Here is a 72089-nt window from a genome sequence, read left to right on the forward strand (position 1 = left end):
AACAATACATTATCCATGGCCAGCCAAGCTCTCCTCCTAGGTGAAACTAACGCGTGGTAACGTCAATAATTATGTTAAAGGGGGATACCTGTCATAACTTGTGTGTGCTGAGTGAATGATTAAAATGGTGTGAATCAGGATCTATTTTTAAATCTATTGAGGCATACATTCTAAGATGGTACATATACTGTTTAGTAAAATACACGGCTGGGAGTACGTTGCTGAAGCCCCTTATGAACCTTACCTCCCTAAAAACAGGACAATCACAGAAAATGAGGGCATTGGAGAAAAGGAAGCCATGATATTCGTCTTAGTTACCAATCTTCACAAACTGTTTTTTTAGACATTTTGAAGTCACAAATACTACGCACCTCTTTACTGAATGTTTTAATGTTTATTAAATAATATTTTATATGAAATAACACAAGTAATCAACAGGTGAATGTTTTAAACAATTATGTAATGTGTCAACTATGGCAGGTCCTAGTGTTCTATCTATCTATCTATCTTAAAAATAAATATATCAGACCAAGAATTAAGAGAGTTATTGTGTCTTTGCATGTACTTATGGTTATATTTACCTACGTGTATTTATTAAAGTATGTTTCCAGTTTTATACAAGTAGCAAAAAATATGACACCAGATGGATCCATCAAGAAAAAACAACCCAAAACAAAGTAAAGGAGAACAGCTAAGCAACAAAATGGCACTGTTCACATTGGATTCTTTCTTCTCTACTAGGAAAAAAGGACAACCATGTCTGAAAGGAGTGAAAACCAATCAAAATATATAACTCTGGAGAGAATGCACCAGGCTCCTATAACACCAATTGTGCTTACACACAATAAACCTATGTTCAATGTTAATGGATGAGTCTGATTTTCAAAAACATGCATTATTCTGAAATATTATTTTTGAAAATATAAAATAATTATTATTTCAAATCATTAAGGCAAACAATGTGCTTGAATTTGATTTTAATTCAAATACATTTGCAGATTTGCAAACAAGTTTAACGGTATATATAGTCAATGAATGACACCTTCGTGGAATTCACTACCCACAACCAAATTTATGAATTTAGGATGATTTTGGTAGGTGTTTTAGAATCTGTGAACAATCCCAAAATAATAAAAAAATAAACAGATTGTATTTCTATACTGAAATCATTGGTAGACATATATTTTATTAAGGGAAAATGTGTAAATATGTATAAATAAATATTAAAAGGAATGTTTGTACCTTAAATATATACTGTATGTTTCTGAATAATTTATACCCTGTGCCAAAAAGTAATGTTATTTTTACAAGTGCCTAATACCCATAGTCTCTGGACTATGTGGGAAGCATAGTATATTTAAGAAATATATTTTTTTGAAATAGTTTTTACTTTTTTTTTATTCCTTCTGTAGATATAAGGCAAAATGTGCCCTTTTCATAGTTTTCATGCTGGACAACTTACAATTTGTTGTTAACACCATTGGTGTGTTTTCAGCATTACATTTTAGGTAGACTACAAAATACCATCAGCTATTCCATATCAGAAATGAAACATATATCAAATGGAAAATAAAAATATTCTCGATTGCCCTGAAATGACAGACCACGTTGTGCTTAGTCTGTTTCACAATACAGATACAATGGTGTCTATCTCTACTATCCCTTTATAAGACTGTCCTCCCAGAGTTCCTTGTGAAATCAGCAGGACATCAAATCATAAATAATCTAAATAGGATCATCTGTAGGTGAGCAGGGGTTTCATCTATGGCAGGGTGGTCTGAAGTACCTGGCCAGATAAACATATCCAAGGTACCTGGTAAGTAGTACTAGAGTTGTTGGGGGAATGGCAATTTCCCTAGAAGGTATCATTTTAAAATAGTCCCAATAATCATACCTTTTTGGTACAGTAGGTGTTACCCGGCACTACAACCATTAAGCATTCCTGGACACCCATCTGTCTGTTGTGCCCTTAAGGTAGTCATGCTACATCATATTGAAACATGACAACCATCACGTTTCAGCTCCATATACATATAGTTAATGTCATAAAGCTTGCTTTCCACTAAATACTAAATCAACATGTAAACACGAGCATCAGGCAGCTTTTTAAAACAATACAATGCAAAATATTAAATAGTGGTAGGCAGTTAGTAAAAAATATTGTCAATATTATCAGTTGGACAATCGGCCATGCAATGTATTGGGGGTAGACTTTTTCAATTAGTGAATCAATGTCATGGGTGCAGTGTATACTATTCCAGTGGTTCCCAGTCGAGTCCTCAAGGCAGACTAAGAGTGTGGGATTTAATAACTGCCACATTCTACCCCACTGGGCCATTGGCATGAGGACTGGGTTGGGAACCACTGCATTACTCACCCTTTTTACAATGCAAGGCAAAGGTACACTGAAAGGTCCATAGGCAACTAGAATGGAAGTAACATTCTTCACTGGCTTTACTACTTATATCAATGTTTTTTATTAAAGTCTTATGTGATGACTCAAGGTAATTGGAAACTAAGCAGCAGATTCCAGTTTGTTGTATTCTCCTCCTGGTCTCACATTGAGCTGGACAGATTCATCTTCGTTTTGTGGTCTCCTGAAACTAGCCTGCAATTTTAGCTTAACCTCCGGGTCTGGGCAGAACAGGTACTCATAGACAAAGCTGGCAAGGATACCACCCATCATTGGACCAATCCAGTATATCTAAATAGAAAGAAAAGTGTTATTACGAAGAGTCAGGCAGATCGATTTCAAAGAAAGAATATATTTAGTAATCATGATAATAGAGATATGATTGGTTGGCTGGGGTTTATTATATTTATTCAATGTAATTTAGACACAATTATAAACTATAAATACAATTGTTGATTTGTTGCTGTTTCTAAACACATTGCTGATACTGTCAGGGGTTAAAAGAATATACATTTTCTATTTGAAAGCACGTACCCAGTGGTTGTCCCATTTGTTAAATACAACACTTGTTCCCAAGGATCTTGCTGGATTCATGCTTGCACCTGTATACTGAATCTAAAACAGAGATAGAAGTCACATAAAGTTTAAGAGGGACATAGGTAATGATCATTGGTAGTGTTACATTGTTGTGTACATTATTGCACAAGCATTATCACACATACTGGTGTCCTTGTATGCATAACTGTGCCTTTTTCTGCTAACAGGGAAGGTAGCCCAGTAACCCTGAAACCGGGGTTGGTAGCCCAGACACATGGCCTCCTCATTAAGTGACCCAAAATAGTTTTGCTCGATTGCATGCTCCATGGACATTTTCTAGTCCTGTTTAATGCACGTTCCACAAAGAGAATAGCTATGAGCCTAATAAAAAGAATAGGTCACCCAGCATTTTCATTTGAAAGAACTCACCCTGATTTACCTATTCATTATGCAGGGTTAACTAATCCCTCCTTGCAAGAGTCATGCCTGATAATCGCACTGTTTGGATGTCCTCTACTTCATGGAATTTTCTGATCTATCTCATTATTTATTGTTAAATGAGTTAGCTTGGAAGGAATTTTTGGGCAAAATTTTATATTTGGTTTTAACACGCTAGCAGCCAAAAAGTGACTCCTAGGTGCACCACCCCATTACTTGCGAGGGTGATAAGACTTTGCATTCAAATTGCTATTTATAATTAAATAAAATTAAGTAATAATCTGGATCATACCAAAATTTACAGTATACAGTAGCAGTTTATAGGAATGTATCACATAGAAATGATTTTGCTTGGCTTTTACACTAATCATTGTATGACAGGGTGATATAATCAAGGGTTATAGGCCAAAAACAGTGGTTTTCTTAGAAATCAATCTGAAATTCATGACTTTATAAGTCAATTACTCCCCTATAAGCCCTAACACATATCTATTACATTAATAAACTTAAGTGCAGCCCCAAGTTATTCCTATATCAACAAGTCCAAGAGTTCACGTGGTGACCTTAATATTTATATGCAAAAGATATTTCCCACAATCATATCTCAGTCATAAAACAATACATTTTTCATCACAGGGCCTACAGATAAGTATGTATTGATTGGGGCAGAGAACATAAGAATTCTAAACTAGGAGAAAAATCATAGAATGTCCTACAACATATTTTAAAGTAAGTGTACTTAGTTTTTCACTCATGGTTTCTCCATTTTGGCTTTATTTCTGTCGAATAAATAATGACACAGTGTAATATGTCATGTGTTGTCGTTCATCAGAGGTTGTATTTACTTATTTTTAGACCTGCTAAGGAACAGATGATCGGCTACCTGAAGGAAATTGATTTGGTCTCAGATGGGGCGCAGAAGCTATTTGTTTTTCTTGCACAACTAGATAGTTTTCTTGGGGCTTTGTGAAGAGGTCACTTTGTCCATTACACAACACTGAAACTCACCTCCTGCTCTTGAGTAAACAGCTAAGTATTTTAAGGCATTCCTTCAGAAGTTAGTAATATATGATGAAATGTTGGGTGCAGTCCTTTAACATTCATGTACAATTCTATAGGATAAACATCTCAGACATTATATTGTGGTAATCAGCTCAACTTACAGCAAAAAGGTGTCCAATAGTAACCGACAATCCAATGATAAGAGGAATGGGGACCATAATTTCAGTTCTCTTCTTGTCACACGAAGCAAAAATTGTGAAGACCAACTGGAAAGTGATGAGTGCTTCCACCAGAAGGGCTTGGCCATGTGATATGGTGTCATGTTCCTAGATAGAAAAAGGTAATAAAAACTATTATGGACTATTAATGTATTAATATAGATATTAATATTATGATGGCTTATTGGGCTATTCTCATAAATATTTTTAAAATACTAAAGCATAGAGAAGTAATATACCTAAATTGCATGTAAGCTGAGAACATGTTCTACATAAGCTAAGAAGATGGATCAACACGGCCTTAAAATCATAGAGCTCATTCTAATTAATGAGCTTACTGCATGGGGCGTGGGTTAGCTTTCCATCCTCTAACTTCAAATCATGTCCTCTAGTCCTCCTAACCCATTACAGCAGTTGCAAAATAATAAACAAGAGTTGGCACTCCTTCAAAGATAAGACGGTCAAACAAAACATCATTAAAATCATACAATAATTCCTTTATTGTAGTTCGTAGTCCCGTAGTAAAAATTATATTTTTTCAGATTTTAAGCAAAAAAATATGTAATGAACATACCAGCCGACAGAAAAGAGAACCTGCTTAACGCCTTTCGCACCCAAAGGCGCTTTATCATGATCTACGTCACAGTTTAAGTTTATCACAATTTCAGACCACTTCATAAAACCACTGATAGACCCCCTCACATTTATTAAGGAAAGTCTTGTAATTAAATGGGGAATGTTACGAGCACAGTTACAGGACAGAAAAATAGTGGGTTGAATTATTACATTGAACAGGGACTAAATCCAAGGTGCACATATAAAGCTTTCCTGAGGAACAACACGTTTATGAAACAGACAGAAGAGATAGGCCAGATGGTCCTTATCTGCCATAATGACCTGTGCTTCTATGATGTCATACACATACATTGTTTTAGGGATTTTCCTGGTATCGTTATGCTGTTGAAAATAGTACCTTTATAATCAATAATGTTCATTTATTCATTTTTCCAGTGAGTATTTGTTGAATTAAGTGCGTCATTTAAAATCTTAATAGAGAGCATAGCACCATACAGCTCAGATAAAATAATCTATTGATTGATCCCTTGACATTTTTATAGGTGGATAATGCACAGGGCAGTTTGAAACATACACATTTTATTACATTCCTGCTATCAACTTATTCCTGATAAAGCAAGAAACCCAGTACTGTACTTAACCAGCATTAAAAATATGAAATCAGCCTTAAACGTAAGGGACAGGGGGCAGGCTGGCCCCGGGACAGGGGGCGATGTTTCCGCAGGCCAGTCCAAATTCTTCAAACAGGGCCCCCCAAGTCGTCTTGGTTGGCTGAAGCCCAGTGGACTCACATAATGTTGCATTAGGAGCACAGGCTTTAGGTATGTGTGAGGGAGAGTGTAAGTAAGAGTGTGTGCATGTAAAGTGCATACACAAGGAAGAGAGGCCAAGGCCCAAGGGGCCCCTTCGATTTGCTTGATCCCGGTCCAAATAGTGTGAGCCCTCGACTGAATACTGACCCTTAAAAAGTTTATTACAAAATGTTTATACAATGACAATTAATTTTGGCAACCACAGGGTCTCAATATCAGCACAAACAAGGATCCTATGAAGGAGCCAGTTGTAGACTATGTGACTTTTAGAATCTGCCCATTTACCCATTTGTGTAAAGCCCTAAGACTCAGAGGCAAACCTTGAAAGTTCCCAGACATGTGAATCCCGGTCGATGCGTCCAGGGAGGTCATTGACTATGAGCACTTCACCTATCAGACTAAATCAGACTAAAAACATCTTTAGCTCAAGCCTCTCATATAACCTTGTGGAAACCAAGTAACCTTTCAGATTGGGATTTTTATTATTAAAGTCATTAAGAGCTTGAAAGTAGGATAAACTCATTAAAATAAGGATACAGAATGAGATAAAGAATGAGACAGAGGGGACAGGGCCATTTTATGGAAAGAAATAAAACAGACTTCACATTATTTGATATGCCTTCCTTTAACCTTCAAAAGCGAAGTCACCTTACGCTAATGATAGCAGGTTATTTAGCAGATGCCTAACCTTATGGAAATGTTTGTAGAAACATTTTAAAAGACAAATTTAAGATCCTACTTCAATCAGAAATAGGAGCTTAACTTAGTCTACTCTGCTTAAACCAGAACTTTAAAGCAGAGCCACCTAGGCTACTGTTTGACTACAATTCTCATTATGCTCGGTCATACCACAATGCCCAGGACCTAAAAGGCTACAGTTGCCCCATCCAGACCAAGACAGATATTGTGCCAAACCTACCTTAGTAACGCCAACTGGCCACCGGTCCTGTGGTGTAATGAGGGCAATAACGCCAGCCCCAGCTATTGCCCCCAAACATTGAATTATTATGTAGAAGAATCCTTTGGCCACTGTTATCTTCCTAGTACAAATCATTGCCATAGCCACTGCTGGGTTTAAATAGACCTCGCATATATGCCCAAAGCAGTGGATCAAAATAGCTATGCTCAATCCAAAGCAAAAGGCAATGTGTGTATCACTAGGTCCAGGTGAGTTTAATCCAGCTGTAGATCCTAAACTTACAACCAGGAAAAGGAAAACTGCTAAAAACTCTCCAGCCATGGAGGTCCAGAACTGTCTTGTCCATATTCCTTTGAAGGCTGTCATGGTGTGGCACAGATACTGTGAATATTCTAACAGGTAGTGTTGGCGTCTGATGGGACTCTAAAGATCCCGCTCAAGGAAAAAAATTTGAGGTTGGGGGCTTGAGTGTTTGCGTAAGAATAGTTGAGGAACAGGCTGAGCAAGTGGTGACGTGTAGTGAAACAGCCCCTTGTCTGGATAGATGAAACTTCTTGTAAGAAATAGTTGTTTTTTTTGTCCACTCCCTTAAGGTATGCAATGTGATCTCCTGAAGAAGTAACTTGTAAAAAATAAATAGAGCAACACATGAATCACAGGTATTTATCACAGTCTTTCAATGTTAAACACGCCTGTATTATCTTTACAAGTCTATATGGCCAGAGCATTAGCCAACTCAATGTTCAGCCTAGATAACCATTATATACAAATATTGATTACCTTGCATGCAGAAGTTAACAAAGCTCACAAAAACGAGTTGTAGTGAAATGAAAATGTCTCCTGATTGCATGAACTATGCTTTATGTGAGGGTCAAGACAGCACTTTCTACTCAGTCAAGTTAGACCTTCCAAATGTGTAAAGAAACAGTTGTGTCTCTATTTAATATATATTGTTTTTCTTTAATTTAAATCTATGAAGTCACATGGGGGAGAGCGACTTGGCTCCACCTGTTTTAGGGTGATAACACACAAGGGTATACAACAGGCTAGAATGCCACTGGTATGGACATTTGCCATCAGGGTTTAATCCTGTTGCTGGATAAGAATACCGGATATTACCGGGTGCCAATGTGGATGCCCAGTACACCTGGTGCTTCTGCCTGCCAGGAAGAGGCAAGTATCCTCCGATGAAAAGAATAAGGTATATAATGGAGAGTACAGATTATTATAACCAATAGACACGTGCCTTTATTAAAAACTAATCCTTACGTTTATATCATGGCAACAGCAATCTTTATGTCCTCAGGATCTTCAAGATCAATCCACCCGAGTAGCTTCATTCTCCCATAATGTCAAGTTTCTGACCGCTGTTGGTTACCCTTGTTGACCAGACAGCCTTTGTAAGTACGGGGTAAGGAGAAAGCCTTCCTGAGATAGATGTTTAAATACAAATCTAAATCAAACAAAGTAGTAGAGGTTAATACAATGTGGGATAGGCATAAGGTTATCCAGAACGACAAGATCAAGAACCAAATTGGGGTGGATGTTTGTAAAGCAGGAAACAAATGAGAAGACTCTTAGGTTGGGCAACACTGTCTAACCTTGATGTTTAAAAATTGAGGTTTAATAAAGTATGCATTTTGTGAAAAATAATAACAATGCAACATATACTTTAACGTCTTTGTGGCCGGACTGTTTTTGACTTTTTTTTTAACCTTCGCTCTTTTAACATTTCTGCGGTGTTTGTGCTTAGCTGTAATTTTCTACTTTCTTATTTACTGTACCCATGAAATTGATATATTGCTTTCTTTAGATGCTATTATTTCAATCATATCATATAATGAATTATAAAAAATGATAATAAACAATGGTGAAATATTTAACACAACACTTTTTCTGGCTTTTATTTCAAAAAAATGCTAAAAAGATTCTATTTGTCCTCAGCTTAGATATACTCAATGCTTTTATGTTGTTTTTTTGCAAGTTTTAGGGCAGTAGGTACAAGTAGCGTATTGCCGTTTTATAAGGAGACGGTCGGCAGGCCAATAAGATATGGACATGTAAAAAATGGGGTATTAATTCATTATCTTGTCTCTTTACAGGTCAATGGTAAGACCTCATCTTGAACATGGGGTGCAATTCTGGGCACCGGTCCTTAAAAAAGACATTATGGAACTAGGACGCATACAGATTTATAAAGGGTATTGGAAGTCTTAGTTGCATTTATATACGGTATAAAAAACATTTTAGAGGGGACATTATAATGTTGTATAAATATATGCAGGGCCAATATAAAGAGCTCTTTGCTGACCTGTTCATTAACAGAAATGCACAAAGAGCAAGAGGTCACCCTCTGAGACTGGAAGAACAGAGATTTCATAGACGACAAAGGAAGGGATTCTTTACAGTAAGGGCAATAAAGGTATAGAAGTCACTGTCAAGAGAGGTGCTGTTATCCAATACATTAGATACCTTCAAAAGGGGTCGGGATATTTTTTTTTTTTTAGAAAAGCAGAACATACAGGGCCATAAATTAGAGAATAAACATTAATATTTTAGAGCTTCGTAATCCAAGGGGAAATCCGATTGCCTTTTTGAGTCGAAGATGAAATTTCCACTCTAAGTGGCAAAATTCAACCCCCCCCCAAAAAATACATATTTGTTTGAAATCCACTTGACTTATCTATGTGTTATATTGTCCCTACTTACAGGGTTGGCGCTTCGCAATAGTGAGTTGAAGTGTTTCAGCTTAAACTCACGGTGTAGTGAATAAACCCCTCTTGCCGTGACAGTCCATGTGCTGTTCCGTGTTCCATGACGCAATAACAGAAACACAGGGAGTCGATGACTAAGGATTGCAAAATCACATTCCTCAAAAGGCAATCTTCCTGGGTACAGAACATGTAAACGCTTCTGACAACGTGAAATCAATACTTAAAGCCTTAGGGGACCTGTGAGACTAACACGTTACATGTTCTTAATAATAAAATATATTGCTTACTAGTTCAGTAAAAAGTCGCGTAGTCAGAATCCTCATTGCCTTTAATGAGTCTACTTTACCCCCGAGTGGGTAATGCAGCTTTAAACCACCTACCCCACTTGAAACAAGATAGAGGGCAATGCTTTTTGTCATGTTATTTGTGTTTGCCTGGGTCTGCTCCCATCTCTACACACACGGTCCCTCCAGCGCAAGCAGAAGCGATAATGTTTTGTTGACAATCAGCGTAAAAGAAATTCTACTAATTTGGTGTCTGGTGCTGCATTCCCGACCGGCAGCGGAAGTCATATATTTTACAGGTTTTGCAATCAGTGACAGGGCAAATGTCCTCCATGATCACCCGTGCAAGAGAATATTTCGTTGCCACAGCAGTGGAATTTGTGACAAATATTAGCGGGTTCTTCCAATCCCCAGCACACCAACCGGAGTTACGTATGTGCAAGAAATAACACGCACATACAAATGTACAGCGCTACGGAATTTGATGGCGCTATATAAAACAATAAATAATAATAATAATGTATATAAACTCGTTTAACGCTTGTTGATTTACATTTTTTTTTTTAATATGGTTATGATTTCCCATTTCAGGAGGATTTCACAAAGTACACCTTTTTTCGCCTGTTTAGGTCGGTTATCCTGATCCAATCTACTAGACAAACCACCTAGGATCTTATCATACTGTCTTTCCGCACACAATAGAATGGCTTAGTCTTAATCAGTCAGAGACCCTCTGACATACTAAGGTCTATAGAAAAGTGACTTAACCACAAACAGGACTAAAATATCACACAACTACAAAAGTGACCTGCAGATGGGTAGAGAGAGACACCACAAGAACAACTTTAAAGCAATCGCTGTATACAACACACACCATGTGTAGTGTATGTAGTTGCCATCCTGGGCCCAGTGTGCCTGCTATGTAAGCATTATTTACATTTAAGAATAAACTATAGTGATATACTGTACTAATAAACATTATCTGTTGATGTTCTATCACTAATAACCTTTAGAGCAGGTCAATCTAATAGAGTTGGACAATTTAGGATTTGAGAGTTTGCCATTGAAATCAACAAGAGAAACTGAATGCAGAGTAACGCGAGTGATGGTCAGCAATTTGACAATTATCCAGGTGTTCCCACCCTTAATATCCAGGTCCTCATGAGATTCGGTAAGCTAAACCCATATTTAACTCAGAATAAACACAAAGATGTTTGAAAAGTCCCAAGCAGAAGCTTACGTCAGGAATGCTTTTTGATTGTCACATGACAAAATTAGACATGAATCTAAAGGGGGAGAAACGCAACAAAAAACAAATAAGCGAAAATTAAATGAAGAAAAAATGGTCTGCATAGAAAATAAAAAGGGAATCAAACCCTTTTGCACTTCAGTGTGTGAAGAGAGAAGTTAGTAAATATATTAAATATCGACTAGTTGCTATAGGCAGAAATTCTTGCCATAGCAGATTTCGTCTGTACTTGATTATAACAAGGACAGAATTAATGAGATCAGCATGAAGATCCTCGGGTAAAGAATCACGGAAACCAAGTAAATAACAAAAAATAATGTGTGGGAATACAGGTGTGTAGGACTGAAGTAAATATATAGAAATGATCACAACTGGATGATCCGCATCTACACGCTCTGCAAACGGAATCCAAATACACAGCATCTCCAGAGGTCTATAGACTGCCATCTAGTGGAGAGAAATGTGACTGCCACTTACAACATTAGATAATAAATATGGATTTAAAGGACACTCTATAGTCATCATATGCTATTTAATGCATATGATGGCCATGTTCTCTATGTACATTTTCAGTGTCCCTCTTGCAAATGCATGGAGGATTCCCCAGCTGTGTGCTGCGCAGGAGATGTGTTTTACAGTCACGTGATAAACTTTATCTTTAAGACCCCGAACCATGCACATGACCAGAAAGCGCTCCAATCGACTTCAGGAGGCGGTACGCTAAACGAAGGCTCAATAAACGCATACTAAAATACGATACGAACATCCCAGCAGACTGTTTCCATTTGAATTTCTAAGCAGGGCACATAAGTCCATGTCCCAGCATGAAGACATATTAGACTGTCTAGCACGTTCTTAAGCCAAAGGCATAGAATACTTCCTTTGCAGAGTCTGAAATGAGCTGTAGTGGCATCAGTAACTTAAATAGTTAAATTAGCACATTCAGACTGAATTTCCAGAAAAACAGCACATGAACACACTAAGGAATCTAGGCTAACAAGTTCCAGACAGTACCACATTCACTGTGTATAACAATCATTCATAACACTTTCCATGTCACACATTAAAGGTTAATTCACAGGATCAAATGTTGTCTCAGCACACGCTACTAAACAAACACCCTGAACCTTTATCATACTGACCTGTGCTAAACTGCACATTAAACTATAATGCTGTAGCCAAACTGCTCCCCCAGACATAGGGGCGAGACCTCCGTTACACGGGTTTGTTGTTTATTCACTTGTCTTGTTGTCGAGGCAGTTTTCAAAGAATTGTGTTTCAGCTCCTTTATTTTACTATTCATTATGAATCTCAAACAGGATTCTCCAGCAAGAAGGGCCATGCATAATGCAGATGAGGCGACACTGGAGAAATATCACTGCTTTAACTATCATTATAATGTATAGTGACGTCTAGGAACTGAAACACAACTCTCCTCTTAGAGAACCGACCAGAGTAAACGGCGTGTTTACTGTTAAACATAAAGAGCTTGCTGTCATAGACTGGTCAGAATCTTCTCTAATATAACAAACCCCTTACACCTAGAATTAAATTCATAGAGCTGCCTGCTACTGGTAACAGGCATGGTATTTGGGCTGGGGGGGATTAAAGCGGCAGCATGCCTATTGTGAGATCAGACGGCTGACATGTTGGTAAGAAAGCCTGATCATGGCAAGCGACTATGAGAATATTTCCGTTACTATAGCTACTGTAATCCCAGTTACATGCTACAACAGGCAAAGGCAGTTCTACCGAAACGTGCTATTCAACAGCATACACTCAAAGCACAGCTTATGGGGTCTTTTCACATGTGTGTTAATGAGATACACAACTTTAAATAGCATGTATCTAAAATATTTATTTTACAAATTAGCTCATTTTGTTGCTTCTTCCCATTCTTTGCTGATGTCATATTAAATATGAGTTGGCATCTTGTAACATGGAAGTCTCATTTTCCAGATATTCGATGATAATGTTACCGCCGGTGTATAATGGATTCTCTGAAGAGGAAATCAATGTTTCCAAAGAGTTATCCAACGGTAAGACCTGCCCCGTCTCTGCATGGCATATCCTCAGTTTCTGTAAAACAAAGAAATACATAACATTTTAAAGACAGATCAATCTCAGTTTTTGTCTCCTCCATGTTCTATTCTTTTTCTAGTAGTTCTTGCTGCTTTAGTTGAGTTATCTGTCCTTTTGCTTTCCATATCACAGAGCTGGGAAAAACACGCAAAATACGCAAAAAGCATTCAACTCTATAGGCTTTCTACACTACAGGGATACTTGTCGGGTCACAATATATTATGTATAATCTATATTTGCCCCTATGCGAACACTGCATGTGAAAGTACTTTGTAAAAAGTAAAAGGGTCTGCTTCCCATCCCCTCTATGGTCTGAGGATTCTTACCATTGGTTGCTTGAATCATCAATCTATGGCAGTGCTTTCCAAACAAGCGCAGAAAGATCTTACTAGACGCTCCTCAGCGGAAGGGTTTGACTGGCACCAAGTATATCCCATGCAAGGATATGTTTGGCTGAGTTTAAATATTGATATGCAATAACATACCCAGGTACCCACTAGGTTTCACCCAGAGTCTCCAGGTGAAGCTTATTTCCCCAAGGCTCTGGGACAGCATGATCAATATCAGGGCAGCCACACAACCAGGGTAAAGGGGACCTCCAGGCTGCACACCTGGGTAGGTTGGTCAGCCTGTGGCATTCTAGCTTTCACCCAACAGCTAGAACAGCCACAGAGGGTTAAATAAGGTTAGAATAACTGAAACATAATCCTACCTTTGCTGCCGCTTTGTTGTTATCGTTTTTGAGGCTTGCTAAAGAAGCGGCATAATCCACTACTTTGCCGATGCTCCACTTTGTGCAAAAGAACATCGGTTTGCTCTTCTCTTTGGTGCCTTTGGGCAAGTAGACTTGGAAATAGACTCTTTCGGACTGCAATATAAAATGATACAATGGAACGGCACAGCATTACTCACTGGTCAGTAAATGGCAACATGCGTTACCTTTTTGTATCCCCTAAACAAGATATATTCAGCCATAGTGCTCTCTCTCACCTCTACGCAAGAGACCCAATAAAATGGAGTATCCGAGCAAGGCGAGAAAAAAAAATTAAACATTTTTATTACGCTACCTTACAAAATCTGAAGAAGGATTAAAAAAAATATATATATTTCCATTATACCCCCCTTTTTAATATAAAACTGCAGAACATAATATTTTTCCTATTATCATAAATTTAACGACAGCACACCCATGGGGCTCTTCAGTAGCTGCGCGGTAACAGCTATTCTGTAGCGAGAGAAGCTGAGTTATTCATCCGTGAAATAACATATACCTGAGGCAGAGATTTATCTCCAACAGCATGCAGCTTCAGTTTCATCAGGGCTACTTTGGCTGCCGTCTCGCTGCTCTTTGCTCCCTTGCGCCCTTTGGCCGGCACAGCCGACTTTTTAGAATCTGGAAAACAAATGCAAGCAGATGTTCGGATGTTGCTTGATGTCACAACTGATAAGTGAAAAGCGCTATTTGTCCCTGCGTGCGCAATGTTCCTATTTCATAGCCGCCATAAAAAGAAGAACATGCTCCTGTATTATTTCTAAATTGTATTTATAGACACCAGCAAATTCTCCAACGAGAGGAAAGTATAAATTAACATTAATGCAACTAAATATAAGATTTGCTGCAACAGAAATAGCATAGGAGACTGTTCTTGTGAATTTATATAATTTTTTTTATTAATATAATATCCTGCCCCCCCCCCCAATATGAACCAGCAACCTTATGAAACTGGGATTTTTTTTTTTCTTCATTATTATTGCTAAAAGAAAACCATAATATTTAATCAAATGTAAAAATATATATATAATTCTCTTGTTTTTATGTTATTAAACAGTTTGAGGAAAGAAGAAATAATCGATCTGCCAAGAATTATTTGCTTAATGTGCTACAAAGCGCCATTCATGTTTTGTATCAGCGGGAACAGCATCTTTAAATATAGAACAGGTTGCTGTATCCATTATTCTCACCTACAATTTCTCTGACAAGCTGCTGGGTAGCGCACATCCGAGGTTTTGGTATTTCAAGTTTCTCGCACTCATGATCCGGCTGGTGACGGTGTCTGTAACACAGCGTATATATATGCAACACAGCGTGTATATAGGCAACGCAGCGCGTATATAGGCAACGCAGCGCGTATATAGGCAACGCAGCGCGTATATAGGCAACGCAGCGCGTATATAGGCAACGCAGCGCGTATATAGGCAACGCAGCGTGTATATAGGCAACGCAGCGTATATACCGTATTGGCTCGAATATAGGCCGCACTTTCCCCCCCCACTTTAAGTCTTTAAACCTCCGGCAAGGGAGGTTGTCTAAGCGCATCGTGCGGATGGTCACCGGCTGCGGAGGTTGTTTACCCGCATCGCCGCAGCCGGTGACCGTCCGCACCAATCGTTTTACCTCTGCCCCCAAGACTTACCAGAGCAGACTCCCGGGTGTCTTGCGGGGCCGGCGGGGGACATCTACGCAATACGCGTATACAACTTCCGGTGCCGGTATCTCGGGGGGGGGGGGAGGAGGACAGTGGCAGCATATCTCGGGGGGGGGACAGAGTGGCAGCATGTTTTTTTGGTGCTTTTTTTAAAGAAAAAAACTTTTTCTTTAAAAAAGCACCAAACTTTTAGGGTGCGGCCTATATACGGGGGCGGCCTATATCCGAGCCAATACGGTATATGCAACACAGCGCATATGTAACGTGGGGATAACACACTGCGATGACCCATATTCTTACAGATGGAACAAGCTAAACATACCCCAAGCAGAAATGCTTTTCGCAGTACGGACATAACACTTGAACCAATTCCTTCCCGCTGCAGCTTTTATATGTACACGGGTATAGCGTGCTTACTCCGGATTTCCCACAATCTGCGATGGGTGTCACCTTTAACAGAGTAAATTTGTAGTAATGTTAGTTTTTATCAGAAGTTATATATGCAACACAGCGTATACTATATGTTTAACGAAAGAGCACAATTGAAAATCTACTAAAGTTATTTATATTACGATATTCTAATAATTATATTATCTTAGTAGCAATAGAAGGGATAGGTTTCAAAGGACCCTCTCAGGAGTCCCTGAGCAAAGAATGTACATGGAAATATCATTCTTCTCAGCACTGATTGGCCAATCAATGGTAGGAAGGGGTTCCATTAAAATCAATGGGAGTGCTTTCCGCATATGTGAATTTATTTAAAAAAAAAAAATAATGCATGCTTCAAAACCCTAAAGAAAACCAACATTTTTATATAGAGAGTTTATATGTTTTAATATATATTACCGTTCAAAAGGTTGGGGTCGCTTAGAAGCGTTTTGTTTTTTTTTTTGTTGTTTTTTTTTTTTTTTACAGAAAAGCAAATTTTGCCCATTAAAATAACATGAAATGTTGTAAATGACTATTGTAGACGATTTTCAATGGAATATCTTCATAGGTGTAAAGAGGCCTTTTATAACTCCCATCACTCCTGTGTTCCAATGGCACGTTGGGTTCACTAATCCAAGTTTAAGTCTAAAAGGCTAATGGATGGTTAGAAAACCCATTTGCAATTATATTAACACAGCTGGAAATGTCCTTGTTTTCCAGAAAAACAGCTAAGTGACCCCAAATCAGTCTTCATAAAACCATCATGAATCTTTCTACAAGTCTATAAAATTTGAGTCATAATTTATATGCATTGCCATATTTACTGAATGAAAACAAGGATTACGCAAAAGACCTTTATTATACATACTGATATTTACCGGCACAATAAAAATTTCAAAATGTGTAAGAATTCACCTACCTCCGGGCATCCATGGCAGTCTCTGCTTCGGTGCTGGAGACTTTAAAGGAACAAGACATGCAGATGACTAAAACGTATGAAACGGTATAGTATAACCTTCTGAGATAAATCACCAAAACAAAGTTAACGGGAGCAGCCATTTTGTTCCCTCAGCACATAACATCTGAGGTAACCACAATGAAAATTTCTTACAACACGGACAACGAGATAATAATGTCTCAAATCCACCTCGAGTACTTCCTTACCAAAATACTCTGGAACAGGCATCACAAACAAACGGGAGAAAATCTGCAAAAACAAAAATACAGGCTTATTATAACGTATTTAAATAACAACAAAAATATATACAGCAAACAGGGGCTGATACTTAATGATACTTAAGGTAAAGTGCGTCTCCACGTTTACAAAGTACTGTACAAGATATGTCAACAAATATGCTATATATATATGTGTGTGTGTGTGTGTATATATATATATATATATATATATATATTGTGTATCAGCTGATACCTACAAACAGGAAATGTACTTGATGCTGTTAATCGTCTTTTTTTTTTTTACAGGGAGAATACGACTTTTTGCGTTGTACCAGAAATGCACATTACCGTTATTAAATATTTATATATTATAATAAACTTTTTTTTAAATATTAATAAAATGAATATGTTCATTTATAGAAAGTCACGTAACGTTTGGATAAATATTTATGCAGCTGGCCGGAACTGCTGGGATGATGAATGCCAGAATATACCCCAGCGCTTCAAACGGCCAAGAAGGCATGCGCTTTAGTGATAGGGCATGCAGTTAAATACATCACTACAGCGTACTACTTCCAAGCATAAAAGAGCCATCAGAGGGAGATCTGTGTAGGAAAGAGGGACAGATGGCTCGCCTCGCTATAGAGGGGCTATCCATTCTAAAGACGAACACTAATAAGATATGCCAGAATCCTGTAGTGTGTATATATATATATATATATATATATATATATATATATATATATATATATACCAGTGCTGTGTGCCGGGGGCTTTGGGAGAAATTGGCTTGGATAGTATTAAGGAGAGTCAGGGGAATGTGAAGTTTATTTAAAGTATGGCCGTCCGGAGATTGCATGGGAGGTCTGCCAAGAACAGGAGTCAGGAGATAACACATCCTGGCAGGAAAGAACTTTCTGATCACTGCCTTCCACTTAATGTGTAAATCACAAGAAATAAAAACAAGCAGACGTTACCCAACTGTCCACAGTGTTCAACGCCACAGTGCTGTCCGATATCCAGCTCCGCCATAGCGATTTATAATCAGTTTATATGAATCGAAATTAATTATAATCCTAGAACACACTTGACACGATCACAGGGTGATATGAATAACTCGATTCTTTGGACTATGTTTGAACTGACACAGCAGCAGAAAATCACAACATCATCCAGAGACGTCGCGTTTAGTTACGTCATCTGTTCGCGATCCTAAGACGGCTCTATCTTCCCTGTTAAAACTGAGCGTCTCGAGTTCTAAGCGCACGAGACACAACTTTCTGAGCTATGGAAAAATGTCACGTATCATCCGAAGAGTTGCTTTTCTTAGAGAGGCGGACAGATGCGTGAACCACTCTATTGCTTATAACGCAATGGATGCTGTTGCCCTTGTGGGATATCGTTCTGTTACGAAATCCGCAAGTCGAATTCACTACGAATTACGCAAAACAGTGTCTTTCGTAATGACGGGTGCAACGATCAGTGTTTACAAATTAATGTTAGAATGGTAGTGAATTCACTACGAGTTGTCAGTAATGCTGAAACATACCGTACTTTTGGTACAAACAGGAACATATAGTAGACACAAAAGTTGGGGGTTATGGGGCTAGAAGAAAGTGTGGCCCTTTAATTATTACATTGGGTGACACTAGGCCACGTTCCGTATGCAGGGTTGGTGTTTGGATGGTTTTTGCATGAAGGGGTTGTAAAGGATAAATGTAAAGTTGTGTTGTTTAGTACATGAAGGAAAATAAAAGAGTTTATATTTAATTGCATAAAAAATATATATTTGATCTAATAACTAAAAAAGTTGAATTCTACATGCTCTAACTACGGAATAATTCATGGGTTTCTGATACACTCCGAGATAAATGATGTATATTTATTATCTATACATTGAGTTGGGTGTAGTATTATGAATTGTTTGTACTGTTTACTGTACTAAATAATTATGCGGCCAGTGCATAAGACTATATCTATAAAATGAAACATAGGGGGGACATGGCTTTTTTTTTTCTCAAAAAGAGCCAAAATGGTCCTTCTGCAGTGAGATAATCTGTTTCATCCTGCCATAGTTTAGTAAATCAACCATGGAGTTAGAATACATTTCTTTTATTAGTTTGTTCTTGTTTTACAATTCTAAACGCATAAACACTTTCAAACATTCAAATTAATTGATTCCAGGTGACAGATTTCCTACTTTCAATTCAAATCGCACAGATTACTTTTGACAGACAAAGCCCTTTTTATTTGAAATTAGCTGATTTCCAATGAATAACCCACTGTATCGAGGACTGTCGGTATAACTGTTTCACAGGATTAGGATTCATCTGGTGTAAAATTCCCAAGTACTGTCAAGAGGCAGATAAGGAGCTCAATGGGAACAGGAGGGTAAAAAAAACACACCGTAAATAAAATGACTATGTGAGAAGACAAATACAATTTAAATCTCATTAAATAAAGTCGCAAATTAGCGATACGGGATGTGCATTAAGAAGGTTCTCTATGCGGAGGCAGGAAAACATCTCCAGGTTTGACAATGTTAACAAATTATATTTATCTATGGCTGAAAGGAAACAAAAGAACGAGAGTGAATAACTGACGGGTGTCAAAGCGGAGTGCTGGACCCAAGCCATCTCGTTTATCAGAGATGAATAGTAAAATCAACGCCCAACCAGAGAAATCCTAGAGTGACCGCAAAAAAATGGCTTTTATTTAAAAGCTTAAATATTTGGAGTTTTTTCACCTTCTTTTATTTTTCTTCATCAACAAAGAATGGCATTTAACCCACCCAATGCTTGCTATAAAAGCTATCTCTGTCCTTAAATAGTCGGCTAGCTATGGACAAAAAATTATTTTATGATGTCACCACTCCTGTGTGATCATCAAAAACATTTGGAAACCATCCAACAAAGTGACACAGTGCATCCCAGCTATCCTAATACAAACTCTACCAGTAGTGAAAATAGTGTATGTATATATATATATATATATATATATATATATATATATATATATATATATACTGTATGGTTCATATCCCTTTATTATGTTATGAACCACTGAAGTTATAGCTGTGGGTATATACTTTATTTCCAATAAAAGGGTACAAGACAGTAGATGGAGAGCAATATTGTGGTGGGGAATGTAGGATGAGGTGCTTTTCCACATGTATCACTGGACATACTTTTGCTACAGAGAAATGTAATTTAAAATGTAGCCAGGGTCAGATCCTGAAGCTCTTGAGTGGGGCCTTATTAACTAAACGGTGTGGCATGATTTAATCTTGACACATTATAATGTTAATAAGAAGAGAAGCTTATATATCCTCAGCCCTTGGTGAATCTGATTGAAAGCCGCTGCGTTACTGAAACACGGAGCAACATACTAAAGTTGTCTATATGCTAGCCATAATCCAAGAATGAAAGAGACCCTGGTTTTTCATACTACATAACTGATACAACAGGAGAAAAGTTTTAATTTCATTGGATTCTGTGGTTTGGCCGATCCAGCCCACCGTGTTGTTACTACACCAGGCAAGCTTATAAAACACGTTCCATCACTAAAGACCACCAGCAACAAGAAGCCATCACACCTGTTGGACATTAATATAGCATAGTTTAACATTGCCAGGTCCTTGGAATTTTGAATCTATAATATGAGATAGCACTTTTCCTATGGACTGGTTTTCAAGAGGCGACGTATTACAGAAAAATAAAAAAATTCTCAGAGCATTAAATACAACGCTCTATACAGTAATGTAGATTAGCATTGAAGAAGACAAGGTTTGGTTTCATTTTGTTCCTATGTACTGTATGTCCTTAATATGGAGACCTGGAGGCTGCCATTGTTGTCAATCATGTGATATTTTGGGGGACTTTCCCTGCTCAAACACCACACTGAGCTGATTCTTTATGGCAATGCTAATGAAGTCTGTTCTAAAATAGACTTACCCAGAATGCCCCTCTGGTTGATTACGGCTGAGACATTCTATTATTTACTACAGGGCAGTATGATAAGGAGTCAGAGTGTTTGTTTAGTAGATTGGACTAAAATAGGACAGCTAGAACACACACAAAGGACAAATATGCAGCTGTATGAAAGCGGTACACTTTTACCATGTTAGGGGTAGAAAGAAAAAAAAGCTAATTTGGTAAAAAAAGACCTTTATTGGCTAACTGGAGTATAACAGGCTGCAAGCTTATGCAAAAACTAGAATTACTTTAAACAAATAAAGCAGCACAATATTTTGAAAAAAGCTATTTTAAATTTGATACTAGTAATAAAAAGAATTCCGAATTATGAATTAAAAAAATAGATTTCTCTGTGGCTGCATTTGAATGACCACGTATATTACGGTACTCGACGGCATGGTTCAGATAAATATGAGTTGTCTATACATTAGCCACTGATTTTACACAATGTATATATTATATTATCATACATGTATATATATATTATCTGCGGATGACAGATCCCGTTTATTAGCATGACGCTGGGAACCCGACAATGGATCAGAATATGTAAGAGGTGTGTTTATGTTATATAGGATCAGGATGTGTTTCTCCAAGGTGTGAGAGGGGCGAGGCATAGACACGGCAGGTATTTGGCTACGTAATATGTCACTTGACTACTTCCTCGGCCTCCCCACCCCTTCGTCTTTGGCCTCTCCCAGGTTGATGTTTGATCAAAGTAACTTTTCAGGTTTTTGCTCAGCAGGAGATGACAGGTGTCTGACTTCATCGGGTCACCTGTCAGTATACACCTTACTATACTTAGAGTTTGTTTTTTATGCTCATCAAGAGCCCCCGGTGGCATCGTATGGATATCTTTTAATTTCTACAGGTAAACAAATCAAACAAGGAGAAAATGAGTAAGATCACTAAGCTTTTTAAGCCCGGTGGTGGGTCGAAACATCGCAAAGGACCCAGTGCCCAGGAGGCCTTGTTTAAACTCCGGGAGACTGAAGAAATGCTAACCAAAAAGCAGGAGTATTTGGAAAAAAAGATTGAACAGGAGATAGCAACAGCCAAAAAACACGGAACCAAAAACAAGAGTGGTGAGTCTGTGTGACGGCGTCTGTAACATGTATTAATAACATCAGAGATGGTCATCAAGAATTGCAGGAACCTTTTAGATTGCCAGTATTGTAGAATATATATAGAATTCGCTTTGGGTTCATTTATTATTTTATATGTAAGAAGCTAAAATTGTACATCTTTGCCAATTGGTCTGGCTATGTGAAAATATGAATATGTTAACATTTAAGCTAATTCTATTTTTAAAATATGATGTCATAATATGACAGCACTTAATAGGTGGGAGGAGAGAAGAGAGAGAGGGGATGCGATAAATACATAAAGGGATTTCAAACAGTGCAGGAGGGAAGTTTACTTTAAAGGAGGAGAAATGTTAGAACAAGAAGTCATAATCTAAAAACAGAGGTATACTGAGAGGTTGGTAGATACATGGACAGCCTCTCAGCAGAGGTGGTAGAGGTTAACACAGTAAGGCAATTTAAACATGCATGACAAAATAAGGAATGATTACGTTCTTAAATGGGCAGACTAGATGGTTCGAATGGGTCCGATTCTGTGTTTCTATAATAAATCATGTCTTTTGTTCTACAATACCCAGCAAGCATCAATAAATACATACTTTAAATATGGTAACTTTTGCAAAGAGTCGTTTTTGAGTAAGAAAATATTTTGCCTGTTAAACACCATTATTATTACCCGTGCATTATATTTCCAGTGATGTTTGAATGTTAAACTTTTGAAATCTACTCAGTGTCAAAAATATCATACAGTTACCCCAAAGACCCCGTTCTTCGAACTAAAACTTTAACTTCCTTACAACTTGGCAGTGTATATATTTACAGGCAACCTCAACTGGATAGATAGAATTTTAGTGTAAAAATCCCACTATCCCAATACTTTAAGGCAAGTAAAAGTCTATCAAAAGAAAAGAAGCTTGGGATGAATAATGAAGTGGTTTTGTTGACATGAAATACAATCTTCTTGAAGGAACATGCCTTCTCCTGGAAATTGGAAACCCGTGAAAGACATTACTGTGAAGGAACCTTTATGTGTCCTGGGCAACCATAGTCTGTTCCAACTCAATGTACACATTGTTTGGGGCTTCCCTTTAAATGTTTTACTCATTTCATATGTTTTTGTTTTGTTACGTGAGTTCATTCTGTTACGTGAGCTCATTCTGTTACATTCAGTTATGCCACATGCATTCTCTATTTGTCTTGTTTAATACATGTTGTATAAAAGTGTATGCATCACTGTAAATAACTATTTGTGCAGACATTCTACCAGCCAAACGAGGCTATGACTTATATCGTGAAGAATTTTTCATTAACTTATGAGGTATTCATCTATACTGTTACAAGGCTGTGGCACGTGTGGCCATGTGATAAGCGACGCATTGTGGTGACAAATCATCTCATCCATCTCACATAAGTGAGGTGATTTTAGAGGAGTTGTAATTTTTTCCCGAAACATTGCAACCCGTCTACCCGATGGGAGAGGTTTGTGCCCCTTCTGTTAGCATGAAATGACCCAGGCTCTAATATTCTGATAGCTCTGATAGCTCGCAGGCTATTTAGATCATGGCTATCTATCTATCTATCTATCTAGCTATCTATCTATCTATCTATCTATCTATCTATCTAACTATCTAATAGATAGGGAATACAGAATAGTTTATGGGACTGTTGGCAGTGTTCTTCCGTCATCCAAAGAGAAGCTATTTATGTAACCCTGAAATTATTTCCACATACTGGTAGAGCGATGACAAATAATAACCGTGCAGAGAAGGATGTAATCAATTGAGTTTGTTGTTTCCGCCATAGTCCCAGCCGTACTCAAAAAGTACTGTCCAATATAACCGATAGGAATCACACATTTCTCATGAAATGTCACTTTTCTGTCTCTTTTCAGCTGCCTTGCAAGCATTAAAACGTAAGAAGAGGCTAGAGAAACAGTTAGCACAGATTGATGGGACCCTCTCCACGATTGAATTTCAGAGGGAAGCCCTGGAGAACTCTCACACCAACACCGAGGTGCTGAAAAACATGGGTTACGCGGCAAAGGCCATGAAAACAGTCCATGAAAACATGTAAGTAAATCTGAAAGCTGGAAGGAACCCTGTGGTCTGTGAATCAGTTCAGGGAAAGCAAATTACTTTTATGCTGGGAACACTTAATTGCCATGTGACACATAAATATGTTCTGATGGGTCGTTGCCATAGAAACTTTAAAAAACATGTAAAAAATTGTGTGTTTTTCTCATCAGAGGAAAGGATAAAATTACAGATTTGCTTATTTGCACTATATACTATTCATGTTTTTTGAAACAGCCACTTCAAGTACAGAATAATACATAAGAGCATACAATAATAACCACCCCATAACATGTATTTCAATGTTTCTATTATTTCTTCCATAAGATATACCATAAGACTTTAATGTTTGCCAGTAAAAGGACATGTACATAGACCAGGTTCTTGTATTTAAATTTACAACCAGTACATTCCCAGAAATCAAGTTCACCCAGTTCCACAAGCGGCTCCCAGCACCGGCAGTCTTTAAGTCATCAAGTCATTTATTAAGGTTTACTGGCATGCATAGCAATGTTAATTGTCTTGTATGCCGGCTCTAGATATACCACAGGGGCTATTAAGTAATTTACTCAAGAGTATAGCAATGTGAGTAAAGACGTATGTTTTCAGGGGCCTTGACTTGAATGTACATAATATTTGGGACCACGGCAAAAAAAAATAAAAAAAAATTCTATTTTAATTGTAAAACTGATCTACGTGTTTCCTCTGTGAGTTGGTAAATGTCCGACTGATCCAGGATTATGAAGCTGATCTTTGCTGGATCCTTTTTTCACCTTGTTAAGGTTCAATTTTAATTGTATAAGTTTTTTCCTCAATAAGATGATATTTTTTGGTTTTGGTTGCTTAAATGGCTAGTTTGGCCTGTATTTGTTGGTACACTCACAAATTGTGGATTCATTTCCAATAAAAGTTGTCTAGAACCTGGAATATGTTGCTAATTCTTCTCAGCCGCATCAAATTAATCAATCTCAACATGTATAGCTAGAAGGATAGATAGGGGGTGTGATAGAAACATTTAAGTTCATAAAATGATTTAACAAAGACGGGTCAGGCCAGGATATCAAAGTCTAAAACTAGAGTGCTGGAGCCTTAGATGCAATGTAAAAAAAGGTTTAAGTAAAGTAAACCTTTAAAACTTCATACGCTGATGGAATTTAAACATGCATTTGATAGGCATAAGACTATTCTAAATATAAGACAAGGACCAAATACATTTTAAGTTTTATGGACATCTGCCGGCTCTCCGTATGTTAAAGGCACACATCGCCTTTTAACACATCCTACGTAGGCTCTGCCTGCTGGACACAGTCCTTTATAGTTTTAATAGCCCAGTGGGGGAGATCAGAGATTTCCTTTTTAACCAGTCCATTGTGGTGCGGCACTGCAGGGCCACCCTAGACCGGAATATGTCACTGGTTATAGTGGTGTCTATTGACTAAAGCCTATGTTTTTGGTACAGAGCTGTGCGTTTAGAATTAAGGTGGGAGGTTGAGTAGAGGAGACAGTAGGGATATAAGCCTGGGAAATAGACTGCATCAAGTTAATAAAGGTTGTCCCAGAAGTTGTATAAGAAGGAAGAAGTAAAGTTGAATACGACTGAGAGTTTGCTGAGTTTAGCATTTGAGTCCCAAAGTAACCCGGGGTGATTTTTTGTTTACCTGAAATCAGATAATTCTCTTGCCTACAAGCCAAATTGGCGAATAAACCCCTATCAGCCTGGAGGACCTATTGTTTTTCGATAGTGATGTTTTCTTTTACCATAGACCAAAGGTGTCAAAAAACTCGTAATGCGGAAAATACCAGGTGTCATGTAGAAGTGGCCGGGCGCTGCTGGGTTCACCCTGGAACCCAGATGTCCAGTAAATGACAGACTGTGTTTAGTGAATGAGCCTTCTACAGGTGGCCAGTTTCAATGAAATACTTCTTGGTTCCCACTGAGACAAGAGCAGTAAAACAAACATGTTACCATAGAAAGGTATTAATATAACTTATCCATGGAGCACACCAATGCTTGGTAGTAATGGCCCCAAAAATGTAGCATGTAAAGATTAGGCTCTACTCGGGGTTGAGCAATTAGTATGATATACCACAATAATCACCTGACTAAGCAAGTGGAAAAAATGATTTTCCCTTTATTATTTTTTTACATGTAATTAGCATAAAACAAACAGAAATAGAGGAAAAAGCAACTATTACAAGAGTTTTTGTATAAATACTCCATGTGTCCAAAAAATAGAAGATAGCTGTAGTAAATCCACAGAAATGGTTCCATTTGGCATTATCATATATGCAGTATTTTATTTGTGTTTAGCTGACGGGTAAGGACCTTTTTGTATTTTGTGACTAGGCTCAGGATGCGATGGAGAATAAATGTTAATAATATTATTAGTCTCTCATGTAACATGTGTGGAAATGTTTACATGAGGATGTTGGAATGGGTTACTAGTAAATAACTTGAATGTTGAGTGGCTGACATCATGCATGACATTGGAACATTCTGAGCTGGTCTGGCTTAAAGACTTAATTGAGGAAGTCTTCCATTCCAACGTTTAGCAGACATTGCAAGTTTATCACGTGGGACAAGTTACAACACTTGTAAAGTACAGACCTTAATGTTTTTCTACATCGTAGTCCAAACAGTGGCCTATGTGACACACAGCTAGCTGAAAAAAACATTGGTTCTTCTGGTTCTTCTCTCTACCTTCTATTGCCATGTGAGTTGAGTTTGAATTGAGTTGTGGGGAGAAGGAAATATTCTCTTTAACAACCAGGGGAGGTCTGGCAAGGGGGTCAGTGGAGGCCTTATTTAAAGTTTTTGGACCTCTGCCTGATGTGACTCTGTGCGATTCCATGTACAGCCATCAGGATACATACATACAATACAAAGTGATTTAGACTCACCGTATCCTTTCTGTGTTCCTTTCATTGACTTTCTATGCACTTTTTTTTGCAAGGACTGGATTATTTTTGCCAATGATGGCCAATATCATTGGGCCTCTAGTTTGTGCTTGTCCTTTTGGGTCAGTGGTGCCAGCCCTCATATGATTAACAATAGAATATCTGAAATGTAATATTAGGTTTGATATATATATATACCTAATTCTTGATGTTAATTAAATGTATTTAAAACTGACAATATTTTTTTAGGGATTTGGACAAGATTGATTCATTAATGGAGGATATCCATGAGCAGCAAGAGGTTGCCCAAGAAATCTCTGATGCTATTTCTCGTCCAGTTGGGTTCGGTGAAGAGTTTGATGAGGTGAGTGATTTGCATAGAATACGTGGTGCATCACGTTTATATATGAGAAGGTCTTTGGTAAAGTATTTAGTCAAATATTTGTGTATATTCAGTGGCACAAAATTTGATGACCACTTCATGTTTGCAGAAATGTCATTAAATTGCTCATTTTGTAATGTCATTTCCTACCACAATGTTCATGCTAATTTAAGGGGAATCAAATTGAGTTTAAATATATTTATTTAGATTAGCAATAAAGACATTTCTAGTGAGAAGAATGTAGAGATTCCTAGGATGTTTGGTGTGAACGGCTCTCTTGAGGTCATACCACAGCCACTCTAATGGGTTAAGGTCTGACTGGGCCACTCCAAATGGCCAATTTCATTTTTTAAGCCATTCTGTAGTAAATTTACTTTGATGTTTAGGGTCATTGTGCTGCTGCAGCACCCAACTTCTACTAGGCGTCAGCTGTCAGACAGACATCCTGACATAATCCTGAATGACACCTTGATAAACTTGTGAATTATTGTCCCTTCAATGATAATAAGCTGTCCAGGCCCTGCAGCAGCAAAGCAGCCCCCAATCATCATGCTCTCTCCACCGTACTTCACCATGGGGATGATGTTTTTATGTTGGTATGGGGTGCCGTGTTCTTCCTGAGCAATTCAATGTTCTTTGGAGAGCGGCGGCTATCTCTGTAGTGACTTGCCATGGGCTCCATACCTATCCAGTGTTTTGCGTATGGTGGAGTCATGAATAGAGATGTAAACCATTTCGAATGATTCCTTTAAGCCTTTAGCTGTTACTCTATGGTTCTCTTTTTTTGGAGTCATCTTGGGTGGGCAGCCACTTCTAGGGAGAGTAGTCACAGTACTAAATCATCTACATTTATAAACAATTTGTCTAACTGTGGACTGATAAGTATTTTTGGGATTATTTTGTAACCCTTTCCAGCTTTATACAAATTAAAAATTCTTCATTGTAGGTCTTCTGAGATCACTTATTTGTGAGGCATGGTCCGCATCAGCAGATGATTCATGAGAACAGCAAACTCAAAATGCTTGAGTTTATTTTCTTTATTATCTCAAACTAGTTCTAAAACAACCCTAGAATCCCGTTATGTTTTGACTCCAGGTTTGCTAACCCCTGGTACACATACTTTTTCCAACCTACAATGTGGATGTTTGAATGATGTACTCAATATTGGACAAGAACAATACAATTATGTGTGGATTATTAGTTAAGACAAATTGGGTTTTCTTCATTATTGTAACTTAAATGAAGATCATGTCATATTTTAAGACAAATTTATACATAAATGTGGGTAATTGTAAAAGGTTCACTTTTTCTTGCAGCTGTATATATATATATATATATATATATATATATATATATATATATATATATATATATTATTACATTATATGTTATATAACAAGCATATAATTACATTACATATATCTATATCTATCTATCTATCTATATATATACTCACCATATATAATATATATATTATATATATTAGTATAATGTAATTATTCTTTGGTTTTACCTGCAGTAAACTAACCTTCAGCCAGCTGTCTATTGTGCCGCTACTATATGCCAACATACCTGGCAGCAACAAGGCTTAATTACCATACAACATTTTGTGAACATATCTCATATTTTTTAGGATGAATTGTTACAAGAATTAGAAGAATTGGAACAAGAGCAACTCAACGAACAAATGGCTGACATTAACCTGCCAAGCGTGCCGTCCAAGAAACTGCCTTCCCGGCCAGGTAAACAGGTTTCCTATTACATGGCAACATTATCGGTAGCTTGGTAGGAGTACCTCTGTATCACACCTCTTATTCTTGAACTCTGTACTACGTTCCGAAGGAATGAACATTGGCTCCTTTCTGCGAGGCGCAAACTTATAACAGAAGATATTAGTGTTGTAAAACTGATTTAGTGCGGAACAGCTGCTGGCTTGAAATGGACAGTAACAGAGCGAAGCTGCTAATGACTCTAATGCATTCTCTGCCTGTGTTGGCTGGCGTTGTTTTAACTGAGAAAATGTTTCTAAATGACTCGTTGAAACCATTACTCATTTTGGAAATCTGCTGAATAGTTACAGAAGAAGAAGTTGCCCGCAGTTAAAGCCTCCATCCCAATTAGTTTAACTAAAGTGCGTAAGCCATTACAGATGCCTTGTGTACACTTGGAAAATTATATTTAGTAATTAAAAGTACCGTTCATAACGCTAACAGCCATCTTCTACTTATGGATGGCAGCTGCAGAAACGTTCTCCTTCTGTACCTGTCGGTGGAACCCTTAATGTAGTTGTTCTTTTTCTTTTTTAACCAGTTCTGACAAATTAAATGTTCTCCTTATATTCTTGTGTACTGGTAATAAGAGTCCCTGGTAAATGCATTGCAGATATTTAACACATAAGGAACTTGCTATCTGCATATATAATGTAGAACATACTGAAACAAACAATGATCATGTTCGCATTCAGATTATCTAGTGGCATGTCTAAAGATGTTGCATACATGTTCAAGACCCCCCAGGTCCCATCTTAAGATTCTGTATATTAAAAACAAAACGGGTCAGTCTTCCCCTCAACAATCCCACAACGGCAAGTCCATAAAACTGCTGAAAAAAGCTAGATTTTAGCATTCTTTCACAGTGATTCTTTGTGTAGGTTGTATGCTTGTGCTCGGCCCCAGTCACCAAATAAAAAAGCAAAAATATCAATGTGCGCTAAGATTATTTGAAAAAATAATACTATTAGCACTAAGCTCGGATAGATATTTCTTGTGTTTTTGAAGTTATAGGTGTGTTGTTGGGAATCGCACACTGGTTTTTGTTGCTACTGGCGCACATCATTTGGCTTTGAGTTCCATAACACTTTAATAATGCAAATGGCTGATGAGGCCCAACAAAAGTAAAGTCCCCCTAAGCCCTGACACCACAGCTTAATACACAAGCATAATACACAAGCCATATAAAAGGGGGACTGGCCCGGCCACAGCCTTAAGCATAATGCAAAATAATCTACAGCAACGTTAATACAGAATCAATAAAACATTCCATAACTAAATCATGTTTTAGATTGTGTGGTTGGCTGTTGGCCCGAAGTATATAACTGAACCAGCTCTGTGTCTGTAAGAAATGAGTAGAAGAAGGAGGTAAAAAAAAAACTAGAACAGTACAGTAAAGAGGGGGTACAGTAAGTGACGTTGTATATGTGGTACAGTACTCTACACACAATATGATGACTACATTAGGAAAGCATGTGCCAACCTCATAAAGCTTTTTTGTAAACGAGAGGGCTGGCTTGGACATATTGACACCTATTGGGGGCACACATCTGTAAATGTACTTGGTACTCCTCCATGATTCCAGGTTTGAAAACAAGGATTTGGAAGATGAGGCTTTTTTTTATAGGAAACCGTGATACTATGCTAGTGTTTCAATGTAGAACTCACCAGAAGGCCGCCGCTGGGTAATGTTGTGTGTGGGTACGTGAGGAGCTGCAACATTGGTTTGTGTGGAAGGAGGAGAGGATATGCCAGATGGTTTTGCGTACAGATGTAGGAGGCTTTTAGATAATGATGTTTGGGGGATGGATTAGGGGCTGCTGGCTAGTGTTGTGGGTGGGGAATGGTGTGGGGCTGTCTCATTGTGTTTTGTGCAGGGAAGAATGCATATGCACATGTGATTGTTCCTAGAGAAGATAGATATTGTAACTTGTATTGTACTGTCTGGGCCATACACAAATCTCATGCTAAAACAAAATGTTTGATATTTTTATCATTTATTTACAGTATCAACTCGGAAGAAAGTGGAGGATGATGATGATATGAAGATGCTGGCAGCATGGGCTACATAAACAGCTTTCTTTTTGAAGGAGATAACCCTCACACAATACTTCCGTTTAGTGAAGTAGTCATTGAGAAGATTTTAGTTTATCTAAACATAAGGTTCTCCGTGACATGGAACTACACTCATTTTACATATTCAAGTGTAGAAATGTTCTTGGCTTTTTTTTTCTGCAGAATTCTGTAAATATTACGAAGAGCTTGCTTGGTAATTCCTGGGTTGCTGCATATCTGTTTACCAGGGTTGATGACATGTACTGTATTTCAAAAAGCTTGAGTAATCTTGTTTTACCAGCATCCGGGGTTTTTGTATGACTCCCAGTATGTGTGCTAATTGTTAGATTGCTCCTTCGTGTTAAAAAAGCAGGATGAGTTTGTTTCTATCAATACAGAGAAGGCTGAGCCTTCCAGAATAATTAGGTTCTTCTGATTTAAAGATGTTCAATTTCTACTTGAGGCTTCATTCATGTTTTACTTGCAATTCAAGATAAAACCACCAGGGTGTCTTAAAATGTCAAGCGCCTTAGGCAGCACTTACATGAATGGATCATTTATGTGTTTCATTTATTATCTATGAATTCCTTTCAGTAAATGAGTTTTGAACAGGAACAGGTAGTGTACATTGAGACTGTTGCCAGCCAAATGTGCCTTTGGTTGCATTATTTATGATCCACTTGGATGAACAGCTACACTGACTGCCTTCTTTTCTTGAAATAAAATAGCCTAAAAGTTGCATGTGTCATGTCATAATCACAAACCTTTCTTAAAAGTGATTTATCAACATATTGTTCTCTTGGGAATTATTGGAAATGTACCTCTGCCAAGTAATACTTTAACAATTTTACAAAGACAATGAATGATTTGAAGAATGACACAATGAGTAAAAATGTATAATTTTTTTTTACTATACTAGTTCAGAAAAATCAGCAATCATATTATATATAACGATTTAGTAAATTATTCTTTCATTAAATAATAAGCACACGGCCTACAAAATAAAAATTGTGTCTGCACAGTGTGTGTTCTTATTAGGCCACTAGGGGTCAGCATTTAAAACACTAAAGGTTTATCAAGTCATCATTGAAATAGTCTAGTCATAGTTTCGTGTCATAATTAGATATTTGGGTGTATAAAGAACCATACATAATTAAATTTTATACTGTTTTCCCAAATTGCGCTGTGTGAACATTTTTTACAATATAATTGTGAAGAGATGAACGTGATTTAGGAAACACCAATGAGCTGTTGCTGACCACAGAGTAACCAGTGACTAGCTATTTTTAGTTACGTGAACTATTACTGAATCACTGCATACACTATGTCAGGCATATACAACTGGTAGCTGTCCAGCTGCTGCAGAAGTAAATGCTAATACCTAGGAGGTGAAAAAACCAGGAAAACCAAGGAACATTCCAAGCTAGAACCTGGCCTACAGAGGTGTTGACAGAGTGCAACATTATATGGGGTTACATGTGAATACCTGGGAACTCCCCAGAGCTCTGTGTCTTCTGGGGAGAAGCTTGGCAAAGGGACAGCACTATGGACACGGGGGCACAGCCAAACAACACCCTGCCAGGAGTAAGAAAATAAACAGAAGAAATGCATAACACACAATAAATACTTCCATAACATAACTATGTATAAACCGCATGCCCCTGGAGGCACAGACCTTGCCTGCTGCTGCTATATATTATATATATACACACACACACACACACACACATATTTACTAGTCCAAAACAACAACAGAAAACATCTGGATGGTCAGCTATGTGAGGCATTTCCGCCCGCTCAGAACTAATAGGAACAGATTTTGCTCATTAACAGTTCACATATTCAGAACATAACACCATTTGGGAGTCATCTGCCTTTGCTTCCAAACACGTTCCACTTTTCAATGTTTAACCAGCGATATATCTTATCACTGTATCAGACTATTGTCTTAAGTTCTGAGTGCCAGAGATACGCATCGCATTGCCAAAGCAGAAGGCATTACCAATAGGTGTTTCTGTGCTGGTAAGTTAAAACAAATAATCAATTACGACTAAAGGAGAAGTTCCACAAAAAATAGGAAACTAACACAACCTTGAAATGTTCAGGTTTAGATTTGTAAAGTTAAAATAGATTCTGGGGCTGATTTAGCACAAAACACGTTTCACCAAGACTATTTTAAGGTGGTTTGGGCACATGTGTTTTTTGATACAGGTTTGCATCTTATTTGGGGGTGGGGGTGTTGTGCCCTATGGCCTACAGCCCTCCTTGAAGACTTCAATGGGGCTCCTAGGAGATCCAGCCCTTCCTTGGATTTGTTCAGGGAGGGGAGGAAGGATTTGTACACCCTATGGCGGGGAGGGATGAAGAAGAAGAAGAATGGGGGACCTGGTTTCCACCGTTCCCTTAGCACTGGGAGAACCTTGTTCACGTCCTGGAACAGACAGTGGGAAGCACAACTCATCTCGGACTTCAGGGGCAAGTTAAAACAGATTAAGGATGGGGAACAATAGAGAAGGTGATACAGTGTGGGTTCACTTATAATCAGTGTGTTCACCAGATTAATCTGCATGCACACATCTGTACAACTCTGATTACATAAAATCCAATCCTATTTACCCAAAACCTAAACTCTACATGGTTACGTTCCAGAACAGGATATCATATAGCATTAGTCTGAGCACCTGGAAATAACCATTGCTCATTCTTAATCCGTGCATTCAATGGTATTGCGTTGGAGTGTTGCCAGTCCATAAATAGTACCGTGTTCTAAGCAGGGGCATTCCTTTCTGACTAATTAACTCTAAGTGAAGTTTGTGCGGCCTCTGTTAGAACAATAACCAGAAAACAAAGGGGAAGATACCGAGAAGCATTTTAATGTTGTACTTATTAAATATTACAAATGTTTGGAAAAACTCTTCAACACATTGAGACTAACGTTTATTGGATAAACTGTAAGAAATACAAATACAAAAAAACCCTCAAATATAATTTAATATGACAATTTATATACAAATAGAGCACCCTAGAAGGTGATCTGTTTGCATTCTTTTACCCATGAAAAGTGCCAGTATTCACTGTATATAGTGTATTTATACACTCTAGACTAAGGTTTTTTCTTAAGTTTGTATCTAACATGTTGCAGTTGGTGAAGTCATATTCAAAAGCCGGTACTCAATCTAAAATCTAGGGTAAAAAAAAAGCACTATAATCAGAATAAAAGCACCAATTCTCAGTACAGTACAGTATATGTGCATCTGGAACGCAGCCTGTTCAATGGATAAGCCTGGAGTCCACCACATAAAACGTCTTTGAATCCCAGACATCGGTGGGAAATATGGAAATCAGATGACAAGAAACCAAAGGATTGGCTGATGACATTTAACACTTTTGGTGCAAATTCCAAATTAATGCTTCACGTTTGTAAGCATGGAGGAAAGGCAACCTTATTCCCATAGTAATGATCTGGATCCAGAGGCACCATCTTTGGCAACCCAACTGGAAACATTCAGGGTAATGGTGTTTAAACCCAACCATTCTTCACAACTTTTGCGTACATTTCATTCCGTTGAGTAGCCAGCCCCACGGTCTGCAGCTCCACGGGGTCTGCAGCTCCACCGCTGAGGTGTTAGCTAAAGATGGGGAAAAATGAAACTACCAACCTCCCCAGATAAAATAGCTCTAGAGCCTTTGAAATGTATTTATTCGGAGGAAAACAGCGCATTTATAGGTTTGCAGTCCACAACGCTTACTGCATGACTTTACAAATAAGTGAAATAGCATAATACACATTATAAAAACATAAAAGGCACTTTCAGATTACGTGTGTGGCCTTCTTTTAGCATGTTTCTGTAACACAGAAGCTTAAGAAGATGGCAGAGAATCACTAGTACAAAGTAAGGACGAGGAATATTTACTTGGCGGTGCATAGTACAGTGCTTTTTAAAAAAAAAATAAAAAAAAAATTAACTTATTTCAAACACAAGGAATAAACTACATTTAGAAGATTTCACTTTCTTCGCATGAAAAGGCTGAACGAGAAGGGTTTTTTTTTTGCATGGGACGTTGTCAAGCCTGACCAAAAGCGGACGTCTTATTGAGTGCTAAAATACGGAAAGAAAAAAAACCCAAAAACTATTGTATCAGTTCTATTTTTACAAAGTAGGACAAAATTAAACACTAAACAATAGCCAGGTTCAACATTCAACTGAATTTGTCCCAATTCACAGTTATTTGTATCCACAAAAATTCATTCTGCAAACGTTTGTTTCACAAACAAAAATAGATGTGTTTCTTATAAAGCTAGAAGCCCAAAAGGACACCTCGAAGCAATACGTTTCCTTATTACCGTTCATCTTAAAGTCTAGAAAGGGATACAGTAGTGTAGGTTAGCAATGGCCAAAACTTTGACATTGTTGTGATACTTCAGGTACTTAAAACACCACACTAAGCTGATTGCTAATGACAATGAAGCCCAGCTTGTCCATGGACTTTCATAGTCACAGTGCTGGTGTTTTGGTTATTAAGACAGAGCCATTCTATTGTCTACCACAAGCCAATGTGTTAAGAATGCTTGTTGAGTAAACAGCTAGAATACATAAAATCACTAACATGCAGCTGTCTGAATTATTATCCAATCAATTTTTCCTATTTTATATACACTGGACTAATACGGCTACCCCAAACTAAATTTTTTAGGGAAAAAGGCATATTTTTAAAAACTTTGTTTTAATCCGATTCTAGTAAAAAATTTGTTTCCATTGAAGAGAATTGCACCTAGTCATTCAAAAATGTTAAATTATTACTTAGCTGCAAACAAGTTTTTATATATAAAACCATTTACTATGGAGCTTTAATAAGTTACTTAACATCAATTTCTAAAGGCTCGGAGAATGAGAATTTCTGATCGTTATTGCATGAAACATTTCCTTAGTTATGCCTAATTAATCGTTCATACGACACACATGTAGAGGCCAGATTGAAAGTTGCTGAAAAGAATCACTCTCAGGAAGTAAAAACGTAAAGCTAAATTTTAAGTGCAATTTACTGCTTCAAATATTTAAGTGAAATGTCCTGTGATTTGGTTTCTTTCAATGTAGAGCTGTCTGCATGCCTTATATCAGAAGAATACCAAAATACCAAACTGCTAATATTTTGCTCTACAGAAAACGTGCTTTCATTGGCTCAGTTATATCAATAAATGTCTGTTTTCCATGGATTTATATACACTGCTCAAAATAATAAAAGGAACACTTAAACAACACAATGTAACTCAAAGTCAATCACACTTCTGTGAAATCACACTGTCCACTCAGGAAGCAACACTGATAGACAATCAATTTCACATGCTGTTGTGCAAAGGGAACAGACAACAGGTGGATATTATAGGCAATTAGCAAGACACCCCCAATAAAGGAGTGGTTCTGCAGGGGGTGACCACAGACCACTTCTCAGTTCCTATGCTTCCTGGCTGATGTTTTGGTCACTTTTGAATGCTGGCAGGGCTTTCACTCTAGTGGTAGCATGAGACGGAGTCTACAACCCACACAAGTGGCTCAGGTAGTGCAGCTCATCCAGGATGGCACATCAATGCGAGCTGTGGCAAGAAGGTTTGCTGTGTCTGTCAGCGTAGTGTCCAGAGCATGGAGGCGCTACCAGGAGACAGGCCGGTACATCAGGAGATGTGGAGGAGGCCGTAGGAGGGCAACAACCCAGCAGGACCGCTATCTCTGCCTTTGTGCAAGGAGGAGCACTGCTAGAGCCCTGCAAAATGACCTCCAGCAGGCCACAAATGTGCATGTATCCACTCAAACGGTCAGACACAGACTCCATGAGGGTGGTATGAGGGCCCGACGTCCACAGGTGGGGGTTGTGCTTACAGCCCAACACCGTGCAGGACGTTTGGCATTTGCCAGAGAACACCAGGATTGGCATATTCGCCACTGACGCCCTGTGCTCTTCACAAATGAAAGCCTCATTGTGACTTGTTTTAAGGACATTACATCAAAGTTGGATCAGCCTGTAGTGTGGTTTTCCATTTTGATTTGAGTGTGACTACATATCCAGACCTCCATGGGTTGATAAATTTGATTTCCATTGAGAATTTTTGTGTGATTTTGTTGTCAGCACATTCAACTATGTAAAGACGCAAGTATGTCATACGATTAGTTCATTCATTCAGATCTAGGATGTATAATCTTAGTGTTCCCTTTATCATTTTGAGCAGTGTATAAAAGATACATAAGAGTACATAGTTTATAAAGCTACATAGCTTGATCCTAAAAGTTTTATACATTAAAGAGAGACGTTTGATGGGAGTTTCCCAAAGAGTTGAGATTTCAACTCCCTAGTTTACTATTCATTATGAAAGGGCCAACAATGGCAAGTTTCTCCAACGAGAAGGGCTGAGCTGGCCCTGTATAATGCATAATTCAATAGGTGCGGAGACTGAAGAACTCTCTACTTACATCAGAAGCTCCGCTGGGGGTGGCCATTCATAATGTATAGTGATTTGAAGTCCCCTAACAACTCTCCCTTTAATGAATCTACCCCAAATACTAGATTCTATCCAGATGCACTATATTACAAGGCTATTACTCAATGTATAGTCAAACATCTTCAGATGTATAGGGGAACATAAAGAGATAACAGAATCCCAAAAGCCATTTGAACAGAAGCACACAAAGTACGACGCCATGTAGATACAGTGATGTTTACATGTGCTCATGAACAACAATCATTGTGCTGGTTACAAGTCATTTTCAGTAGGAGCCAGCATAGAAGAATTAGATGTCTGTCTAGCAAACGGGAAATGCTGGGTTTATTTCTATGGGATGTCTCCACAGATATATCAAAAAGCACTGAAAATTGAATTTTTTGTTGCTGAGTATTTTGGAGTAACACAGAGGAAACTTTAACTCACTAATATAGAAGCACAGTTACTGATCTGACCTTGAACGTCGGCCAAAGGTATACTTCTGGGAACACCCAGCATTTGATAATTTAATTCCATGGTGGAATGGATGTGAAGGCCACTGCATCTAGAATTATTTTTTTCCGATGTGATTTATCACTTGCGATATTCCTTACACAATGAATTGTGAATTGAGAGACTAATAGAAATCTTGAGTTTAAACAAAATATTTTGGGTTCCCATACTTTTTGCCTTCAGCTACAAGTACAGATTTATATTCATATAAATCTTTTCTATTTCAATGAATAAGGGAAGATACACATAAAAATTGGATATCTACAGTTTTGCAACAAAAATACTCTCACTGCGTAATATTCAATTCATAACAATACATACAATTTCAATTTTGTAATGCATTTTAATGATTGAACACATAAATCAGACAGAAGTATCTTTGTGTAAATGTTAGGTATCAGAACGTCCTTCGAGGATAAAACGTCCGATTTGCCCGACAACATTAAGTGACTTGTGATCTTTAAAGAATGGCCTACAAAGAAACCATTAGACGAAATCCAACACATTTCCCCCAGTGATACTCCTAATCTGCATTAACAATGGTCACAGAAAGCTAAAGTTTGACAAAAGTTTTTTTAAATTCAGGGGCTTCCAAGGCACTCCTAGTAGCAGGACAGCACAGGTAGTAGTAGTAGGGCTATCATATAAATAGAGGTACTCAAATTCACAATAATTTATATTATAGGCACTTTCTTCCTGCTAAATCTAGAGTAATTATAGCTAATAGCAGCATTGGAAATGACATCCCTAGCACTGCTGAATACCAATTCCCTAAGCAAGAATTAATTCTGTCATCATTAAAATATTTTGCCCCATTCAAGTTTTTTTGGGGGGAGAATGCTTAACTGTCATAGGACACAAAAGCAAGAATTGATAGGAAGTAGCCATACAAGCAGAAATGGCTTCTTAAAAGATTGTCTTCTTTATACGCAATTAAATATTCAGAACAATAAAATAACTATGTTGGAGTTCATTTTCTTAATATACTAGAGAGCTTAATGAATGTTTTACCCAAGTGCAAAAGCAACTTAAATAATGTTAAGAGTTGAGATGTTTACAGCTTTTTGGGTTCAAACCACAGATTGTATTCTTAAAAACACAGATCCTAAACGGTTCACTGTTTCTGCCACGAGAGTAGCCTTGTCATTGCCTACAAAACATTGACGTTCAAAACATAACAGATTATACGCATCTTAAAACACCCGGCATATTACGATAATTCTTATAAAGAATACAAAGGAAGAAACAAACCACTATTGAGTTACGCATTAGCTTTCCACAATGGCAGGCCATATCCTCACAAACATGAAATTAGACTATATTTTTATAGCAAAATGTATATTTATGTGTGCGATATAGAACATTATTTCACATAAACGCACACATACAGATATATATTATACGCACACAATTATATACACACACAAACTTGGATATATTAAAAAAAGAACAAAAAACACATTTTTAGCCATTGATAAATACTTTGCAATTTGGTATCTCTAGTCTTTTGACAACAATCCATTAAAATATTGGAAAATGCATATACACAGGAAATTCTAAAAACAGGAACTCGTGAGATGTATTAAATGCTTAGATCAGGGGTGTCCAACCTGCAGCCCTCCAGCTGCTGCAGGACTACATCTCCCTTAATGCTCTTTCAGCTAAGGGGCTGGCTGAGGATTATGGGAGATGGAGTCCTGCAGGTTGGACACCCCTGGCTTAGATGATTGCACTTCCATTCTAGGATGGGTAGGATGTGGACCACTGGAACTGCCTCTTTAAGGAATTCAGCCTTAATGTGAAATGTTATGGGGATCTAAAAAGTATGGGTAGTTGTTGGAAACTTTTGGTGGAACTGTCAACCAAAAACCCTTTATGTTGAGCAAAAAAAAAGTTCTGCTAGTTTGTAACAAGTTTTTAAATAATTCAAAAGTACTTTTGTAAGTGGAGCAGAACAAAACAATAAAAGGGTCGTAGGTACACGTATGCCACCAAAATACCACTAGAATTAAAAGTTCAGGAAAGAATTTATTATCCATATCTGAAAACCCTCCCAAAGGCTTTAATTGTAACACAGTAGTTCTGAATTGATATAAACATATTTTTGATGACATGTGCACCTGAAATAAAGCTTCCAAAGACATACCCATACCTCTGAGAAGCATTTGTTGGGTGGAAAATGCGGTTAAAGTCTGACCATGGAACAATGCACACTTCCCCTATCTTACAGTCTATTAAAATAACTAAATTGGAACGATTATGGCTTTCAAACAAGTGAATCTTTGTGCACGAGGGAGAAAAAGAAACACTGTCTTGGCAATGTGGTGCAGGCCCTTGTGGCACAAAATGAGATTAACCCCTACAAACGATCAAAAGTGCATGAAATATTCCCACTGGAATGCAATCAGACAGACGTTGGCAGGTAAATAATTTATGTTTGTCATAAGACCACTGTGTGTAGGGATTTCAAACGGGGTCAATCGGCTCCGATTTCAGATTTGACTTTTAGTTGATTTAACTAGTCTGATCACAAAGCAGCAGCTAGTGCGGTTCATTTTCCCAATCCTTGAACATGTAAACTTCCAGCAATGCCTTCAACGCACGGGAACAGTTACATGAACTGAAAGACCCGCAGAATGAGTTTATTCTTTGCACAGGTAAATTAGACACCTTCATCGGGATCTGCTACCTCAGCTACTTCAATTTCCGGCAGATGTTCCTCCCCGTGTAGGGGCTCCCAGCAGTTCTCTTGACTGTCTTTAGAAGAACTGACGGAAAGAACAAAGAATACAGTTATATTGCAAAACAAACATAGGCGCGTTGTAAATTGGTAAAATAATCCAGTATATGTATGCATGCAGTCAATACTTTAATGTAACTTTTTAGGTTGGCCAGCAGCTTGACGTTGCCCACCCTCCACGGCTTCTTCTTCTACCAGGGAAAAATATCTGGGGCTGAGCTTTGAAAGCTTAGACATCACTGCTCCTGTCCCCTTGTGGGGATTCACAAAGTACTGAATAAGGGGCAATATGGTGACAAATAAAAAGATTGTTGCTCTCACAACTGCAAGAACATTGTTGGAAGAGTTTAACCAATGTTAAAATCGAGTTTGTGGGGGAGCCGCCTTTTATTCACCGTTTTTTTATCTATGTAACTGGAGAGCTCAAAAAATTCTGCCATACAACAGAAATCTTGTAATAAGAACCGTTCGCATCATAAGAAAACATTTTAGGAACCTTTACATTAACAGTCAAACAATATCCCTCATATTAACAGAAGAGCATTGCTTGTAAGTGTTACCAGTTGTCAGTTGAGGCAGCCTGGTCAGCTTCTATGGCAGAGGATTCCACCTCTCCACTGCATTCGCTCTCCTCAGCCGAGTGCCGACGGCTGCTCCCCTGTCCTCCTGACATTTCCCTGCAAGAAGGCACTTTACATGTTAAGATGAAATAAACATGCAATAAAAAGACATCAACAACAAAACTTTCAAATTGTTACGCCAACAGGCCCGACAATGGAGCCGAGTGGGGCAACCGCTCCAGGCGGCACTTTTGAAGGGGCGGCACTTCGCCGCCCCAAGCCCTTTTTTTTTTTTAAAGCGTAAGAGAGAAAAAGGGGCGCCGAGTGGTTTTCGCTTACCAAGCTGTCAGTACCCGCTCGGCGCCCCACTCTCTCTCTCTTCCGGCACTCAGCATTACAAGCCGGCACCGAGACCGAACAGGAAGACTCGACGCAGGACTGCTGAAAGGTAAGTACAAGGGGGGGGGCGGCAGTGACGGAGGGAGAGGAAGGGTAGATAAGGGGGGGGGGCAGGGACGGAGGGAGAGGAAGGGTAGATAATGGGGGGGGGGGGCGGCATTTTAAAATTCGCCCCAGGCGGCATTTTGCCTTGGGCCGGCCCTGCCAACAGGAATGCTAAGACCAGCAACCGATCAGGGATTTTAATTTTGTCTACAAGATTTTTCTTCCTAATAAAAACAGCTCTTTCTCAAACGTGCCTTTAGTTTATTTTAGTTTATGGAAATCACACACCCAGAGGATATAAAACTCCAGATAAGTGATTGATGTGTAGCGAGATGAAATATATTAACATCTGCTTCCTAAGGGACCGTACTTCCACAGGTGGGGACTGACAAGGTTTACAATGGTTCTACTATCATAGAGAGATAGAAGTTTAGACGTTGACTGGGCTGACTCGCGAATGGGAGGTAATATACCAATCATAAAAATAAAATAAGCCACTGCTAAGGTATACAGTGTCATTTTCTTAAAAATCAAACCACTACAGGAATATTCGTTTCAGTAACTAAAATTGCAGAAAAAATAAAAACATTTAAAATTATTTAATTTGTGTTACCAGGAGCATTCAAATATGCTGTACTAAACAGCTGCCTTAAAATGGTGGGCCAAAGCCATGTTTTTTGATCGTATTTTTATACACGATAAAAAACTAATATGGGGTAATGACAACAATATAACAGATTTTTTATTTAAATAAAGCGATGCACAACTAGTGATATTTGCCCTATAACGGCAAAACAAAATAAAATCCTGGGCATATAGGATGGGGTCCAATTAAGGGGACATTAATGAATATATTTGTTGTATTTTTCCCCATTAGCTCTCGCTGTGTACAAATTATGTACATGGAAACTGTGAAAAAAGTCTTTTTTTGTTCTTAAATGTTTTCTTTAAAAAAAAAAAACCAAACGTTTTAATAATCCAAAAAAATTCTTATATTTACGAATATGATTTCAAGAGATAGGGCTATTTGTGCTGAAAAAAACCAATACATAATTTGAGTGAGTTCAAAGAGGGACATTAAGGTTGAACAGAGACAGCACAACGTGCCGAAAAACAATAAACGGGAAGGAATAATTATGCAAATCCTCACAATAGAAACATCACAGTTTTCATAAATATAATTCAATCTGCAAGCATCATTATATTGGTTTAATAAATATACTAACCTGCAAGATTAGTATCTAATATTAAATATGACCTGTCTGATCAAAGATCTTACAAAAAGTATATATTTTATGCTAGCTGAGAGAACAAGAGAATTAAAACCAATGACTCCCAAAAATGGCGTTCAGATGATATGGAAAAATGACTCACTGTATCCGGGTTTCCAATGCCTGTATCTGTACCTGCTTCTCATTTAATAATCTCTTTAACATTTCAAGCTCCTTCTGTTTATCTGAAAGATCCCGTTGGAGCCTGTAATTTGTTTCTTCCAAAGTTTCACAAAAGGCCTGAAAACACATGACAAAAAAAACAAAAAAAAACACTGGTTAGCTGAAGTCCCAAAAAGGCAGCGAAAGAACGTTTATGTTTCTCATATTTAATAAGACAAGGAGGACTTATTATAAAAATGCAAAATGGAAAAATAACTTATATGTTCAATGATATTCATATTTACGTACTCTGCTTTCTTCTAAACTATCGAAAGGACCAGGTGGATCGTCCAAGCAAAGAAAAAGTCTCACAGCGGCACTAAAATTAAAAGGACATAATCAGCTGAGTGCCTCAATGGCAAGAGAGAACAGTATATATAAAATATAATGCATTGCTCAGTGGAAAATAGATTTACTGTTTACAAAATCTAACCAGTGAAACTGAAACAATATAATTGTAGACGTAGTTGAAAACGGAATTTGCTGGTTACTTGTTAAGCGCCCAGGAGACTGCGGCCCCCGGAGTCACAACAGCATAGAATGAATATGCTTGTTTGTGATCGAGCAATTATTCATGAATTTCGCACTGTAAGGCCTTTATACTTCTTGTGCTACATTGTCGTTTGGGCACGCATTTCCAAGTGACCTATTTCAACCTCCATGGTGCCTGAATGCATCAAACCAAACAGGACCATCTGCTATACAAGAACAGCTAAACGGGGTCTGAGGAACATACAAAAGGATATGGAATCTCTAAATCTCTCTTTAAAGAGATGCAATCATCAAAATTCAAAGCAGTAAAAACTAATAGCAGATTTCATCCTGTTTAACAACTACATTCTGCCTGAAGAATGTCATAAATTATTCAAAAACATTTGTGAGAGCATCATTTCAGAGCTGGAATCCACTAATCAAGAAAGAAAAAAAACTATTGATGGGAAAGTACAAGATTAGCAGGTCGGAAGAGAAGCCAGAATACATAATGGCTGTTCCAGAAATGTATCCATTTGACTACTGCAGACTTTGTTTAACATTTTTTCTTGGTCCTTTCAAACACAGAAGTCGCCAATATTTACCATTTACCTTAACTGAGATATCGTCTGGCCTGGGAGGCAATGGACGGTCCGACCTTTGTCAACAGAAAGCTGCTGGTGAGGGAGTATGTATGTATGCAAACGTATGTATGTTAGAATGCATGAATGTGTGTGTGCATGAATGTGCATGTGTAAGTGTGTATGTTAGCATGGATTTATAGGTGTAGGGCATGTGTAGAGAGTATGTCTTAGCAAGGGTGTGTGTTAGCATAATGGGGTAAGCGTGTGTTAGTATGCATGTGCGTTAGCAAGAGTGTGCTAGTGTGTATGTGAGTAACATGGAGCGGGCGGCAAGGGACTGATTCAAATGAATGGGGAAACGTTTTGGGAAAATAACAGAGTTTAACCCCTTCGTGACAAAGGCTGATTTTACTTTTTGTACCCTTCGTGACAATGGCTGTTTTATCGTTTCTGCGGTGTTTGTGTTTAGCTGTAATTTTCTCTTAACCCATTTACTAAACCCACACAAGTTATATATTGTTTTTTTTCAGGACAAGAAGGGCTTTCTTCAGACACCAAAATTTTTTTCATATGATGTAATTTCCTATAATAAAAATAATAAAATATGACGAAAAATTGAAAAAAAAACACATTTTCTCACTTTTATTTGAAAAATCTTTTATTCATCATAAAAAACTACTGAAAAAACCTGCTAAATAGATTCTACTATTTGTCCCGAGTTTAGAAATACCCAATGTTTTTATGTTTTTTTGCTTTCTTCTACACGTTATGGGGCAATAAGTACAAGTAGAGTTTTGCTAATTCAAAACCATTTTTCTCTGAATCTGGTAATTCTGTCTCTATGTGGTATTTGGGGCATCTTTGAAGCCAGCAAATTAAATTTACCCCACCAAACCATATATTTTTGAAAACTAGACACCCCAGGGTATTTTAGATGCTGATAGTTTAACCCTTTCCATGCACTAATCCTACCACCAACCCTTGTCAAAGTTTGGGATAGTAATTGTTTTTGGTGTTTTTTTCACATACTTTGTACTTCAGGTGTGAAATTACAGCTCCTGGTATATGTCACTGTCCCACAACACCCCGATATGTGTTCAGCAACATCTCCTGAGTACATTGATACCCCACATGCATGGGTTTGTCAGATTGTTTGGGGGCAAAAGGGCCACATTTGGAACATGAGCAATTCAAATTCAGTAGGAATTTTACATCTGGGTAAAGAAAAATGCTTGTACCCAACTATCAGTAGGGACAGGTTACAAGAAAAGCCTGGCCTATCTCCAAGAAGGGATTTGATCTAGCACCTTAAGTGGTCCCTCATGCCACGGAATGGACACAGGGGTCACTTGACAGTGCAAATAAAAACGCTTAAAAATGGTGGAGCAAATAAAAGCTAAAAAACAGTAAATGTAACAAAAAATAAAAAAAAAATACAAAAATGGAGCAGGAACAAAAAAAAAATTAAAAATGGGAAACTGTGTGATACAGCTTGAAGCAGTCACCGACACAGAGTGCAGGTTTTCCAGGGCAATCTGGACAGTAAAATGTGGTGTCCTTTCTTTGCCCCCTGCTGTAGCATACCCTGCATCTCTTTTGGGGATTCTGCTTCTTTGCTGTAGGGGGGATTTTAAAAATAAAATGGGTAGCCCCAATTCTGTTGGTTCCCATCACTACTTGGGGACCAGGTGCATCACGGTACAAGATACCTGAAATTACTTCGAGCTGAAACTGCAAAAAAGACAGCTTCAGCCCAGTGTCTGCTTTTTTGTGCAGCAAAAAAGCGTTATAGGTTGCAATTTGCATTAGATAAATTGCAACCTTCTTGTACCAGGCCTTTGTCTTCCTCATAATGAGGTAGGGCTGTAGGAGTTGATCTGACAGATCAACTCCACCCATGTGCTTGTTATAGGCCCTGATGCACACTGGCTTTGTAGTGACCCCAGCTCTGCCACGGACAGAAACCTCCACGGTTCTCTCATCGTGGATGGTGCTCAGCATGCACACCTCTTTTCTGTCCTTGAACTTCAATGCCAAAAGCTCCTCTTGGCGTAGAGCTGAGGTCTCCCCCTTTCCTAGCCGGGTTCGTACCAGGCGTTGTGGGAAACCCAAGCGGTTCTTTTTTATAGAACCGCAAGCTACCGTATCGAAACAATACAGCAGCTTGAACAAAGGGACGCTTGTATAGAAGTTATCTACATACAAGTGGTAGCCTTTGTTCATAAGGGGGAATATTAGGTCCCAAACAATCTTGGCACTGGTGCCCAGATGATCTGGGCAACCTGGAGGGTCAAGGTAGCTATCCTTACCCTCGTATACCCGGAAGGCATGAGTATATCCTGTCTCGCTCTCGCAGAGCTTATACACCTTCACTCCATACCTAGAGCGCTTGGAAGGAATATACTGCTTGAATCCCAACCTTCCTTTATATTTCATTAGGGATTCATCCACGCAGATATTCTTTCCAGGTGTATAAACCTCTGGAAACCTGGCAGCGAGATGGGTAATCAGGGGGCGGATTTTGTACAGCCTATCAAACTGGGGGTGCTCCTTAGGGGGGCACAGGCTGTTGTCGCTAAAATGCATGAAACGAAGAATCATTTCATACCTTTGCCTAGTTATAGTTTGGGCAAAAATGGGGGTACTAAAGATGGGGCTGGTGCTCCAGTAGGAGCGGATGGAGGGCTTTTTTATAATGCCCATTAACATTGTGAGTGCCCAGAATTTAAGAAATTCTGGCACGTCAATGGGAGTCCATGGCTGTTTTGCCCAAAAAGAATTAGGGCTAGCAGCACGGTGCTGCTGGGCATAAATGTTTGTTTGTGTGACAATGTCTCCCAAGACATCGTCTCCCAAAAAAACCTGCACAAATTGCAGTGGAGTGAATCCTGTAACATCAATATTGATGCCAGGAATTCCAGAAAAAGGAGGGATAGCTGGCTTGTACCTATTAGGCGCTACCCATGCCTCTGGTGCACTGCCACGACTACGTGTGGTAGGCGTCCTAACAGCCACAGATACATCACTAGATGTATCTGTGAACTGACCAACGTCAAAATCTGACGCTGTATCAGTGGCCTCAGAATCTGTGGCCAAAAAGGCATACGCCTCCTCAGCCGTATACCGCTGCATGGTAAGAATTGCAGCAAAAATAGTGGGGAAGGAAAGGGTTAATGGCTATAATAAAAAAAAAAAAATAAACCTAAAAAAAAGTAAAAAAAACTAAAAAAAAGTAAAAAAACATGTAAAAAAAACAAAAAACCCAAAAACAATTGCCACTATGCAAGATCACTGTTTATGCAGTGATCAATGGCAATGAAGGGGTTAATATTATATGGGTGGCTCTTATAAGAGCCTTTGGATCAATATATATATATTTTTATTAGGGAACACACCGATCTGTCTCTCTCCCTCACTAGAAGCAAGTGAAGGAGGGAGGCAGATCCAATACTGATCAAAGGCAATGTTTAGAAAACATTGCCTTTGATTTATCAAATCATGATCACTCTTATGAGTGATCTGACCACTAGGGGTGTTATTCACTGGATGTCCATGACATCCAGCAACACCCCCCCGATGATGTCAGCAGGCTCCGCCCCCCGGCTTGATGGGCGCCGCCATCTTGAAACACCGCGTGTGTTTCGAAGACACCGGCACCGGGAAGGTAAGTTGAGCATTTAGGAAGCGATCGCGAGTCGCTTCCTTTGCTAAACAGGTGTTGCAAAGATGCCTCGATACTGAGGCATCTTAGCAACACCAGCTAAGCAAAGGAAGCGACTCGCGATCGCTTCCTAAACCCGTTTTTCGGCGGCGGGCGCCGCCATGTTTGAAAGACGTGCAGTCTTTCAAACATGTTTTTTTTTTTGCTCCTAGGAGCGATCGGGGGGGGGCGGGAATGTTTTTTTTGGTGTTGCTCAATGCCTCGATGTCGAGGCATTAGAGCAACACCGTTTGAGTGAAAAAAATCGATCACGGATCGATTTTTTCACCCGTTTAAAGACGTGCCGGTCCTGGCACGTCAATTGTCATAATCGTCACGATTTTCAGTGACGTGCCCGGACCGGCAATTGTCACGAAGGGGTTAAAGATCAGATTCACATTTTCTTTTAAAGGGACAGCCCAATACGTTGGTACCCCAGGTTCTTGGTGCGAACAGAAACTTGTATGGGAAGAAATGTTTCCTAACGTAAGCCACCTGTGTGGTTACAAAGTATACATTTGTCTCAGGGTACAAAATATTATGAAAAGGAAAAAAATTGCCAGAGCTATGTATGGTACCAATTTGCGATGTCCTTGTGGGCCACCAAGTTCTGCAGAAACGCTTGTAAACCCAACTGCCGTTCTTCTAGGAAGTCATAGTTGTAGTTGTCTTTAAACCAGCGTTTGGGTGGAAGAGCCAGTCTAAATCCTGGAAACATTTCCTTCAGCTAAAGGCAAAAAACAAAACAACATTTTAAATGGATGCCATCCCTGAGTTAACCAAAGTCAACCATTTCCACCATGAGAATATTAAACCAGGTACATCAGACAATTCAACTTCCGGTATGTTTAAAACCTTAATACACCTTAGAAGGGCAAACTGTTATTGCGTGAAATTTGGGAAATCATTATTAAATTTAATAAAATCAGTGGTTTTAACTTTTTCCAACAATTTACAAGGAAAACTGAAGCATGGGGGGGGCAATGGGCTGCAGCATCTACAAGTCCTTACATAGGCGAGGCTGTATGGGACGCCAGAAACGTGGTTTCTTTAACCAGCCTATTGCATCTGGTTTGATCGATTCATTCCTAGCACCATCTGGAGGACATACCACCAGCTGAGAATACTGACTGTAATAACACATGCCTGTAAACACTTATTAAACATACCGAGGTACAGCGACCTGGTACGGCCAAATCTACAAGAACAAAGCCAGCAGGCTGTCAGTAAATACCCACCTAATCAGCGGGTAGAGTGCTCACGTTTTAACAGGTTAATCTAAAACTGGTTGTTTGCCTCCTTTATGAAATCATAGGTGAGACAGCTTTACTTATTGTTTGAACGCCACAAGATAATTATTATATCTGGCATTACCTGCATATAAAAGCTGTATTAAAAATGGATATAAATGTCAATATAGTTTGTTCACACAAATTCACAAGGCGACCAGGGCTCCGTAACCCTGAAGAGAATGCTTTATGTCTACACAGGCCTGCTGCCTAAATATATGTGCACAAAAGCCAAGTTTTGCAAACGCCAGTAGATTGTTCTAAGCCTTCTATTACAATAGCATTAAAATGAATGTAGCAGTGTTATTTGATATGGGATTAAGAAATAACATCTTGTGGGCATCAGAAAGGCCGTGTGTAACATCATGCTCTCTGCGTTACATATTCTAAAGAGGTTTTCTGCCCGAGGCATAGATGCAGGGCTTTCTGGACTAAGTAAGTGGCAAGTGCTCAGGAGTCAGCAGGGGCTACTCAAGCCTACCCCATAATATTCAGATTGTTTTTGTTTATGCTGCTGCCAACACCGCTCTATCACCCCAGGACAGGTATTCGCTGGCAATAACTGCTTAATTGGGGAAAGTCAACACTAATCACTGGCCAGAGATCAGAGGAGGGGGCATGGAGAAGAGGACTGCTGATTATAACGTTCTAAGGCTAGTTCAATGAAGGTAGTACAATGGGCCGATGTGTCATATGGCATTCATAGGAGGCCGATTTTCCTACATGGGGACTCTCCAGATTTGAGTGGGTTTTCGGGTCGGTCTCTTCTTTCTCTGGGCAGAGGAGGGGTGCTTAGCCACATCCACTCTTCAGCCAGTTCCCCTCCCATTCACAACCTATTCAATGCTATCTAGGGCTAACCATCCAATGGCTCACAGCTAGCCCCCCTCCCATACGAAGACATTCTCAGAGAAGAGGGAGAGCTCAGGGTAGCCAGAGCTGGGAGGTTCCCAGGTTTGCTTCATTTCAATCAATGGCACCTCCACAGTACTTATCACAATATATATTATGTCAATTCAACTATGTAGGAATGTGCATACATGGGCAAAAAATATGGGTACAACCAATTCAAGATACCATTTTAGCTGAGTTTGTTTTTTTGAATTTACCATCTTCTGTCTGTAGCCAAGAACCAACCACTGCACCCAGTAATCGTGACCACGTCAGCAGGTCTTCTGAAGAAAGGGCCTTTGAGACCACGCAAGCTGCTATTACTCTTCCTCTCACCATATTGGTTCATTAAGAAGTATCAACAACATATTTAGGCCTAATGTACAAAGGCTAAAAAACAATAACTTATGAAGAGGTGTCTTTAAAGGGCAAGTCATGTTATTATTTTTCCTCCTATAAGATGCATAGAGATAAAACGCTAATTTGTTTCCTTACCTTGTCATTAAGTCTTGAAAAATCTGTATACCTTCTGAACACAACCCAACTCTCCTCTGGGCTTTTTTTAACTAAGACCTTGTAAACCTGCCAAGCAGATAATATATTATAAGCAAGAGGAACATGACAAATATAAATATAAGCTTCTGACTTACATCAACTAATAATAATCAAAACTGATTATATATTATATATATATATATATAGCTTGAATTCTGGGAAAAAAATAGTAACATCTGCTCCTTTAAGGTGCATAAGCACTTTATAATAGAGAATGGTTTTGGTAAATAAAATTAGAGATTTAAAACTGCACTTCCTGAAAAATAATACACTTGAAAAAAAGTTACAATGTTTAACATGATCAATAATACAATTAAAAAACAAACAAAAAAAATCAACCAAACTCCCCCCGAAAAAACATGCCAATCTATCACTATTCAAGTTTGGAAATACCACACATCCATAAGATCTCACCTAAAAGATAATTTACAAGCTATTTTTTTTTTTTTATATATTATACAGGACTTGTGACCTGTAAAACAATGGATACCTTTTTCACCCCAAGCACGACGTATCATTAAGGAAATATAAGGTTTGGTCAAAATACACAGCTATCATTCCCCCCTCCCCCCCTCCCCCCTAATGCTGCCATGTGACTGCTTGTGCGAGACGTGCATCTAGAGACATATAATCCGGTGTACTTATCTACCTTCTCAAATTGTAGGGATACATCACATGCGCACACCTTATATTTGTGTGATTATATGGGGGGGGGGGGGGGAAGGAAAATTGGAAATGGCCAATATTAATTTCTCCATTTGGGAGAACGCCCAAAACGATTTGGGGAGGTAAGCAGGAGTTGTGTGGTAGAGAATATCCGCCATGTCTCTTGCACGGCTCCCATGATGTCTGACAATAGGCACTGCGGCATGATGTCATAACCCGGCAAGGACAAAAGAGCAGTGGAGAATAGATGGCACGGGGCTATGCTACCTTGGTTACATTAGGTGCTTTTTTTTTTTTTGTAAATGGCCACTCTTATTTGTAATATTTGCCAGGCATTTGTTATTTGTATTAAAGGGAAAATTCCACACTTGAAATAATTCACTGTTTAATAGATGAAGTATTTAAAGGGAAGCTTCAGTGCCTGCACAATGAATACATCAGAACAGATGAAGGAAGCTCCCATTTTAATGTTTACACAGACAGCCGTAAACTTACTGGAAATACACGAGGGGTGTTTGAACAGCGGGCTTATCATCGGAGCAATCAATGAAATTGTCCCATCGGCAGGAACACTCTGCTGGCTTAGGTCACAAAACCACTCCGCAAGCATTGCCCCCATTAATCCCCGTCTCTTTTTGAACATTTTGTAAAGCCAAACCAGGGCTGGCCGCACTCAGCTACGTGGTAAGGGCAGCCGGTACTGGCATCAAAGGCAACTGTGGTTCCGGTCATATTTACTGTGCATATTGTAATGGGGCTATGCTGGTGCTCTATAAATACAATGGATTCAAATGCTTTATGGAAGTGCTAACAATAAAAGCATAACGGACTTAATGGAGCAGAAGGTCCCTCTGGGTGATTAAGACTGCATCATTCTATTGCTGAAGACAAATCGCCATAGTCAATGGTCTCATCATGGTCAATATGAGATGTGAAAATAAATACCTTAGTACAGCTAAGGTATGAATACAGAATATTATAACGATTTAAAAGTTTACCTTTAACAGACACTTGTACTCATGTAGTATGTTCCCCAGAGCTAAAGCTAAACCATCAAGCCCGGCCAGAAGAACTGATAGATTCTCCAGCATTTTCCTTGTTAATGTATTAACATCTGGTCTCCAAGTGAAAGTGCTTAAAATTTCAACAGTTGCTCAAAAAGGTTACTTTTACAGCACATAATAAACATCCAAAGATTGAGAAACGCTTTGGTTTGTCTTTAGCATACAGAATTTTCTTAAGATGTGCGGCAATTGTGTTAAAGTTCACTAATCTTCAGAAGGAAAATATAAATGCATTTTTTGTATTATTATTATTATTATTATTATTAGTGACCCTTTTTTAAAAATACCTTAATCCAAAAATATACACTGCAGTTAAAAGAAAAAATTACTTCACCGTATGCAAAGCATTTCAGAACCAAAGCACTCATTTCCAAAAAGGGCAATCAGTTTGGAAATAATGTATGTGCTGAGAGCAATTTTGAATAAAATCAGTTTATTATTTTCCTTCTGAAGCTTAACAATTGTCAAAACAGCGGTAAATAAGAAAAAAAAAATATGACAAAATGTAGCTGTTTTCAGAAAGCCAAAATACAAAACTCACCGTAAACTTTGCTCTTTCCTCCATCACTTCATATCCTAGTATGGTTGGAGTAGAGGGCCTCTCTTCCAGGTCGGATCCATCAGCAATGTGGTCACTTGTACCCGGTCGAGTGTTGTACTCCACTGAAGAATCAAATTTAGTCCTAATGAGGGGGCTGCTACATGCAGAGGAGGTGCAGCTCACTTGGTCAGGAACGCTCATCTTTTTGTAGCTTGAAGGATTGGGCTCCTCTTGTGGATCCTTTGAGGAAGTTGAGCTAGTTGAGGTACTGCCAAGGGAACACCTCCTTTGGCTTCTGCTTGCCACATTGGTTGAAGAGGAACTTCCCATGGGGAGAGGAACCGGTACAAATGGGGTTGCCATCTTTTCTGCACTCTTCAACTAGTACGTGGTGCCAAAAGATGCAATCTGACTAGCGAAACATCGTCTTTTCAAGAATGCAGCATCTGAAAAAGTCCATAAGAAAATGAGAATTGCTAAAAAAAGAAGCGGACAACTGGTCACTTCTGTAAACAGAACAGGAGGACCATGTGTCTGCCCCTAATAGACTTTTACAGACACATGTACAGGTGGTGAAAGGGAATAGACAATTCATTCAGCAGAATAATGGTTTTATCCAGGATGGACAAATCTAAGAAGAATTTTAGGAGCCTGCTTTATCTTTGTTGAGAAGTCAACATGGGATGTCTCAAAAGAATTCTATTTAACGTAGCATTAGCAGCCGCGACTCTCCAGGCTCACAGGAGCTTGTCCAGCTCTTCTTATAGTATAATTGACATTATGCATAGAATTTTAAAATTGTATCAATAGTCGTTTTAAGACATACAGACTAAAATGAAACATCTCTGCTTATCCCGTAACAGTCTCAAGTTTTTTTTCCCACTTGGTGACAAAGACAAAACACTTCTAAAGGTATTAAAATGTGGTCCACAAACTGCTGAAATTTATTCAAGAGGCAATTATCAAATATTGTGTGATGAGAAAAATATTTCAGGAAAGAGACTGGTTTTGGAAGTTCATTGGTACTGATCTAGATGTAATATAATAACCCCCCCACCCCACACAAACTATAGAAGTACTAACCATACAACAAGAAGCCGGCTCTTAAATATTCCTTAAATAATTTATTTTGTTCAATAAAATTAATATAATTAAACCTCTTTTTTTTTTTTTTAAGGGGGATAAGGGGCAAGTGATTGCAATTCTATCAGATTCATTTAGAATTTGCTATTAAGAGAAGGATGAGATCCTGAATCTGAGACCAGACCAAGGACTGATAAAGGTCCGATTCATGCAGGCTGCTCTTAAACTCTATGCTTCTATATGAAATATTGACCTTACCCTGCTGGGCGCTGATGTCAAAGCTCACAACCTTTATGTCACAACTTCTCCTACATTTTAAGGGCGGAAGGTTTAACTTGGCTTCCCCACAAAATAGTTTAAGAAGATTATCTGGGAAGCTCAACTGAACAATTCCCAGTTTTCATGAGTGTCGTCAGATCAGACACTTTGCTTTGCAGTGAAACCTGCCACGCAGTCTTATTAAACCGTGTATTTAACTCAACATCTATTCACCGTCCTATTCCCACCACAGTTGCGTGACAGACCCCTGCAGCACTACTGACCACCTGTTGGGTCTGTGGCTGCACCACAATGACATTCCTGCCAAGCTCTACAAACGCCTCATATCATTAAACATATCCTTCTCCCTCCATATAAAAAAAATTATATACCGTATATAGTTTCTCATCTGAGAGCAAAGCTTGGCTACACTTGGCAACTTGACTATTATTGTTTTATATAGTGCCATCATATGCTGTAGCATTGAACCTTACATCGACAACATAAGTAATGACGCGAAAGCAACATTTTTTCAATACTGAATTAGTATGGAAATGCATGAGATCATCCTCTAAAACTAGAGGGCGAGAGGCTTAGATGTAATGTAAGAAAGTTTTACTTTACTAAAAGGGTGGTAGGTAAGCGGAACAGCGTCCTAGCAAAAGCGGCAGAGGCTAATACAGTGAGGGAATGTAAACATGCACGGCATACATTGCTCTACTGATCTACGATGAGATCAAGGGCTGCTATACATACACACATTATATATATATATATATATATATATATATATATATAGTCTGTATCATCAATAAAGTATTAACAGCACAGATTACAGGCTTTTAGGAATTATAGCTGCAAAAAAAACTTTAATTTGCAAAACTCCCAGAGAAGTTAAATCCCATCTATTCTGACCGAAAAGGAGCCCTGCTAGAAGCTTTATTTTAGTTACTTTACGGCTGCTCATCAGCCACTCTAGCACTGGGCAGTATATAGCGGACCGGTGGTATATACAGTAATATATGTGAGGTAATCCTTCATGTCCATATGGCTGCTGCACTAGAAGGGGTATTTACTCCCCTGGGAGACGGATGACATCGCAGCACATGGGGCGATCAGACCCTCCAACTCAGGAGCTGGCAGCCCCCAGACTACAAACCCCACCCCCACAGCTAGAGAAACAAACAAGACGGTCACGTGTCCCCTGCCCCGGGGTAACAGTCCCTGCCTCGCAGTTTTAGAAGGTATTATAACTTTCCCTGCGCCCCATGCCGCCTACCTCCGTGGAATGGTTTGAAGGCCGGAGCTAGGTCCGGTCTAATATCACACTGTATGCGCTTTACCTCCACTACATCCAGTAACACCGGGCTCCGGCGTCTCAGTGACCGACTCCAGGACCCGCCCGGCGGAGGATATACTACTGCCCCAAATCCTGTCCGGGCAGCAGCCGCCTCGCTCAGGTGACTGGCAGCCAGTGTTGCGGAAGTGACGTCACGCACCCCTATAGCTAACTGGCGACATATTGGTAGAGGGCAAGCTGGTAGCGGCATGGAGCAGGCGCGGGAGTGGGAGGTTAGGCTTCGCTAGAAAGTCTAATTACAGTTTTTACCGTTGAGCTGTGCTGCCGCTAGGGGCGCGTTACCTATAATGGGAGGCTGTTTGCACTTAGTGTTAGCCTCACCATTAGCCTTTCTCGGGTGAAGGAGTTGCTGCATGGCTGCCATTAACACTTCCGTGCGCTGATTGCAACGTCTTGGGCCATAAAATATTTTTTTTAGTACTCAAGTTTCCTCATATAATCATCATTCTGGTAATATTGATAACAGAACAGGGTCATTCGTGGGCTCCCGTAATGGGCTCATTATGTCGTCCCTACATTGAATGTGTGGGCAGAGGAACAGTGCTGTGTTGAGCTTGAGACACTTTTAACAGATTACATTAACTTGCCCATCCTGTTTGGATGACATGCCTTTTAAAATTCTGGAATGACCTTTGTTGCCTGGTTCCTATGTTCATTTTCATTCATGCACTCACACTCTCACATTATTGTTCACTCACACTTTATAAATGTTTCCATACCTTCTCTGCCTCCCACTTCCCCATCTACTTCTACACTTTGTTCTTCATCTACTCTCTTTTGTCTTCTCCTATGTTCGTTCGCATCTCCATGGACATAACCTTATTTACGAATACCTGTTTGCATATACAAGTATATAAGAACAGAGTTATGGAAAATGCCTTTTAACTTGTATTATCCCATAAAACTATTTTATAGTGGACAGAGGGGTCATCATCTATATGAAGCTGGCTGTGACTTCAATCATAGCTGTTTTCTGTTGAAAACTCATTGAAGCCAAATAGAGGAAAGTTTAGATTTCAGATGAGTTAGTTATTTTCTACTTTCTTCACATGTCTCTCTTTACTTTTAGTAATGTTGCAAAAATGTTTAGCAATGTAAAGTTCTAGATCCTCATGTAGCAGAGTTGGCAGACTAAGTACTGTGAATTGTGAAGTGGCATTTTTGTTATACACTGATATTATTTCAGTGCAAATGCTGATGTTATTTAACCCCTTGATGACAATTGCCAGTCCGGGCACGTCACGGAAATTCATGTCAATAACGACAAATGACGTGCCAGGACCGGCACGTCATTAAACGGGTGCAGAAAGCGATCTATTTTCGCTTTCTGCACCGAAACGGCATTGCTGTAATGCCTCGACCTCGAGGCATTCAGCAACGCCATTATCGGCAGAAAGGGGCCATCTCTGGCCCCTCCCCGGGGCGTCAACATCCGCCATACTTTGTATGGCGGCGGACGCCCGTTTTAAAAGCGTTTAGGAGGCGATCAACGATCGCCTCCTAAACTTAAATGGTGTCGCTGGAATGCCTCGATCAGGAGGCATCCAGCGACACCAAACACTTACCTGGGGATGGACTGTGACCGCTCTGGAGAGCGGTCACAGCCGCAGCTGCCGGTGATCTTCGCCATCTGCAAGATGGAGGCGGTCCGGGAAAATTCAATAAAGAAAAACAATAAAGTCTAAAAAGTTCGCTAGACGGTCTCCTGACCCTCTAGAGAACTCTGGCTCCACTTGCAGGTTGAATATAGGTACTGCATTCAACCATGCAAGTCAATGGAGCTCAGCTTTCTAATCACAGTGTGATTAGAAAAAATAAATTAAAAATAAAATTAATAATAATTAGAAAAAAAACAGTAAAATGTAAAAATAATTTCCCACTGATGTCACTATCAGGGGAACCTTCAAGTTGAAAAAAAATGTTAAAAAAATAAAAAAAAAGGCAAAAAAAAATAATATATATATAAAAAATATATTTTTGTGAGCAAGTCCTAAAATTAGCATATTAGCTTAAAACAATTCTCGCATGGAAAGAGTTAAAATACTGGCATATTAAATGCCCATGGGGTGTCTACTTTTAAAAAATGTATGATTTGATGGGGTAAATTGAATTGGCCGGGTTCAACAAGGTCCCAATTAACACGGGGGGAACGATGGCCACACATCTAATTTCCAATTAGAAAAATGCACACGTACCAAATGTGGCCTGTTAGTTCCCCCCAAAAATGACAAACCCATGCATGTGGGGTATCACTGTACTCAGGAGATGTTGCTGAACACATATTGGGGTGTCGTGTGACAGCAGCATATACCAGGAGCTGTAAAGTCATACATAAAGTAGGTGTGTGTGGGAAAAATACACACACAAAAATACTACTGCAAACTTTGAAAAAATGCTGGTGGTAAAATGTGTGCATGCAAAGAGTTAAAATACCAGCATTTAAAATACCCTGGGGTGTCTAGTTTTCAAAAATATATGGTTTTGTTGGGCACACTGAAATGGCCCGGCTCAAAGATGTACCAAATAGGGCACGGGCAGTGGATCCCCAAATGCCAAAGTTCAACATTGAAAAATGTGCATGCCCCAAATGTGGCTCTTTTGCCCCCGAACAGCCAGGCAAAATCATTCATGTGGGGTATCACTGCGCTCAGGAGATGTTGCTGAACACATATTGGGGTGTTTTGTGATAGTGACATATACGAGAACTTTTTAATTCATACCTGAAGTAAAATGTGTGTGACAAAACAAATGGAAAAAAATGACTATCACAAAGTTTGACAAAGACTGGTGGTAGATATGGTGCATGGAAAGAGTTAAAATACTAGCATTTGAAATACCCTGGGGTGTCTAGTTTTCAAAAATATATAGCTTTATTGGGCACACTGAAATGGCCCGGCTCAAAGATGTACCAAATAGGGCATGGGCAGTGGATCCCCAAATGCCAAAGTTCAACATTGAAAAATGTGCATGCCCCAAATGTGGCCCTTTTGCCCCCAAACAGCCAGGCAAAATCATTCATGTGAGGTATCGCTGTACTCAGGAGATGTTGCTAAACACATATTGGGGTGTTTTTTGATAGTGACATATACCAGAACCTGTTTATTCATACCTAAAATAAAATATGTGTGAAAAAACAAATGCAAAAAAATTACTACCATAAAGTTTGACAAAGGCTGATGGTAGAATAAGTGCTTGGAAAGGGTTAAAATACCAGCATTTGGAATACCCTGGGCTGTCTAGTTTTAAAAAATATATGACTTGATGGGGTAAATTGCATTGGCCGGCTTCAAAGATACCCGAAATGGCACATGGGGGGAAGAATTACCAGATTTGGAAAAAATGGCTTTGAAATAGCAAAACGCTACCTGTACTTATTGCTCCATAACGTGCAGAAAAAAGCAAAAAAACATAAAAACATTGGGTATTTCTAAACTCAGGACAAGTAGTAGAATCTATTTAGCAGGTTTTTTATTACCTTTTATAGATGAGTAAAAGATTTTTCAACTAAAAGTTAGAAACAGTCATTTTTTTCTAAATTTTTCACCATATTTTATACTTTTTTTAATAGTAAATAATATGATACAATCAAAACAATGTCATCTAAAGAAAGCCCTTCTTGTCCTGAAAAAAACAATATCTAATGTGTGTGGGTTCAGTAAACGGGAAAGAAGAAAATTACAGCTAAACACGAGCAGCGCAGAAATGTTAAAACGGCCATTGTCGCGAAGGGTACAAAAAGTAAAATCAGCCTTTGTCACGAAGGGGTTAATAAAATCCTTTTCACGAGTAGACCCTCTTTTCATGTATTTTTCTTCTTGGACAGATAGATGGGCCAAATAATTATCTGCGGACACATTCAAAAACGCAAACAAACATAAGAATAATGTGAAATAGCTATCACCAATATTCAACTTCAAATAATGTCAACTATCAAGCCTATTATTCATAGTATAGTGAAACTAGGGTTGCCAAGTGGCCAGTATTTGTCAAATTGGTTGCTAGTTGGATCTATAGATAACTGTTACTGCAGGGAGAAGGCTGGTGTGTTCTCTCTGATGCAAAAGGTGAGAGAGACAATTTTAAAAGGCCAGCTGTTCCAATCAGAGGAATAAATAAAAATTACACACAATAACAAACCGGTACAAAAGAAGAAGACCCTGCTCTTGCAATCTAGTTGGTGGTTGATGGGGAAGTGAAACACTAGGTGAGGACTGCTTGGATGGAGATGAGTTGGTAGGATCATGATGATCTGTAGAGGTTGTTGGCTGTTCAGATGTCTTGATTAGGATGATGGCTGTTGACTGTACAGGGAGATGTTCCTACAATTTGCCTGCAGTTTGACTCCAGTGTAACCCTTATCTATCCACTTGGGATGAGGCCACTGAAGCTAAATTTCCTAGCAAGCTTGTTTCCAAGTGAGGCCTATAAAATTATTACAAATCACTGGCGATGTCGCATGGCTACAATATAGTAATCTATTCCACCTGCACCATATGCATTATATTGGTGCACTCCCAATGTCCTTAAGAAAAAAGCAAATGGCACAATGACAAAGCTAAAATAAGTATTTTAATGCCCAGGTAAAGCACTTAGAAGTTGAGGAGTCCACTTGTTTCTTTCCTTAAGCAAAAATCTCAAAAAGCCTAATTTTAGAAAATCGAGGGACAGATCATTCCTTGGTAATGTTTTACAATTAGATGATCAAATGACTTTGAGCAGACAATTTACTATAACCAACTTATATGGAACAACTATGGATTTAATACATGATTTTGGGACTTTTTAAAGGAGGATCTTTTTAAAGTTTTTAATACCCAAGAATCACTCCCTTCCTGGAGAAAAAGCATAATAAAATTCATTTCTAGAAGAAAGATGATATGTCAAAATAGCCTGTGTCATATTGAATGTTGATTCTAAAATTATGGACACAATTTGAGTTAACAGAATACAAACTCTATGTTCAATATGGATAGTGATCGTTTTGGGGCTCTCTTATCTTTATATCTTATGCTAGTTATGTCACCAGGACATCACTGTGCTCCCTTTATTTATTACATTTTTTTAACTTTTCCTATTGGGTGGGAGAGAAAGATAACTTTGTTTCTCACTCTCCTCCTTCCAATCTCCCTTGCACTGATCACACTGTAATCGACAAGCAGAAATCCATAGCCTTTACGTTATCGATCACAATGTGTGTGGTCAACCAGCAGGTGGAGCAATCAGAGATCACCGCAGGGTCTAGACAAGTCTTGCTGGGTCTCTCTTCACAAGTGACCTTCCAGTAGGTGTCAGCATTGACACCTACCACAAGGGAATTGCCTTATTGTGCTATCGGGCATTCCTTATATAACGATGTACTGGTGCTTGCATGGAATAGACAGCCTGATGTCCTAAAGGGCATCTTGCCTCTCTTTTAATGGACCTACCTATAGTGACGTGAAGGAAATGGCGCTCCCAGATGATTTTATGCAGCAGATTGCATGTTGTCTTTTGGCAAAGTTTTCATTATTGGCTTTTTAACATCTTCTTAAATCTAGGGTGAAACGTTTTGTCCACGTAGTTTGTTTTTACTATGTGTTTTTGAAACAAATTCTAAAGCTTTTTTATGCTTCTTTCTTATGCTACGTGACTGGTCATGTTTTTAGCTAATACAGTTTTCACTCTTCTGTGATTTTAAATCTGCCAAAGCAGTATGTCATTTTTAGAGAAAACAGCTCAGTTATTTCACCTCCAAGGTTTTAGCCCTGATATTTTAACACATCAAAAGAAGCTGAGTGCTGCAATCACAAAGAAGAAACAAACAACAAATGGCAGAATACTTTCTCCTTGAGTCTAGGAGAATTTGACAGAATGTATGTCATCCCTTCCTAGCCAACTCTTAGAAAGATTTACCTTGGCAGTTACTGCACAAGTGTTTACCTACTAGACCTTTCCAATACAGAAGACTGGTTACTACCGCTAAATGCATCAGAATCTATAAACTCTTCTGTTTGTCTTAAACAATGTGTCACATAGGCTCACTTATTTAGTGAACTAACACAGTGAGTCGAACTGGGCAGGGACAATATAGACATTTTATTTAAAAATAGTTTTTTTTTCACTTTAAGTTTGATAACGTCTTTATCTCTGTATGTCCTTTTGGTTTTACACAATGTCACAACAGAACATTTCTTTCAAAAAAGCATGACAACAGCCTTTGCTTTAATGACATGTTTAGTTTAGCATTTTGTTTGTTCCTATGTTATAATATATGTGTGATTAAAGGAAGCACATACATATTGGTGCTGCTATTACTGTATATATTAGAGGCGCTGGTATATTTCATTTTTTAGTTAGAAAGTTTTGCTTTAGATTAGAACTTTTTCAATTTTGCTTTCTTTAGTTTTTCGTGCTACTTTAAAGTAAGCTAAGCAATCAATTGGCATGAGATCATAATAACATATTTTGAAATTACATGTAAATAAGAGAAGGATCACTGCTCCAATTTCAATATAAAAGTTCATCCCTGCACTTATCACATTGTATGGTTAGGGAATTTATATAAAATGTGTCATTTTTTAATAGCTTATAAAAAGTGACATTGTGCTTTATAATCCATGACATGGATGTAATATCTTAAATTAATATGTGTTAAGGCTTTGCTTTACTTTATTTTACTTACATATCTTACAAGCAGGATCAAAGTTCCACAAAATGACACATCAAGCTAAAAATACCACTGTGCTAAAAAGAGTATTAATGCACCAACTAAACAGATTGATGTAACATTTTTGTTTGAACGTGTGTTTTTGAAGAAATCCCAATTCTCTTTTCTCTCTGGGTCAGTTTAACTTAAGTCAGCATTAAAAGAAATTCTAATGCATATTAGAACTGCATTTAAATTACTATGAAAACATAGCTCAATAAATAATGATGCTTATCAGAGGTTTCATTTTTTCACTACTGACCATTGAATAGTTTGTGTTGCTATATAGACTAAAGTATTGGGACACCTGACCATTACAAGAACAAGAACTTTGATTGCATTAATATGTTGTTGGTCTCCCCTTTGTAGCTATAACAACTTCCACTCTTCTGGGAAAGCTTTCCACAAGGTTTTTGACTGAATGGTTCTTATTTGCCGTCATTCTGTTTCTTTTGGAAGTCCCTACTAATCAGCTTCCCCTTTCCCACCTTTCACTACTCTAATCCAACTTGTAAACTGCTGCCAGATTTTTCTGTCCCAGTGTCTCCACTGGCTCCGTATATCCTTCAGAATTAAATTCAAACTCCTGACCCTTACCTGCAGAGCACTTAGCAACATCACCCCTTATATCTCTGCTTTGATATGCAAATACTATCCTAACCGCTTATGGTATTTTAACATGTGAAATCCTAATACTTCCACCTGCATCCCAAAGAAGCCATCCCTCATCCTCACCTCCAAGATCTAAACACAGTGTTCTTCATCCTCACTACATTCAAGTAAACGTCGCCCAAGCACTCCTTTCCAGCTGTCTCATTTTCCCTTCAACCACCCAATAGATTGTAAGCGTGCAAGAGCGGGGCTCTCTTCTCCTCCCTTTCCCCTATTATAACAGTGTTAGCTATGATATAATTGTAGGCATTTTTCAATTAAAAGGGCATTATGTTGGCAAGTGATCAGACAGATGATTAGGAAGCCAAAAATGTGAATTTCTTCCACTATGGCACCTTGCTTAAGGTTATGTGACCCTGCACACTGATGTGATGTTTCTGCACTTTCACTTTAACAAAATACTTATAGTTTGTAATGTAACTAAACCTTAGCAGATCTATCATTTAATTCCACTAAATGTTTTATCACATTAAAAAGAATCTACTTTTTTTTGCTATGGCAATATCAGTGCTTTTACTTTCTAGGAAAGGTTTAGGCATTCACTAACACAAGTTATCTAATGCTGCATTAAGTTAGAAAAGCCTTAAATGCAAAAAAGTTAACGTATATCTATTTTGTAAAAATAAATACAAGTTTAAGAAAGCATTTCTAGTCCCCTGTAATTAAACGCATGTTCTAATGCATTATATTGCACTGAAATGTGCTATAATTGTCTGGTACTCGCTACTTATTTGACATGAAACCATGACATATTAATTAAATGAACCAGATTGCAGAATTATAGCTTTTAATTTAATAATTCTTCATTGCCTAATCTCATTGATATTTTAAGCATTAAATGTGACGGCTGAATTTTAAACCAATATTAAAACTGCAAGAGGGCCAACAAGATTAATTAAAGTTTATGTAGTGCAGATTTTACTTCCACAGTTTGCAAAGCATGACATTTTAAAGCAACATAGTGTAAGTGACTCTTAAGATCTATATTCTTGGAATTCAATTCCATTTTTTCTACCATGTTGCGCACAAATGTATTGGCCCTATAAGGCAATGTGGTTTATAATAACCATAATGCTAAAATCTATACTTTTAGCTTAAAAATCACAATATTACTAGGAATCATTAACTAAACAGGTAGGTCAAATGTGAATTGTGAAAACCCATATTTCTCCACATTAGGTTTGTGTAATTTAAAGCTAACCCTGCGAAATTTCTCCTGTGTATAAATCTCCATCGATCCTATTCAATGCATAGCACAATCGGGCAGTTTGAAATGTAACAGCTTTCTGGCTTTCATGCCGGAAGCTGTTATATCAGATCAGACACCAGAAAGCCGGCGATGCCGGCTTCTGCTGTCAGGGGGGAGTTCAGGCTGTCAAAAGACAGGGATGTGTCCCTGCCACTGCAAGAAGGGCTGGACGTACCGGTACATCCATATGGGATTCTTGGGATGCGTTTTTTTGGACGTACCGGTAAGTCCATAGGGGATCGAAGGGGTTAAGGATGAAATGTTTTCTTGCTGCCTAATATATCATACCCACTAATGACTAATGGTCATAATGTTATGGCTATTGCAGACGTCTGGTTTTTTTTGTTGCCAACTCGCATGCACTGGCATTTTTGTTAACAGCAGGGGTGTAATTAGAATCCAAAGGGTCCTGGTGGGCAAATTGACTCCCCCAACCTCATCAAGCAATATGTCCCACAGTGCCACCTTTGCCCGAAACAGCTTGTGAGGGCCATGGCCTCCAAGCAGCTTGTCTGTGCCATCTTTGCCCCAGCTTGTCAATGCCCCAAGAAGCTTATCTGTGCCATCCTTGCCCCAAACATCTGGTCTGTGCCATAATTGCCCTCAGCTTGTCTGTGCCGTCATTGCCCCAAACAGCTTGTCTTTGCCCCTTTGCTCCCCTGTCAACATATACTTGGCACACAAATGTAAACATACGCAAATTGCACACATCTATTCAGAAACATACACATTCCCTCTCACACCGCTCATACTAGCACACACTCCATCTCACCACATTTACAAATCCATGCTCAAACACACACACACACAATTACACATCCATGCTCAAACACACACACAATTACACATCCATGCTCACACACAATTACACATCCATACTCACACACAATTACACATCCATGGTCAGACACACATATATACAAATATAGATACATACATATATACCACTCCCTCTTTTGTTCTTTTCCCCACAGCATCCAGCAGTGTGTTCTGGCAGACTGCACCTTTCCAATGGTTGATTAAAAACCCAGTACGATCTCATAATCTACCTTAAATGGGGTAAATTGTATTCATGCTGATTGACCTAGACTCATTCTCCCTAAGGTAAACAATGACCTTGGTAGCTGCCCCTTTCATCCCATGAAAAAACAGCAGACTGGGCAAATCATTTTAGAGTTACAGGAGAGACCTCTTGTCATTTTTTTTTATTTTATTTTGCTATTTCAATTTGCACATGTACTTCTGCTTATTCTTTAGTAAAGTTATATGGAAACTATAGCCTATGCTCACATTGCTTGCATGAAAATATGCCATTATTTTAATCTACTGCATAATTAGTAGACTTGGGCACCAGGGGGCTCTTTGTGTTCGTCTTCGTGCTCCTCTTCGGGGGAAAAAAAATCTTCGTATTCGGCGAATATTCGCCCGTTCCTGTCATCTCTTCGGGCGAATATTCGCGGACATTCTTCGTGCTCGTTTCATCTTCGTTTTCCTCCCGGTTGCCTAGCAGGGGTTAATACGGGGTTAAGAACACATCGGAGCAGCAGCAGCTGCCGTGAAGGTACGTGTGTGCAACTCTATTGGTCGTTTCGGCAGGGGGCTGGTCTGGCATCAACGAATGAATTGCAGAACTGCAGAATGCACTTCATTCGTTGATGGCAGGCGAGCCCCCTGCCGAAACGACCAATAGAGTTGCACACACGTACCGAGATTTACTGTGCACAATACACATTGCCCGAAACTGAGGGCCACGTTGTCTTGTCTGAGACCTAGACAAATGCTCCAAGGAACTTGGCCTCCTTTTTATGATACACAGTCACACATCCATAGATGTTTAATAAAAGAATAGGGATTATTTTACATTTTTAAATCGATTTTGGACCACTTTTAATACATGCCTAACATTTGCTACCTATTTATAATGGCATACTTTGCAACAACCCAACTTTTACTGGACAGGACTGGAAAAAAGCAGGGCTGTCCACGAAAATGTTGGGTGTGTTGGCAGGTATGCGAATGGAAAAATGTTGGACAAGAACTAAAAAATAGCTTAGGGTTAATGTACGGTTATGTTTAAGATTATTAGCAGTGCACTGTTTTGGTTAAAGATGTATTATGTCTAAATAATTTAATTTTAATTTTAATGGGTTTATTTAATTTTATTTTAAAGTTATATTTATTATTTACTTTATTATATTTATTTAATGTTGTAGTGCTACCTTACCCAGCTATACCTATGTGCACTAGCATACCTAGTTTAGCTAAATTTGATGGGACAGGAAAAAAGCAGGACTGTCCCTGAAAAAGTTGGGTCTGTTGGCAGGTATGTGGATGGAAAAATGTTATAGGGTGAAGTGTGAGTTATAGCGTTAATGCTAGTGAGTGTAGAAGTGAAGGCCAGGGCAAATAACAGGAGGAAAGGTCCTTGTGATTTGTGCATTGTACGTATGTGTGTTATGTCACTGTGTTATGTGTTGTGTGTGTGTTGTGTGTGTTATTTGTGTTATTGTGTGTGTTATGTTTGGTTGGTTGTGTATCAGATGGAAAAAAATGAAATGGAAATGGAAAAGGAAATGAAAAAGGCGAATGAGTGGGCAATTGGCGACCCACTCACCTGTTTCACCCCAGGGCAAAGCACCCAAACACTGTCAGTCTTAGACGTTTGGCAGCAGACTTCCAGAGCTCAGACACTAGGCCCTAGCGTAAGCTGGCCACTCCGGCGGAGGTAGCAGGCGTTGCCACACCGCAGACAGAGGCAGCCAGGGGGGAGAAACTGCCCTTACCGTTAGGGACATTTTGGGCATGACTCTAGCCAGGAAGCGAACTGGCACAGAAGAGATGCTGGCACCACCACCACAACCACCACCAGCAGCAGCATTGAAAAATGGGAAAGGCGAATGAATGGGCAATTGGCGACCCACTCACCTGTTTCACCCCAGGGCAAAGCACCCAAACACTGTCAGTCTTAGACGTTTGGCAGCAGACTTCCAGAGCTCAGACACTAGGCCCTAGCGTAAGCTGGCTACTCCGGCGGAGGTAGCAGGCGTTGGCACACCGCAAACAGAGGCAGCCAGGGGGGAGAAACTACCCTTACCATTAGGGACATTTTGGGCATGACTGTAGCCAGGAAGCGAACTGGCAGAGAAGAGACGCTGGCACCAGCAGCAGCAGCAGCAGCAGCATTGAGAAAGGCAAATGAGTGGGCAATTGGCGACCCACTCACCTGTTTCAACCCAGGGCAAAGCACCCAAACACTGTCAGTCTTAGACGTTTGGCAGCGGACTTCCAGAGCTCAGACACAAGGCCCTAGCGTAAGCTGGCTACACTGGCGGAGGTAGCAGGCGTTGCCACACCGCAAACAGACGCAGCCAGGGGGAGCAACTACCCTTACCATTAGGGACATTTGAGGTATGATTTCAGCCAGGAAGCGAACTGGCAAAAGATGCTGGCACCACCAGCAGCAGCGTTGGAAAAGGAAAAAGGTGAATGAGTGGGCAATTGACGACCCGCTCACCTGTTTCACCCCAGGGCAAAGCATCCAAAGACTGCCAGTCCCAGACGTTTGGGAGCGGACTTCCAGAGCTCAGACACAAGGCCCTAGCGTAAATTGGCTACACCGGCGGAGGTAGCAGGCGTTGCCACACCGCAGCAAGTGCAACCAGGGGGAGAAACTACCCTTTCCATTAGGGAAAATTAACTTTCCAAGCTAAGAGATGGGTAACCCAACTTGGGCAGATTGAATTTAAGAAAGGCAATCTGCTCCATCAGATGAGGTGCCATGCGTGAGCGCTGTGGACTCAGTATGTTTCCAGTCATAGAAAACACGCGCTCACTTTGGACAGTGGTTGGCGGACATGATAGTAGCTGCTGCGCAACCCATGAGAGTGCAGGCCACACACTCTTCTTTTCATCCCAGTAGCTAAGAGGATCAACATTAGGCGCAGAAGGAACTTCACAGAGGTAAAGTTTGACCATTTCAGCAGCACTACTCTCCTTTCTGCTGCTAGCTCTGTCAGATGGTCCAACTATACTCCCAAGTGCCTCTTCCCAAAACGCAGCTGCTCCACTCAGCTGTATTGTGCTGCTTGTGGCACTGCTGCTGATGCTGCTGCTAGGAGTAGCAGACCACATCATCTCTTCCTCCTCCTGCACCTCTCCCTCCTCGGAAAGCATTCCCATTTTACGCTGCCAGTCACGCACCTTGTTAACCAATTGCTCCCGGTAGCTACTGAGAACATTGAATTTCATTGCTAGCTTTCCCTTAATCCTTGGATTGCAAAGGCACGCTAGCATCATTTCGGGACTTTCTTCCATACGTATGCGAAGGCGTACTTTTAGCAGATCCTTCAGCTTCCTGACTATGGCTGCTACGTCAGGCTGTAGAGTGTCACCTTGAACAGACTCACGGTTTTCAAGGAACACATCCATCTTGCTGCCTAGATGGGAGAACACTGTGATTACCTGGGCCAGACTGGCAGTGTTTGAGCTTAAATTTTCAGTGGCATCCCTAAATGGTTTAAGGACTGCCACTAGCTGGGCGATCACTGTCCAATCCTCCCTATTCAATGGAGATGTAATCCCAATATTATGCTCTGAGGCAAGATTATGGATTGCCCTCTTCTGCTCCAAAATCCTCTCCAGCATCTCTAAAGTGGAGTTCCACCACCTACTGACATCCTGTCGTAGGCAGTGTACGGGAAGACCTGCCCTCTCTTGCTCTTCCCTCAAAAGTTGGCTAGCCTTCACACTATGGTGAAAGTGCCCAGCGATCTTTCTGCAGCGGGACAGAACTACTGCTGCTACATTAGTTCCTTCTGACATTGCTGCCTTCACTACAAGATGGATGATGTGGGCTGCACAGCACACACCAACAATATGACCATCTCGCAGCGCTTTCACCATATTGGCACCTCCGTCAGTTACCACAAAACCAACTTCAACATTGGTACCCGCCTCTGCTCCCACCCAAAAGCTAAACATTTTCCTCATTGCATGCAGAATATTTTCGGAAGTGTGCTTTTCATCCATCACTTCTGCATGGAGAAGGAATGATCGGTAGCCTGCTGCAGCAGCTTCCTTAGACACACTGGGCTGCCACCAGTGTGCTGTCAAAGAAAGAAAGGCATGCTGGCCGCTAGGTGCACTCCACAAATCTGTTGTGAAATGAACACACTGACCAGCAGCCTTGGAAAGCTCCGCTTTCACTGCTGAAACACAGGACCGATACAATGAGGGTACAATGTTCCTACTGAAAGTGGAACGTGACGGAACTTTGTATTGTGGAGCCACAGCCGCCATCAATTGTTTGAAAGGCTCCCCTTCAATCATGGAGAAGGATGCCCCTTCAACAGCAATGAACTGACCAATAAGTCACTTTACTTTATTGGCCTGCTGTTTGGGCGTTGTACTCTTGGAGTGAAATGCCCCAAATTCTTCCAGGGTGGGCTGGGCATGCAGTGCTCCAACCTGCCTTGGTCTCTGGCTGCCAGCACTAGCTGCTGCTATTGGCTCAGAAGCAGCTGTTGGGGTTTTACCACTGTCTCTGGAGATGGTACTAGTTGTTGTTGTAGTACCACGGCCACCAGCTATGCTGCCTGCACTACGTTTTACTTCTGCATCTTTCCCCAATAGCACAGCATGGTGTTGAGTGCTGAGGTGATGCTTCATGCTAGCACTGGTAAAATGGCCAGACACTTTCCCTCTGCTTATTAGCTTCCCACAATGTTTGCACTTTCCATAGCGCCCGTCTTTAACATTTTCAAAGTGCTCCCAAATTGGGGCGCGCATAGCCTTGGGGTGTGCCTTGGGTGCTGCTTCTACTGCTCGGGGTGGATGAACAGCAGCAGAACTAGTGGTGGTGGCACTGGTGGTACTACCAGTACTGGCCATAGTGGGACTGCTAATTGCTTTAAGTCTAGCAGATTTGGTAGGTTTTGCTGCTGCTGGTGGTGGTGATGATCGCAGCGGAGAAGGTGGAGGCTCAGGGGAAAATTGTGCACTAGTCATTTGGACACTGCTCCCTGAGGAATCTGATTCCTGACCACTCATCTCCTCTACTTCCTCTGGCTCATAGTCTAGTTCTTCATTAGCCAGATCAAATGGAATTCCTGCTAGGCTGGAGCTAAGACTGATATCGTGACTAGTAGTAGTGCGAGCAGGAAGAACAGACTCTGCACTTGGCCTCTCAGTCTCAGGCTCCTCTGCTACCTCGCTAGCTGGAGTTGCACTATGTGTAGCCATCTCTCTAACTGTCTTTACAAAAATATTGTAAGGACTTGGTGGCTTGCGAGAGCTTGACCTACTTGGCCGACTAGACTGACGCAAAGGCTGCATCTTAGAACTGGTGGTGGTGCTGCTGCTGGTGGTGGTGGTAGATGGAGCTTGTCCCTCCTTAGTCCCAAAAGGAGGATCCATTTCAAATTTTGTGTTGTGTGTGTAGTGTAGTGTTTAAAAAACTATAAAAAAAAATAAATAAAAAAATAAAAAAAAATGAAAAACAAATTAAAGACAAAAAAATTAGAGGAACTTCTCTTCAGTGCTACTGCTTAAAAAGTAAAACTATGCACAACTGCACTGTGCTGTTGTGTGCAATCTGCCAAAGTGCTAAAGTTATTTAAATTATTAACTCAAGATTAACTATTTATATAACTAGCAGTATTTTATTTTTAATTTGAATTTACACGGGCCTAAGAGCTTAGCCTACTACTATGCTAAAGCTATATTTCCTTACTATACGTCTACCTCTAGGCAGACGCTCTCAAGCCCACTAAGCTAAAGTGAGGTTAAATCAGATTCAGTATATGATTTATTAATTAATATTAAATTATATAATATTAATAGATTAGAAATAATTACTTATATTATGTATTATAGATAGAAGAATATAGATTAGGAATTAGAATTAGAATTACTTATATTATAGATTATGAATTACAATTTATATTATATATTTATAATATATTATAGATTAAGATTAAAGAAGATTAGAATTATTTTAGTACTACAGCTAGTACCTTGAAGCTTTGCTTAGTACAGTTGTTGTCGTCACACAGTCAATCTTTCTTGAAAATAAATTAGAATAGAAAATAAAATGTAAGAGCAAAAAAGTTAGCTTCACTGCTTGCTGAACAAAAACACACAGCACTTATGCAGCTGCACTCACTAGCCCAACAAGTTCACTTCACTGATGGACTGAGGTGAGCAAAAAAAAATGAAATAAAATGAAATATTATTAATTAAGAATTATTGACTTGGTCTCTTGCTGTTGCTAAAACAAAGCACAAACTAAAGAGCTGCAGCACCAGTACTAATACGATTAGCTGAACTATAAGCTAGTAGTAATTAATTAT

The 72089-nt window shown here is 39.1% G+C and overlaps 4 protein-coding genes and 1 non-coding gene across 5 annotated transcripts; 1 reads left to right on the forward strand and 4 right to left on the reverse strand.

Moving 5' to 3' along the window:
* Nucleotides 1-2515: 2515 nt before the first annotated feature.
* On the reverse strand, nucleotides 2516-7281 carry LOC149305505 (aquaporin-4-like). Its single transcript, XM_089477541.1, has 4 exons — nucleotides 6916-7281; nucleotides 4552-4716; nucleotides 2948-3028; nucleotides 2516-2704 (listed from the first exon to the last, which is right to left on the reverse strand). Exons 1-4 carry the CDS (start codon nucleotides 7279-7281, stop codon nucleotides 2516-2518), a joined length of 801 nt encoding a protein of 266 aa, XP_089333667.1.
* A 5789-nt stretch (nucleotides 7282-13070) lies between these two features.
* LOC149305506 (AN1-type zinc finger protein 1-like) lies at nucleotides 13071-18307 on the reverse strand. Its single transcript, XM_089477542.1, has 8 exons — nucleotides 18253-18307; nucleotides 17264-17306; nucleotides 17019-17058; nucleotides 15993-16120; nucleotides 15207-15298; nucleotides 14516-14637; nucleotides 13957-14112; nucleotides 13071-13241 (listed from the first exon to the last, which is right to left on the reverse strand). Exons 1-8 carry the CDS (start codon nucleotides 18305-18307, stop codon nucleotides 13071-13073), a joined length of 807 nt encoding a protein of 268 aa, XP_089333668.1.
* Nucleotides 18308-22144: 3837 nt separating this feature from the next.
* LOC149305507 (charged multivesicular body protein 4c) lies at nucleotides 22145-31527 on the forward strand. Its single transcript, XM_089477438.1, has 5 exons — nucleotides 22145-22334; nucleotides 24226-24403; nucleotides 27554-27668; nucleotides 29320-29428; nucleotides 31463-31527. Exons 1-5 carry the CDS (start codon nucleotides 22145-22147, stop codon nucleotides 31525-31527), a joined length of 657 nt encoding a protein of 218 aa, XP_089333564.1.
* A 9630-nt stretch (nucleotides 31528-41157) lies between these two features.
* On the reverse strand, nucleotides 41158-53796 carry LOC149305508 (sorting nexin-16-like). Its single transcript, XM_089477483.1, has 7 exons — nucleotides 53434-53796; nucleotides 51103-51189; nucleotides 49006-49154; nucleotides 43922-43991; nucleotides 43614-43750; nucleotides 41796-41912; nucleotides 41158-41263 (listed from the first exon to the last, which is right to left on the reverse strand). The coding sequence occupies exons 1-7, from the start codon at nucleotides 53794-53796 to the stop codon at nucleotides 41158-41160; spliced, it is 1029 nt and encodes a 342-aa protein (XP_089333609.1).
* LOC149305509 (small nucleolar RNA SNORA35) lies at nucleotides 45958-46088 on the reverse strand. The gene has a single exon (XR_016271762.1). It is a non-coding gene; the product is annotated as a small nucleolar RNA SNORA35 (small nucleolar RNA).
* Nucleotides 53797-72089: the final 18293 nt, after the last annotated feature.

The sequence above is a fragment of the Sceloporus occidentalis genome, unplaced genomic scaffold (genome assembly GCF_023333645.1).
Source record: "Sceloporus occidentalis isolate IW3139 unplaced genomic scaffold, rSceOcc1.0.p SCAF_11, whole genome shotgun sequence".
NCBI lineage: Eukaryota > Metazoa > Chordata > Lepidosauria > Squamata > Phrynosomatidae > Sceloporus > Sceloporus occidentalis.

Coding starts and splice junctions, on each gene's coding strand:
- LOC149305505 (XM_089477541.1), bottom strand. CDS start 7,281: ATGACAGCCTTCAAAGGAATATGGACAAGACAGTTCTGGACCTCCATG. Junction 4,717..6,915: donor GGCCAGTTGGCGTTACTAAG/GTAGGTTTGGCA, acceptor TTTTCTATCTAG/GAACATGACACCATATCACA. Junction 3,029..4,551: donor CTATTGGACACCTTTTTGCT/GTAAGTTGAGCT, acceptor TCTCTGTTTTAG/ATTCAGTATACAGGTGCAAG.
- LOC149305506 (XM_089477542.1), bottom strand. CDS start 18,307: ATGGCGGAGCTGGATATCGGACAGCACTGTGGCGTTGAACACTGTGGA. Junction 16,121..17,018: donor ACTGCCATGGATGCCCGGAG/GTAGGTGAATTC, acceptor ACTCTGTTAAAG/GTGACACCCATCGCAGATTG. Junction 14,113..14,515: donor GAGATAAATCTCTGCCTCAG/GTATATGTTATT, acceptor TTTATATTGCAG/TCCGAAAGAGTCTATTTCCA.
- LOC149305507 (XM_089477438.1), top strand. CDS start 22,145: ATGAGTAAGATCACTAAGCTTTTTAAGCCCGGTGGTGGGTCGAAACAT. Junction 24,404..27,553: donor AAAACAGTCCATGAAAACAT/GTAAGTAAATCT, acceptor ATATTTTTTTAG/GGATTTGGACAAGATTGATT. Junction 29,429..31,462: donor GAAACTGCCTTCCCGGCCAG/GTAAACAGGTTT, acceptor ATTTATTTACAG/TATCAACTCGGAAGAAAGTG.
- LOC149305508 (XM_089477483.1), bottom strand. CDS start 53,796: ATGGCAACCCCATTTGTACCGGTTCCTCTCCCCATGGGAAGTTCCTCT. Junction 41,913..43,613: donor GCATTGGAAACCCGGATACA/GTGAGTCATTTT, acceptor GCCTTCTTGCAG/GGAAATGTCAGGAGGACAGG. Junction 41,264..41,795: donor GCTGCCTCAACTGACAACTG/GTAACACTTACA, acceptor TCTTTCCGTCAG/TTCTTCTAAAGACAGTCAAG.